The sequence below is a fragment of the Scyliorhinus canicula genome, unplaced genomic scaffold (genome assembly GCF_902713615.1).
Source record: "Scyliorhinus canicula unplaced genomic scaffold, sScyCan1.1, whole genome shotgun sequence".
In the NCBI taxonomy this organism is placed as follows: Eukaryota; Metazoa; Chordata; class Chondrichthyes; order Carcharhiniformes; family Scyliorhinidae; genus Scyliorhinus; species Scyliorhinus canicula.
Genome location: NW_024055449.1, coordinates 20,829 through 92,917, shown reverse-complemented (window position 1 = coordinate 92,917; position 72,089 = coordinate 20,829). Strand labels below are relative to the sequence as shown.

The 72,089-nt window shown below is 46.8% G+C and overlaps 1 protein-coding gene and 1 long non-coding RNA gene across 2 annotated transcripts; one reads left to right on the top strand and one right to left on the bottom strand.

Moving 5' to 3' along the window:
• Window positions 1-3,270: 3,270 nt before the first annotated feature.
• LOC119959496 (zinc finger protein 239-like) lies at window positions 3,271-6,742 on the bottom strand. The gene is made up of 2 exons (XM_038787733.1): window positions 6,668-6,742; window positions 3,271-4,395 (listed from the first exon to the last, which is right to left on the bottom strand). Exon 2 carries the CDS (start codon window positions 4,277-4,279, stop codon window positions 3,410-3,412), a length of 870 nt encoding a protein of 289 aa, XP_038643661.1. The 5' UTR covers window positions 4,280-4,395; window positions 6,668-6,742; the 3' UTR covers window positions 3,271-3,409.
• Window positions 6,743-36,047: 29,305 nt separating this feature from the next.
• Window positions 36,048-39,373, top strand: LOC119959499. Its single transcript, XR_005459215.1, has 2 exons — window positions 36,048-36,190; window positions 38,866-39,373. It is a non-coding gene; the product is annotated as an uncharacterized LOC119959499 (long non-coding RNA).
• Window positions 39,374-72,089: the final 32,716 nt, after the last annotated feature.

Genomic DNA, 72,089 nt, shown 5'->3' with positions numbered 1-72,089 from the left:
GGACCAGGACAGATTTTTGGTGATGGAAACCCTGTGTCCCAGTGCAGGAGAGGCTGGTTGTTGGGCAATGTGAGCTGAACATACATGGCTGGATAAAAACTAAGGCAGATGTCAAGACCCTTGGCGTGAAAACAGGTCTGGAGGGAGTGGGTCAGTGAACCTGGAGAGTTGCATTTTGCATGAATCGTGAGTGTGACCCAGTCACAATTATGAACAGTAAACAAACCTATCACTGGTTTGATGAGATGATATACCGTGTCCCAGGTATTGTAAATACTGTACATACTGTAGATCAGCCTGCTTGCTGCCCATGTCTCAGTGATATCAGAATAATGTGCTTCTGTATTAAATAAAGTATCCAAACCTCTCATTGTGCTTCATGTCCAGCATCTTGCCTAACTGTGGATCTTCTGTTTTGCTAACTAGGAAATAGAACCTCCCTGTTTACTAATTGCTCTCTATGGTGGCTGTGTTACCCAGAATCCCCCGGGCTGCAGTAAGTCCCCTATCAGTGAGTGTACGAGGCCAGTGCGCAGGTGCAGTGTGGGTGTGTGCTCTGAGCATGCTCAGTGTCAGTCATGGTAAGAGAGTGAGGACGAGCTGGGTTGAACACAACAGTGAGCTGTACCCCTGTGAGACGGGCATCTCCCAGTCTGTGTTTGACTCTCCTGCAGCTTCCTGTCATGGTTGAGTTGGACAAGGAACTCTCATCATTTGAGCTGGAAAAGGCCATTGATTGCTGAGCAAGCAGAAAGGTGCCTGGCAAGGATGGAATTCCAGCTGAACTGCTCACACACAGAAAGTCCCATCGACTGTCACACCTTCCTGCCCTCCCCTTTTGGGCTGTGAGACTGGTCCATGGAACATGTGTGATGGAATAAAAACAGCAGTGACAGAGGGGACAGCATCAACTACAGGGACATCTCACTCCTTAGAGTCAGGGGAAGACCTTCACTTGGGTGATGTTTAAAAGATTCATCTACTTGCAGACTGAGTTTATCCAGAATCACAGTGCGGTTTCTGTGCTGACAGATCTACAGTGAACATGATCTTCTCCACACACCAGCTACAAGGAAAGAGAACAATTGGGATTTGATCTGAAGTGTCAGTGCTGAGAAAGTGAAATGTTCTAATTACTGAGTGAAAGTAAACCTTTCAGTGTGAGTCACAATTTACTGGTACAATTGGAAAAGGCACCAAAATGTTTCAATCTCTGAAGATAAACTTCAGCCTTGAACTTATGTTTCGGAGCTCACAAGCTGTGGGAAGCTTTGTAAATGTTTCCTCTTCGCTTTGAAAAATGAAATGAAATGAAAATCGCTTATTGTCACGAGTAGGCTTCAAATAAAGTTACTGTGAAAAGCCTCTAGTCGCCACATTCCGGCGCCTGTTCGGGGAGGCTGTTACGGGAATCGATCCGTGCTGCTGGCTTGCCTTGGTCTGCTTTCAAAGCCAGCGATTTAGCCCAGTGAGCTAAACAGCCCCTTTTGTAAACAAGCAGAGAAGTTAACCCTTTCCCCTGACAGCACGGCAACAAATTGAAAGAAAGACTTTGACTTTTAAAGATTTGGCTTCATCCCATTTGTTGCGGGCGGGATGGAAATTTGCCGGAACATTTTTTTTTAATAATCCTAATCTTTATTGTCACAAGTAGTCTTACATTAACACTGCAATGAAGTTACTGTGAAAAGCCCCCAGTCAGCACATTCCGGTGTCTGTTCAGGTACAGAGGGAGAATTCAGAATTGTCATGTGAGAGTACCTTTAAGAACTGGGTGTTTATCAAATAGCTGCAGGGAAGTCAGACAGCCCAGCTCCACCCACACTCTGATATCACTGCAGCTATTTGAGTTTGCACATTCTCCCAGTGCTCTTGAATTAATCTCGCATTTTCTGTTTTTACTCCATGTGACACACCTTTTTAATCCACTAGTTATATTTATCAAACCACTGTACCATCAACTGCCAGGAGCAGTGTGTTGCTGTTTCAGCTATTCCAGCCTTGGGTGGCTGTGAGGGTTCCCACCAGGTGCTCCAGTTTTCTCCCACTGTCCAAATATGTGCAGGTTAGGTGGACTGACCATGCTAAATTGCCCCTTTATAATATAATCTTTATTGTCACAAGTAGTCTTACATTAACACTGCAATGAAGTTACAGTGAAAAGCCCCGAGTCGCCACATACCGGCACCTGTTCGGATACACAGTGGGAGAATTCAGAATTTCCAAATTACCTAACAGCACGTCTTTCCGGACTTGTGGGAGGAAACCGGAGCACCCGAAGGAAACCCATGCAGTCACAGGGAGAATGTGCAGACCCGACACAAACAATGACCCAAGCTGGGAATCGAACCTGGGACCCTGGAGCTGTGAAGCAATGGTGCTAACCAATGTGTTACCAAAAATATTTAGGTGGAGTTACGGAGTTACTGGGTTACGGGGATAGGGTGGAGGCATGGGCTTAAGCAACGTACTCTTTCCAACGGCCGGTGCAGGCTCGAATGCTGAATGTCCTCCTTCTGCATTGTAAATTTTAAGATTCTGTAGGATTTTCTCTCTCACAGTCTCCTCCGATGGGTCTGTCTGATGGTATTTCCCTGACGTCAGCAATGTTGCTTCACTGTGCTAACCACTGATTGTCTCTTGTATTTCACAACTGTGACAGGGCAAGGACCTGATTGAAAGGATTCAAACATGGGAGTTCTGGGAAAGATGGGCAAGGATTTGGGAGTGACAACATGTTCAAAGAGTTTGGAGAGGAGCGGGAGGTTGAAGATGGGGCAGTAATTTGTAAGGATGGCAGGGTCAAGGGTTTGTTTTATTGAGGAGGAGATGATGATGGCAGATTTGAAGGACAGCGGGACAGTACCTGAAGAGAGAGAAATGTTGACAATATCCATGGACACAGGGTAGTTGGCTGATCAGTAGCTCAGTGGGAATAGGGTCAATGAAGCAGGAGCTGGGTCTCATGGACAAGATGAGCTCTGAGAGGGCATGAGGGGAGATGGGAGAGAAACTAGAGAAAGATGTGGGTTCAGGGCTCGGGAAAGGATGAAATTTAGAGACAGTTTGGTCCGGTGGGCTCGTGGAAGGGAGGGAAGCAGCAGAGGCAGCTGATCGGATTGACTCAATCTCAGTCACAAAGAAGCTCCACAAGCTCCTCACACTTCTTGTTGGAGGTGAGGATGGAAGAGACAGGGGAGAGTGAGAATACTTCAAAAGGAACTAACTTGTGTCAGAGATAGTAAAAAGTTTCAACACACTGCGTATTTTACACAAATCTAATTTATTTGACTTTTAGCCAGAATATTAGCCCCTGTAAATGGGCTGGAGTTTGTTATCAGCAGAAAGCGACCCAAACGAACATGGTTCAGTCCTGAATGTGAGGAACATCAAAACCCAATTGCAGCCCTTACTTGTGGCCTCGTTGGTGTCTCAGTAGGGAGGATGAAGCGGTGAATCCCTTCCCACACTTGGAGCAGGTGAATGGCCTCTCCCCAGTGTGGGTTCGCTGATGTATAGTGAGCTGAATTGATTGTGTGAACCCAGTCCCGCAGTGAGAGCACCTATACGGTCTCTCGTCAGTGTGAATACGTTGATGGCGTGTCAGATTTCCAGACGTTTTATAGCTATTCCCGCAGTCTGGACATTGAAACGGTCTCTCATCAGTGTGAACTCGCTGGTGACTCAGCAGGTCGGATGAAATAGTAAATCCCTTCCCACACTCTGAGCAGGCGAGTGGTTTCTCCCTGGAGTGATCTTGCTGGTGCTTCTGCAGGGTGGATGAATCACTGAATCCCTTCCCACACTTGGAGCAGGTGAATGGCGTCTCCCCGATGTGAATTCGCTGGTGTCTCAGCAGGTGGGATGAACGAGTGAATTCCTTCCCACAATCTGAGCAGGTGAACGGTCTCTCTCCAGTGTGAATTCGCTGGTGTGTGGACAGAGTGGATGATTGGGTGAATCTCTTCCCACACGTGGAGCAGGCGAACGGTCTCTCCCCAGTGTGAATTCGCTGGTGATTTTGCAGAGCCGATGAAACAATGAATCTCTTCCCACACTTGGAGCAGGTGAATGGTCTCTCTCCAGTGTGGCTACGTCGATGAGCTTCCAGCTTGGATGGGGAAATGAATCCTTTCCCACAGTCTGCACATTTCCGTGGTTTCCCCTCAGTGTGACTGCATTTGTGGCTTGTGAGGCCTGATGATAGAGCGAATCCTCGTCCACACACACAAATCAAGTACGGTTTCTCCCCACTGTCAATGATGCTTGTTCCTTCCATGTTCAAAATCCGCTGATATTCAGGATATGATAAAATGAGGATTCTGTCAGATCCTGGCGTGATGCTTGGTTTGATTTTCCGGACTTTGAAACCTCTCCTTCGAACACCCTGTGAAACTGATTTAAAACAGAAAATAGGGAGTGAGAGAGAACCCACAAAAACACAAAGGCAGGTTGTGAAATTGCTGAATGATTCTGGTCATTTGTGGGGCCGGCACTGGGAAAAAGTGACCATGAAAACGGCTGGATTGTCATAAAACCAAATTGACCTCTTTGGGAGGAGAGAGAAAAAGGTGAAGAGGGATTTTGTACAAGACATATTAAGACAAAGCACATTCGACCTTGAGCTTCATAAATTGAAATATTGATGCTGAAACTATGCTTCTGGTGGCATAGTGGTTAGCACTTCTGCCTCACAGCTCCATGGTCCCGGGTACAATTCGAGTCTCGGGTGACTATGTCTGGAGTTTGCACTTTCTCCCCGTGTCTGCGCGGGTTTCCTCCCACAGTCCCAAGATGTGAAGGTTAGGTGGATTGGCCAAGCTAAATTGCCCCTTAGTGTCCAAAGGTTAGTTAGGGTCACTGGGTTCCAGGGGACAGGCTGGAGGCGTGGGCTTAAGTTGAAGGAGGGTTCTCTTTGCAAGGGCCAGTGCAGACCTGATGGGCTGAAATGCCTCCTTCAGCACTGTGAATTCTATGATTCTGCACTGTAGGAATTCTATGAAGCTCGGGTCACCACGCTTCAGGAAGGATGTGAAGTGGGCAGCACATTGGTGCAGACCGTTAGCCCTGCTGCCTCACAGCGCCCAAGTCCCAGGTTCGATCCCAGCTCCAGGTCACTGTCCGTGTAAAGTTTGCACATTCTCCCTGTGTTTGTGTGGGTTTTGCACCCACAACCCAAAAATGTGCAGGCTAGGTGGATTGGCCACGCTAAATTGCCCCTTAATTGGAAAAAAATGAATTGGATACTCTAAAATTTAAAAAAAAGGAAGGAAGTGAAGGTTCTTGGAGAAGGTGCAGAGGAAATTTACCAGAATGGTTCCAGCAAAGGAGGTTGAGGGGAGATTTGATTCAGGTACACAAGATTATGCGAGGTTTCCATCAGGTGGACAAAGAAACTCTGTTTCCATTCACTGATCGTACAAGCAGTCAGGTCACAGATTAAAAGTTTTGGGTAAAACCTGGATTGAACTATAAAAGATCCTGAGGGGTCTTGGCAGGGTCAATGTGGAGAGGATGTTTCCTCTTGAGGGAGAATCTGGAACAAGGGGGTCACTGTTGCAAAATAAGGGGCCCCCCATTTCAGATGGAGATGTGGATTTTTTATTCTCTTGAGGGTTGTAAGAATTTGGACCTCGCGTCCTTAAAAGGCAGTCACGATGTGGCGATGACGGCGTTGGACTGGGGTGAGCACAGTTAGAAGTCTTGCAACAACAGGTTGTTGAAATAAACCTGTTGGACTTTAACCTGGTGTTGTAAGACTTCTTAAAAGGCAGTGGAAGCAAAGTCCTTGAATATGTTTAAGGCAGAGCTGGATAGATTCTTGATGGGCAAGGGGGTGAAAGGTTATCGGGGTCGGCAGGAAAGTGGAGTTGAAAGAAAAAAAATGAAGTGAAAATCACTTATTGTCACGGTAGGCTTCAATGAAGTTACTGTGAAAAGCCCCTAGTCACCACATACCGGCACCTGTTCGGGGAGGCTGTTATGGGATTCGAACCATGCTGCTGGCCTGCCTTGGTCTGCTTTCAAAGCCAGCGATTTAGCCCTGTGCTAAACAGCCCCTCAGTTGAGGTTAGAATGTTGAGGTTATAAATTGAGGTTAGAATGAGATCAGCCACAATCTTATTGAATGCTGATCAGGCTTGAGGGGCCGAGTGGCCTGATCCTAGTTTGTATGTAAAAGGTACAGGAGATATGAGGTGATATGAGATATGTTTTTACACAGTGAGCGGCAATGACCTGAAACTTGCTGCCTATCAGGGAGTTTGAAAACAGGCACAATGAATCATTTGATTTCAAAAGGAAATTGGATCTGAGGGAAATAAACCTGCGAGGATACAGGGATGGAGCAGGAGAATGGCACTGACTGGATTGCTCCAGTGAGCTAGTATGGATTCAATGGGCCGAATGCCCTTCTCTGTGCCATCATGTCTCTGACTCGTTTGTGTAATCTAGTTGTGTAATTTAACCCCGGGGGGTTCAGATATCACTCAGGTAAATCTGTGCTACACTCCCTCTGAGGCCATTCTATCCTTCCTCCGGTTTATTGCCCAGAACTGAACACAGTTCTCCAGGTTTGGTCTAACCAGGGTTTGTGAATCTCGGGGCTTTTCCAGTCACACTGAGACCTGAAATCTTCCCTCACAGACAGAACAGACAAACCTTTTACCTTCCACACCCAGATGCTGCTGAAATTCAGGTTCTGATGAATCGAGTGACTCTGTCAGATCGCAATGTGACGTTTGGTTTGCGTTTCCCGTCTGTTAAACCTCCTCTTCCAGTATCCTGTAAATTTACAGAAACCTCACTGTCAGTTTAGGATAGAAATTCACAACATTCTCTCCTCGCCAACTTTGATTAAATGTATTCCTGGAGGTTTGATCACATGACCTGCCCCTATCCTCCAGCCGTTAATCGGTCAACACATCCATCCTTGTGACACACTGCCTTCCTCGGCCAATTGGGAAGCAAAAGGACTCATTACCTTACAGGACAGTGATTGACTGTCAGCCAATCAACCTTTATCCCATTTTCAAAATTTTTATATCTGCTTAAGAGAAATGTTCAAAGAAAATTATATAAAAATCTTCTTTACTGTCCTAATGATTTCCCAGCCACACAGGCATGAATCTCACCAAGGCAGAAAGTAAAATTTTGAATTCATTGAAAGTCCAGTGGTGACCATGAAACCATTGTCGATTGTTGCAAAGACCCATCTGGTTCACTCCTGTCCTTCAGTGAAGGAAATCTTCTATCCTTACCTGGTCTGGCCTACATGTGACTCCAGATCTACAGTCATCTGGTTGACTCTTAAAATGCTCTCTGAGATGCACTCAGTTGAAGGGCAATTAGGGATGGGCAGTGAATGCTGGCCCAGCCAGCGACACCCACATCCCGAGAATGAATAGAAAAGAAAATCTGCCATCCTTACCTGGTCTGGCCGACACGGTTCCAAACTACAGCAATGTGGTTGACTCTTTAAATGCCCTCCCACATGGCCAGCCAGCCACTCGGTTTGAGGGAAATTAGGGATGGCAATAAATGTTGGCCCAGCCAGTGACTCCCACAAATGAATAAAATAAAATCCTGGAGATTCCAGTCAGTCAATCCGGGAGAGTTGGTATCCGGTCCAGGCTGGCAGCGCATGCGCCGTGCGGCTCCTTGTCCTGTGTAAAGGTGGCAGCCGGTAACCCGGGCCTGTCACCGCTCAGCTCTCACTCTGTTCGGTGCCCGTTAAGACCGCACCGTTAACATTTTCCTCGGGAGTTGAAGCCTCCTCAGGGTTTTTCTGAAGCCTCCCCAGGTCACTCCGCAGCTTCTATTGCTTCCCGGCTACCCACCGGCTCCATTTCTTTGCACACATGAAGTGTGTGGGTGATCTCCCTCTGAACTGCACATTAGATTCATTAATGACTAACTCATATTTATTCTTATCCAATGTAAACATCTTCCACTTGTCTATCATATCAAACCTTTTCATAATCTTGCAGGATCAGGCTATCCTTCATTCCCTTTTCCAAAGAAAAGGTGATGCCCTGTCCAATCTTTCTTGCTGGGTATAACCTGCCAGTTCAGGCATAATTCAAATATCTTTTCCTGCATCTTCTCCAGTCCTTCGAGATCCATTTTACAATATGGAGACTTTAACTAATCTGAGCAGCAAATTCACCGTTGCACCAAATGCCTGTGTGTTGCAGCATTTTAGTCATTTTACTGTTAGCTGAATGTAAGATGGGACAGAACAAGATCCAACGAGCCAGTCTGTAACACTGCAGAGCATCTACAAACTTGCCTCTTCCACTTACTGCTAAACTCTTAACCTGTCAGCTGTGGCATTAAGAATAATGTGTCAGAGAAAGACTGGATTTCAGCTCGGTGACACTGGGCCAGACTAAATTAGTTCACAGGATTGTTGAGCTAATGTATCCATATCATAAAATGGATCTGGAAGGACTGGGGACGATACGGGAAAGTATATCAGAATGATGCCTGAACGGGCAGGTTACAGCCAGCAAGAAATGCAGTGGCTCGAGGATCCATATAGGCTCCCCCCGCTTCCATTTCATGTGTTCTTATGAACATCACTGTAAACCATTTCCATGCAGACACAACAGATGGAACAAACACCAGTTCATCGCCTTCCTTCCCATATTCCAGGATTCCAAACACACTTTCCAGGTGACAGTGATTTACTTGTACTTCTTGCCATCCAGTGTTGTGTATTCACTGCTCACGATTTGGTCTCCCCTACACTGAGGAGATTAAATCTGGATTGGGTGACTGTGGAGCATCACCATTCAGTCTGCAAACATAATCCTGAGCTTCTGATCATTTTAACATTTTAATTCCCTACCCCACTCCCACTCTGTCCACAGCCTCCTGCACTGCTCCAATAAAGCTCAAAGGAAACTCGAGGAACAGAACCTCCATACGGACATTGACCCAGGGCCGGGTTTCAAACTCGGGTCCTCAGTACCGTAGTTTTGTAAACTCTTTTACGGGACAATAGAAGGTTTGTATTCGGTAAATTGAGACTAAATATTGCATCAAGGTCGGACAGAAGTCAGTTGATTCATCAGACCCTGAATATCATCATTCGAATGTGGAAGGAGAAATGTTTCTCTGTTCTCAATGAGAAAAGATTTCAAACATCAGTGTGACTGGAAAAGCCCGAGACTCACACAACACACACCCGAGTGAGAGAGTTCCAGTGAACTGACTGTGGAAACATCAGTGTGACTGGAAAAGCACTGAGACCCACACAACACACACCCGAGTGAGAGTGTTCCAGTGAACTGACTGTGGAAAGAGCTTTAACCAGTTACACAGTGAGGAGGCAGTGGTGTAGTGGTATCGTGGCTGGACTAGTCATCCATAAACCCAGGATAATGATCTGGGGACCCGGGTTTGAATCCTACTACCACAGCTGATGGAATTTAAACTCAATAAATATTCTGGAATTAAAAGTCTATGAAACCAGCTGGTTCACTAATGTACTTTCGGGAGGGAAATCTGCCGTCCTTACCCAGTCTGGCCGACATGTGACTCCAGACCCATAGCAATGTGGTTGACTCTTACCAGCCCTCAAGGGCAATTAGGGATGGGTAATAAATGCTGGCACAGCCTGCGACGCCCACGTCCAATGCATTAAAAAAATTGTTTCACTAATTGTAACTCAATTAATGATCACCACTTATTTAATCATCTGTTGCAGACTTTTAGCTAATTAATACAGTAATTTTTAATGAATACAGGGCACCATATGGCGCAGTGGTTAGCACTGGGACTGCGGCACCGTGGACTCGGGTTCGAATCCCGGCCCTGGATCACTGTCCGTGCGGAGTTTGCACATTTTCCCCATGTCTGCGTGGATTTCAACCCCACAACACAAAATTGTGCACGTTAGGCGGATTGGCCATGTTAAATTGCCCCTTAATTTGGAAAAAAAATAATCGGGTACTCTAAATTTATACAAATAAAAGATAAATTGCCTGATCAAGTATGAGGTTCTGTTTCTCAAGTTTCCTTTGAGCTTTATTGGAGCAGTACTCTAAATTTATATGGAAAAAATACTTTTCACTGTACCTCACTGAGCCTTCTTCAAAATTCTTCATTCATGGGAGGTGGGCGTCACTGGCTGGACCAGCATTTACTGCTCATTCCAATTACCCTTGAACTGCGTGTCTTGTGAGGCTATTTCAGAGGGCACTTACAAATCAACCATGACATTGCTGTGGATCTGGAGTAATGTGTAGGCCAGACCACGTAAGGAGAGCAGAATTCCTGAAGGACACGACGGGTTTTTACAACAATCGACAATGTCACCATTAGACTTATACTTTGAGACTTTTATTCAATTTCAATATCTATCATAGGCAGATTCGATCCCAGATCATTAACCTGGGTCTCTGGATTACTAGCCCAGTAACAATACCATTACTCTACTGCCTGGCCCACACAGTCTTGGCAGAATATGATGTCCAGTAACTTCACAAAATTATGGAGTAATTTACTTTTTCAATCAAATTCTGATATCTCTGCAGTTTCTGGAAACATTTTGGTTGAAGGTGTTATTTTTAAAAATAAAGATCTAGCCTTTGCAATATAATTACCGAATACACCAATTCACTAATGATAATTAATGTTCACCACTGAATAATCATCAATGTAATTATTGTTTTATGGTATGAAATCAATACATGGTTAATATAGAAAAGGTACAGAAGGTGAAATGGCTGCAGGAAGCCACGTGTTAGAGGTATAAAAGTGTTTTTTGCTATGAAATCAATGCATAGTTAATATAGAAAAGGTACAGAAGGGGAAATGGCTGCAGGAAGCCACGTGTTAGAGGTATAAAAGTGTTTTTTGCTATGAAATCAATACATAGTTAATATAGAAAAGGTACAGAAGGGGAAATGGCTGCAGGAAGCCACGTGTTAGAGGTATAAAAGGGCTTCCTTGACCTTGTTACCAATGACAGTGAATACACTATGAAAATAACAATTTTAAAACTAAATGTGATTACACATGCGTACTTACAGCTTCTTACATTACATCAGTGAATATGTTTCAAAAGTACTTCATTGGCTTTAAAAGACTTCAGAGGGTCCAGTGGCAGTGCAAGGTTTTATAGACAGTGACCCAGCCGGGAATCGAACCTGGGACCCTGGAGCTGTGAAGCATTGATGCTAACCACCATGCTACCGTGAGGCCATATATAGAAATGTACATTTATTCAAGTAGCCCGCAAACTAGGCTATACCCCTGTCTCTGTAAGACTTAATTACCTGCAAATGCTCGCATTCAAAGCATTGTTTCCATCTTTGACTATATATATGTTTCTAGAACATACCTCTTCATTCACCTCAGGAAGGAGCAGTGCTCCGAAAGCTAGTGATTTGAAGCTGTTGGACTTTAACTGACAAGTGTGAGGTTGTCCATTTTGGAAGGACAAATATGAATGCGGAATACAGGGTTAACGGTAGGGTTCTTGGCACTGTGGAGGAACAGAGAGATCTTGGGGTTTATGTTCATAGATCTTTGAAAGTTGCCACTCAAGTGGATGGAGCTGTAAAGAAGGCCTATGGTGTGCTAGCGTTCATTAGCAGAGGGATTGAATTTAAGAGCTGTGGGGTGATGATGCAGCTGTACAAAACCTTGGTACGGCCACATTTGGAGTATTATGTGCAGTTCTGGTCACCTCATTTTACGAGGGATGTAGAAGCTTTGGAAAAGTTGCAAGGGAGATTTACCAGGATGTTGCCTGGAATGGAGAGTAGGTCTTATGAGGAAAGGTTGAGGGTGCTAGGCTTTTTCTCATTAGGAACGGAGAAGGATGAGGGATGACTTGATAGAGGTTTATAAGATGATCAGGGGAAGAGATAGAGTAGACAGTCAGAGACTTTTCCCCGGGTGGAACAAACCATTACAAGGGGACATAAATTTAAGGTGAATGGTGGAAGATATAGGGGGGATGTCAGAGGTAGGTTCTTTACCCAGAGAGTAGTGGGGGCATGGAATGCACTGCCTGTGGAAGTAGTTGAGTCGGAAACATTAGGGACCTTCAAGCGGCTATTGGAGAGGTACATGGATTATGGTAGAATAATGAAGTGTAGAATAATGAAGTGTAGATTAATTTGTTCTTAAGGGCAGCACGGTAGCATTGTGGATAGCACAATTGCTTCACAGCTCTAGGGTCCCAGGTTCGAGTCCTGGCTTGGGTCACTGTCTGCACATTCTCCCCGTGCGTGCGTGGGTTTCCTCCGGGTGCTCTGGTTTCCTCCCACAGTCCAAAGATGTGCAGGTTCAGTGGATTGGCCATGATAAATTGCCCTTAAGTGTCAAAAATTGCCCTTAGTGTTGGGTGTGGTTACTGCGTTATGGGGTTGGGTGGAGGTGTTGACCTCGGGTAGGGTGCTCTTTCCAAGAGCCGGTGCAGACTCGATGGGCCGAGTGGCCTCCTTCTGCACTGTAGATTCTATGATAATCTAGAATTAATCTAGGACAAAAGTTGGGCACAGCATCGTGGTCGAAGGGCCTATTCTGTGCTGTATGTTTCTATGTTCTATCTGTTGGATGAAGCTGAAGGGTTTGCTCCAACTCAGGGGGCGGTGCTGGAGGACTAACCGGGAGCGGCTGGTCCTCCAGCCAATCAGAGTCAATGGGAGGCGGAGCAAAGCCGGGAGGCGGAGCAAAGCCGGGAGGCGGAGCAAAGCGCTCCGTACGCATGCGCCAGGCCACCCGGGCCTATCTCGGTGAAAAGCCCGAGCACCTTTCGCCGGTTCAACTGCAAATCCGAGATTCGTATTCGGGGTGACACGGAGTGTTTATGAAGCCTCCCGACCCATCCGCCGGCTCCATCCCTCCCTCATGACTCACCAAGCCGGGATCTGATCAGGGATCTCCAGCCCACCACCTGAATCCTGAACTGTACTCGGCACAGCGCATGCTCCACCTCACGTGGGAGACCGGGCTCAGACCCTGCCCCTCATTCACTCCGATTGGTTGGAGGACCCTCTACAACCACTCGGTCCTCCAGGCCCATCCCTCTCTTCCTATTGGATCAGAGCTGCCGTCAATCATTCCCAGGGCATTGTGAGTTCGGGCATGCGCAGTGTCCATGCTGGGCTCGGCCGGGACGTTTCACTGAAGCTGTTTTGGGGCTTCAGTACTTTAGTTTATGTCTGATGTTGATGTTCGTTTTTTGTAAAAATTATTTTGTGAGTTTTGAGACCTGCACATTTATGTTCATATGCAGGATTAAGCCAGCATCTGCCTTAGCATGATGCTGGGTGTGAAAAGAACTAAGCAAAAGAACATAAAGTAAATAATGGATAAAACAAAAGAAGGGAGTGCTGCTAAAACAACGAGTGGAGCACAACCCAAATGGAACAAGAAAGGGATCAGAAACTTATCTAAAACCCGTCAAATTAGAGTGTGAAAATCGGGGTAGATAAGGAAATCCAACCCCTGCGGTGCCCACCGAGCACGGGAATCTTCCAGTGTGCCCGTGGACACCGCATGCTCCCTCTCCAGGGACAGCCGGCCACGACGAGGCCGCGGAAGAGGGGCAGACAGTCGGGCTGGACGACCCCCTCGCTCGCCCACTGCCTGGACCGATAAATGGCTAGTTTGGCCAGGCCCAGGAGCAGGTTCACGAGGACGTCCTCCGCCTTCCCTGCCCCTCGCCACACCGGATGTCCATAGATCAGGAGCGTGGGGCTGAAGTGCAAATAAAACCTCAACAACATAGTCAAGAAATCAAAGAGGGAGTGCAGCCTGGGACAGACAACATAAACGTGCTCCGCGGTCTCCACCAGGCCGCAAAAGGAGCAGGTCTCTGGCAGAGCCGCGAAGTGGCAGTTTTCACTGAAACCCGCTGGAGGCTCCAAACCCCAATAAGAAGTTTCCGGGCCCGGGTTTGCATCGAGCGGGGGGACAGCTGCGGCCTGCTCCCGGTGACAGGCCTGAGTTAACGGCCGCCGTCTTTGTAGAGGCTGCAAACCCGCAGGGGGCAAAACATCAGAGATAGAGTTTGTTGTGAAACCAGTGGGATATTGTAAAACAGGAGGTCAGGGTTACAGTCAACAACAACAACTTCTATTTATATAACACCTTTAACATCATAAATCATCCCAGTCAACTTCACAGGAACATTATAAAACAAAGTGAGACACCCAGACACAAAAGGAGATATTAGGACAGGTGACCAAAAACTTGGTCAAAGACGTGAGTTTTAAAGAGTCTGAAAGGAGGTAAGTGAGGTGGAGACGGGGAGGTTCAAGGAGGGAATTCAGTGCTTGGGGCCGAGGGAACTGAAAACTATGGCGGAGTAATTAGAATCGGGGGTGTACAAGAGTCCAGGATCAGAGCTGTGCAGATATCTCAGGGGGTTGTGGAGCTGGAGGAGATGACAGACACAGGAAGAGACAAGTCCATGGAGGGATTTGAAAACAAGGGTGAGAATTGACTGGGAGCGAATGCACGTATCGGAGCACAGGGATCATAGGGGAAAGGAACTTGCTGTGAATTAAGACATGGATCGCAGACTTTTGGATGGCTTTAAGTTTCCAGAGGTAGACTGTGGGAGAGCAGCCAGGTGTGTAATGGAATTGTCGAATCGGGAGGTGAAGATGGTAAATTGCCTTAGTATCTAAAAAGGTTAGCGGGGGCTACAGGGATAAGTGGAGGTGTGGGTTTAGCTAGTGTGCTCTTTCCAAGGGCCAGTGCAGTTCAACGGGCCGAATGGCCTTCCGCACTGTAAATTCTATGAGGTCAGAAGCTCATATTGGGATCAAATGTGAAACCAAGTTTACAAAGAGACTGGCTAAGTCTCAGACTGTTGCCAGGGAGAGGGATAGAGTCGGTATGTCAGGAATGGAGATTGGTGCAGGGACCGAACAGTGGATTCAGTCTTCTCCATATTTGATTGAAGATATTTAGTCAACAGGAAGAGAACCAGAATGGGCCCTGAGTCTGATATCTGGTATAACTTAGTTCAAGAGGGAGAGGTTAAACAAAGGAAACCCTGGAAGATTTGGAGAAACAACCTTTGCGATTGCTCATCAAATCTCCACACAGTCAGTTCTGGACACAAGGTTAACATTTGTTATTCTGTCTGCTCAGTCAGTATGATTCAGATTAAAGTCTGTCACAAGTCATGAATGAAATGAAATTAAAATGAAAATTGCTTATTGTCACAAGTAGGCTTCAAATGAAGTTACTGTGAAAAGCCCCTAGTTGCCACATTCCAGCGCCTGTTCGGGGAGGCTCGTACAGGAATGAAGTGACTTATAAAGCATATTCTTACCTCTAATTATATAACTTTTGTATAAAGATACAAAAATAATGATCTAATACTTTATTTGGTTTTCAGCCCCAGGGAGGAGGGAGAGTGTGTGGGACGGAGATTTACAGATTTGGCGAAAGAAGAGTGAAAAACTGTTCCCCAGAAACTGGAATTGTCTGCTCTGAATTTCTATCTTGTACTGATAGTGTGGCCTTTGTAAACTCCTTTTCCAGGGCATTAGGAGAGGATTTTCAGACAGGAAACAAACCAAATATCATATTAAGATCCGACAGTATCACTTAATTAATCAGGACCTGAATATCCTCAGACTGTGAATGTGGAATGAAAAATGTTTGTTCTGTTTGTGGGAAAATATTTCAAACATACGTGTGACTAGAAAAGCACCAAGACACACACGCACCCGAGTGTGTGTGTTCCAGTGGACGGACTGTGGAAAGCGCTTTAACCAGTTACAGCCTGAAGTAACACCACACCATTCACTAAGGGAAGAAACCATACACGTGTTCTGTGTGAGGACAGAGCTTCACTTGATTGTCTAAAGAGGAAATGCACAAAGACACTGACTCCATGGAGACACCGTGGAAACATGTGGAAGTTGGATGTTCAACAGTTTAATGAGAATCGAGCCAAAGGAGCAAAGGGTAAGTATCAGAGACAAGATGAGCTCTGAGAGAGCATGATGGGAGATAGCAGGAAAAGAGGAGAAAGATGTGAGTTCAGAATTTGGACAAAAATTTCGAGGCAGTTTTACTGAGTGGTTTCGTGCAAGAGGAGCAGCAGAATCAGCTGGTTGGATTGGTTCAATGGGTCGGGTTTTCCAGTCCTTCCTGCTGGCTGGATCTTCCACAGATCTCTCGGACTGCTGTTCCGGTTCACTGGTTGTCTCATTGGGTTCGCTGTAGGCCTCCTGGGGTCTGTGGAAGAACTCCCAGAGCCTCATTTGCCTGATGAATTCCCTGGAGCGGAAAAACTACGACATCATCTTCGCAGCCTTCAACACATCATTGATGAAAATGAACATCTTGCCAAAGCCATCCCCACACCCCCACTACTTGCCTTCAAACAACCACGCAACTTCGAACAGACCATTGTAAATTACCCAGCCTTCAGGAGAACAGCGACCACGACACCACACAACCCTGCCATGGCAACCTCTGCAAGATGTGCCCGCTCATCAACATGGGTACCACCATGACACGCGGGAACACCACCCACCGGATACGCGGTACATACTCGTGGTGACTCGGCCAACGTTGTCAACCTCATACGCTGCAGGAAAGGATATGCCGAGGCATTGTACGTTGGCGAGACCATGCAGACGCTGAAAGAAGTTACTGTGAAAATCCCCTAGTCGCCACATTCTGGCACCTGTTTGGATAAGCTGGTACAGGAATTGAACCCACGCTGCTGGCCTTGTTCTGCATCACAAACCAGCTGTCTAGCCCACTGAGCTAAACCACTGCATGACAATCGGCAGGCAGGAATGTTCTCTTCCAATCGGGGAACACTTCAGCAGCCAAAGGCAATCAGCCTCTGATCTTCGAGTAAGCGTTCTTCAAGGCAGCCTTCAGGCCGCATGGCAACACAGAATCGCTGAGCAGAAACTGATAGCCAAGTTCCGCACACATGACTATGGCCTCAACCGGGACCTTGGATTCATGTCGCATTACATTCACCCCCCCCCCCCCCCACTATCTGTCCTGCTCTCACGAAATCCTACCAACTGTCCTGGCTTGAGACAATTCACACCTCTTTAACCTGTGATTATCCCTCTCTCCAGTCGCACCATCTGGACCTGTAAAGACTTAATTACCTGCAAAGACTCGGATTCAAAGTACCATCTCGCATCATTGAATTTTTCTATATGTGTTTGTGGAACCCACCTCTTCATTTACCTGTGGAAGGAGCTGCGCTCCGAATAGGTAGTGATTCCAAACCTGTTGGACTTTAACCTGGTGTTGGAAGACTCCTTTCCGTGCCTACCCCAGTCCGACGCCAGCATCGCCACACCATATATAGGAAGCATTTAGGGTGGCATTTGACACAGTTGTTAGCATTGCAGCCTCACGGCGCTGAGGACCTGGGTTTGTAATCCCAGCCCTGGGTTACTGTCAGTGTGGAGTTTGCACATTCTCCACGTGTCTGCATGGGTTTCCCCCACAACCCAAAGATGTGCAAGTTCGGTGGATTGACCACGCTAAATTGCCCCCCCAGCTTTTGAACAATGTCAAATATAGTTAAATGGGAGTGAATTGAGAATTATCTGTCGCTTATATTTGACCCCTGTGTTTTGGTGTGAAACATTCTGCAGCCTAAATCCGGTTCATGTATAAGAAAGGAGGGGTGACAGCAAATCCGTACTGAGCCTGGATTTTCTCATCTCCCTCAGTGACTTTTCCTGTTTCTCCATCATGAAGGCCGAATTTTTCAAAAATATAGTTCAGTTAAATCTCTGCCATTTCCCCCAATTCATGTCTGTCTATTTGAGGACACATTACCATTCGACTGTTCTATGTTCAATTTGTTTTGGGTGGTGATTAAAATATAAACTACGTCTACAAAGTCATTAAATTCTTTTGTAAACTGACCAAACTGCCAAGATCCGCACTTTGTTTTTTCATGTATGGAACGATCTGTCTGGACTGTGCGCAGAACAATACTTTTCACTGTACCTCGGTACCCGTGACAATAAATCAAATCCAATCAAAGAGACAGTTTCTTACTCGTCTTCAGGTTGAACAATGAGCCGCCTTAAACATTATTAATTCATGGGAGGTGGGGGTCACTGGCTGGGCCAGCATTTACTGCTCATTCCAATTACCCTTGAACTGTGTGTCTTGTGAGGCTATTTCAGGGGGCATGTTCAAGTCAAACACAACATTGCTGTGGATCTGGAGTCACGTGTAGGCTAGGCCACATAAGGAGAGCAGATTTCCAAAAGGACATTTGTGAACCAGACGGGTTTTTACAACAATCCACAATGTCATCATTACCTTTGAATTTGAGACTTTTATTCAATTTCAATATCTGTCACAGGCAGATTCGATCCCAGATCCCCAGAGCATTAACCTGGGTCTCTGGATTACTCGCCCAGTAACAATACCATTACTCCACTGCCTGGCCCACACAGTCTTAGCAGAATATGATGTCTTGTAACTTCACAAAATTATAAATTAATTTATTTTTTCAAACAAATTCTGATAGCTCTGCAGTTTCTGGAAACATTTTGGTTGATCGTGTTATTTTTAAAAATAAAGATCTAGTCTTTACAATATAATTACCCAATACACCAATTCACTAATGATGATCAATGTTCACTACTGAATAATCATTAATTTAATTATTATTTTTTTGCAATTAAATCAATACATAGCTAATATAGAAAAGGTACAGAAGGTGAAATGGCTGCAGGAAGCCACATGTTCGAGGTATCAAAGGGCTTCCTTGACCTTGTTACCAATGACAGTGAATACACTATGAAAATAACAATTTTAAAACTAAATGTGATTACACATGCGTACTTACAGCTTCCTACATTACAAGAATGAATATGTTTCAAAAGTACTCCATTGGCTTTAAAACACTTTAGAAGGTCAAATGGGAGTAAGGTTTTACAGAAATGTACATTTGTTCTAATTGTTCACAAATTAGGATGTATTACACTCAGTGTCCTCACCAGAATCATTGATAAAAGATTGGAGTCTTAATTTTGTGTAATAACCACGGTGTTGACACCATTTTGAATACTCTGTGAAACTCCAGACACACCATATGCAATTATTTGTTGTAAAACACAGCGAGTTGTTGTGATTTGGAATGCACTGTCCATAAATGGTGCTGGAATCTGATTGGACTGGAACATCCAAAAGGGAATTTGGTGCATTCTGGAAAAGAAAACAAAATCGTCGAACTATGGGATTAAATGGGTCGCTCTACAAAGAGCTGGCATGGGAAAAATGGGCCAAATAGACTCCTCTGCGCTCTAGCTGCCTTGTGTACATGTAAAGCGAGTGGTAACAACCTGGAACCTACTGCCTATGAGGGTCGGAGATGCAGAGATTTTTTTTCTTTTTTAAAATAAATTTAGAGTACCCAATTATTGTTTTTTTCCAATTAAGGGCCAATTTAGCGTGGCCAATCCACCTATCCTGCACATCTTTTGGGTTGTGGAGGTGAAACCCACGCAGACATGGGGAGAATGTGCAAACTCCACACGGACAGTAACCCAGGACCGGGATTTGAACCCGGGTCCACAGCACCGCAGTCCCAGTGCTATCCACTGCACCACATGCCGCCCTGGAGATGCAGAGATGATGGAATGATTTCAATGGGAAATTGGACAGGCACTGAGAGAAATAAACCCACAGGGATTCGGGGAATGGGGCAATGGACAGACTGGCTTCCTCCACAGGGAGCCGACACGGTCCCAAAGGGCTGAATGGCTCCATTCCCCAACATCCAGATGCTGTGATCTCAGGAGAGAAATTCAGCTGCTCCAGTCACTCCAACTAACTGGAGTCCCTCATCTCTGGTGCCATTCTCGTTAATGTCCTCTACACCCTAACTTAGAATTTCACATCTTTCCTAAAGTGTGGGGCCCATATCTAGGGTTCCATAGGGGATAGAATTGAAAAGCACGGAGGAAATGTTCAACTTGTTCAGAACCAGGGTTAGACTACACTGGGAGCACTGACAACATTGGCAATCTCCATTTAGAAAAAGGAAATAGAGGCACTGGATAAGGTGCAACAAAGATTCATAATATACAGAACTGAGAGCATTTAACACTCAGGAAAGGCTGGGGCTGCTTTTTTCTGGAAAAGATAAGACTGATGGGTGACCTGATGGAAGTCTTTCAGATTATGAAGGGATTCAATAATCCAAGAGGAATTTCAGTAGAAACCTCTTTACCCAGCGAGTGGTGAGAATGTGGAGCTCGTTACCACAGCGAGTGGTTGAGGTGAACAGCATGAATCAATTGAACGTAAAGCTAGATACATACATGAGGGGATGTATGTCTGTATCGGCTGATGGGAGAGGCTCATGCGGAGCATAAATACTGACACAGACCATGGCTAACCTCAGCCGCTATGGGAATTTAACCTGTGCTGTTGGTGTCACTCAGCACAAACCAGCCATCCAGCCAACTGCGCTAACCGATCCCCATGTAAATCTGTAATAAATCCTTAAATATCAGTGATTGCCTGTCTCCCACCATACTATTTAATGTTGTTTCCCAGTGCACCTCAGACAACTTGCCCCTCATACCCTGATAGTTTTCTTCAGTGAGAAGCACCAAAATAAATTAAACAAAAGAACCATGTAACCACCATAGCCCATGTTCATGGCAATGTGGCATGATTTTTGGGGTTTCCAAACAGAAATGGTAATGAAACATCTTCTAATCTCCAAACCCCCTTTCACTTTTTGATCCTTGTGAAATGTGAGACCAGGAATTTGCAAGAAGGCTCAGAGAGAATCAGCCCACTGGGGGAGAAGCCGTGAGACCAGCCAGTCCAGCAGAAAGAGACCCTCTGACTATCCCCATTGACCAACAGAATGAACAAAATGCAATCCTGGATGTAATTGAGAACAGAAACAATAACAGCAGAATCCAATCCCTGTAATCAGTTGTGAATTTGTTGGTGTCTCAGAAAGAGCGATGAATCCCTTCGCACATTGAGGGCAGGGGAACGGCCTGAACAAAAAGGAAAAGGCCGTGGAGTGGCAGCGCTGGTTAAAGAGGAAATTAATGCAATAGTGAGGAAGGATATTAGCTCCGATAATGTGGAATCTGAATGGGTAGAGCTGAGAAACACCAAGGTGGAAATAAATTAGTAAAGAAATCCCCAAACTGCAGTGGTGATGCTGGGAATGGCATAAAACAGGAAATTAGGCTGATTGTAAAAGTTTCTATAGGTGTGTGAAGAGAAAAAGATTGGTGAAGACAAATGTAGCTTCCTTCCAGTCAGAAACAGGAGAATGTATAATAGGGAACAAAGAAATGGCTGAGCAAATAAATACATACTTTGGTTCTGTCTTCACAAATGAAGCCACAAATCAGATACCAGAAATGTTGGGGAACGCAGGATTTAGTGAGAGGGAGGAACTGAAGATCAATATTAGTAAAAAAATGGTGTTGGGGAAATTGATGGGATTGAAGGCTGATAAATCCCCAGGGTCTGATAATCTGCAGACCAAAGTACTTCAGGCTCTCGAAATAGTGGATGCATTGGTGGTCATCTTCCAGGATTCTATCGACCCTGGAACAATTCCTGCAGACTGGAGGGTGGATTGTGAAATTCGACTATTTAAAAAGGATACAGAGAGAAAACAGGGAATTATAGACCAGTAAGCCTGACATCGGCAGTGGAGAAAATTTTAGAATCCATTATCAAAGATTTTAAAGCAAAGCACTTCGAAACCAGTGGCAGGATCGGACAGAGTCAGCATGGATTTGTGAAGAGGAAATCATGCTTGACAAATCTACTAAATTCTTCAAGGGTGTAACTTGTAGAGTTGATGAGGGGGAGCCAGTGGATGTGGTATATTTGGACTCTTGGATGGCTTTTGACAAAGTCCCGCACAAGAGATTAGCGTGTAAAATTAAAGCACATGGGATTTGGGGTAGTGTATTGAGATGGTCAGAAAACTGGTTCAAAAACTATTCACGTACCCTGCACATCATTGGTTTATCGGGGTGAGACCCACACAAACAGGGGGAGAACTTCTCTCCACATGGACAGTGATCCAGGGCCAGGATTGAACCCTCGTCTTCAGCTCCATGAGGGAGCAGTGCTAACCACTGTGTCACCCTATATATTAACGATTCAGATGAGGGAACAAAATGCAATATCTCCAAATTTGCAGATGATGCAAGTTGCGTGGCCGGGAGGATGAGCTGTGAGGAGGATGCAGAGATCCTTCAGTATGATTGGGACAAGTTGAGTGAGTGGACAAATTAATGGCAGATGTAGTATAATTTGGAGAAATGCGAGGTTATCCAGTTAGGTAGCAAAAACGAGAAAGTAGACTATTATCTGAATGGTCATGAATTAGAAGGGAATGTGCAACGAGACCTGGGTATCCTCGTACACCAGTCACTGAAGGTAAGCATGCAGCTACAGCAGGCGGTAAAGAAGGCAAATGATATGCTAGCCTTCATTGCGAGCGGATTAGAGTACAGAAGCGGGGATATCTTGCTGCAATTATGCAGGGTCTTGGTGAGAATATTGTTTGCAGATTTGGTCTCTGAATCTGAGGATGTTCTTGCTCCAGAGGGATCGCAGCGCAGGTTTTCCAAGCTGATTCCTAGCATGGTGGGACAGTTGCATGAGAGACTGAATCAATTTGGTTTGTATTCGCTGGCATTGATAAGAATGAGGGGGGGATCTCATTGAAACCTATAAAATTCTAACAGGACTTGACAGGGCAGATGTAGGAAAGATTTTCACGATGGTGGGAGTGTAGAGAACCAGAGGTCACAATCTGAGGATACGGGGAGACCATTTAGGACATAGATCGTTTTTTAAATTTAGAGTACCCAATTAATTTTTTCAAATTAAGGGGCAATTTAACGTGGTCAATCCACCTAACCTGCACATCTTTGGGTTGTGGGGGCGAAACCCACGCAGACATGGGGAGAATGTGCAAACGCCACACGGACAATGACCCAGAGCTGGGATCGAACCTGGGACCTCGACGCTGTGAGGCAGCAGGGGGAACTCACTGCGCCACCGTGCTGCCCCAATTTAGGACAGAGATGAGGAGACATTTCTTCATCCAGAGAGTGGTGAGCCTGTGGAATTTGTTACCACAGGAAATAGTTGAGGCCAATACATTGTATGTTTTCAGGAAACAGTTCGATACAGCACTGAGGGCAAAGGAAATTAAAGGATGTTGAGGGGAAATCGGGATTAAGCTATTAAGTTAGATGATAAACCCTGATCATAATGAATGGCAGAGCAGGTGCAAAGGGCCAAATGGCCTCTTCCTGCTCCTATTTTCTATGTTCCTATGTAATCCCTTCCCACGATAAGAGCAGGTGAATGGCCTCTCCCCAGTGTGAACTCGCTGGTGTGTCTGCAGACTGGATAACTGTGTGAATCCATTCCCACAGAGGGAGCAGGCGAATGGCTTCTCCCCAGTGTGAACTCGCTGATGTTTCCGCAGGACGGATGAATCAAGAAATCCCTTCCCACACTTTGAGCAGGTGAATGGCTTCTCCCCAGTGTGAACTCGCTGGTGTGTCTGCAGACTGGATAAATCACAGAATCTCTCCCCACACTCAGAGCAGGTGATTGACGTCTCCTCAGTGTGAACTCGCTGATGGCTCCGCAGGCTGGATAACCAAGTGAATCCCTTCCCACACTGAGAGCAGGTGAATGGCTTCTCCCCAGTGTGAACTCGCTGGTGTGTCTGCAGACTGGATAACTGTGTGAATCCCTTCCCACACTGAGAGCAGGTGAATGGCTTCTCCCCAGTGTGAACTCGCTGGTGTGTCTGCAGGTTGGATAACTGTGCGAATCCCTTCCCACACTGAGAGCAGGTGAATGGCCTCTCCCCAGTGTGAACTCGCTGATGTTTCCGCAGGATCGATGAATCAATGAATCCCTTCCCACACCGAGAGCAGGTGAATGGCCTCTCCCCAGTGTGAACTCGCTGATGTTTCCGCAGGATCGATGAATCAATGAATCCCTTCCCACACTGAGAGCAGGTGAATGGCCGCTCCACACTGTGAACTTGCTGGTGTTTCTGCAGGTTGGATGCTTGAGTGAATCCCTTCCCACACTGAGAGCAGGTGAATGGCCTCTCCCCAGTGTGAACTCGCTGGTGTTTCCGCAGGGTGGATAAATCAATGAATCCCTTCTCACAATCAGAGCAGATGAATGGCCTCTCCCCAGTGTGATTGCGTCGATGAATCTCCAGCTCAGATGGGAATCTGTATTCCTTCCCACAGTCCCCACATTTCCACGGTTTCTCCATGTTTTGGGTCTCCTCGTGTCTCTCCAGGTTGGACAATCAGTGGAAGCCTTGTCTACACACAGAACATGTGCACTGTCTCTCCTCACTGTGAATGGTGTGATGTTTTTTCAGGTTGTGTGTCTGGTTAAAGATCTTTCCACAGTCAGTTCACTGGAACACTCTCACTCGGGTGTGTGTTGTGTGGATCTCGGTGCTTTTCCAGTCACACTGATGTTTCCACAGTCAGTTCACTGGAACACTCTCACTCGGGTGTGTGTTGTGTGGGTCTCGGTGCTTTTCCAGTCACATTCACGTTTAAAATCTTTTGAAGCCGACAGATTGGACAAACATTTCTCCTTCTCGCCAATGATATTCAGGTCAGAGGTATCGAGTGAGTTTGTCACATCGAGACGTGATGTTTGAAATTTCTGTCTACAATTCCTCCTCTTCCAATATCCTTTAAATTCACAAAAGTCATCAGTTAGTACAGGATAGAAATTGACAGGAACGTCATTGCAATGTAAGCCTACCTGTGACAATCAAGATCATTATTATTAAAATTCAGAACAGACAATTCTAGTTCTTATGGAACATAATTTTCTCTCATTCTTCAAAAGCTGTACATCTCCATCCCACACAATCTCCCTCCATTCTCATTCTGCTGTATCTAATATTCACCCTCCCAATTCTCCTGAAGGGCTGATTCAGGCTGATTGACAGATCCTAGCTCAGCTCACTGCTTCCTGACCAGGACACAGAGATTATAATAGGAGCAAGAGTAGGCCATTCGGCCCACCAACTCTGCTTAACCATTCAATGAGATCCTTGGCCGATCTACCTCAGCACCATTTTCCCACATGATCCCCATATTCCTCGATATCTTCAATATCTAGAAACTTAGCAACATTTGGCTTGAACATACCTGATGACTGAGGCTGCACATTCCTCTGGGATAGAGAATTCCAAAGCTTCACCACATCCTCGAGTGAAGAAATCCCTCTTCATCTCAGCTTTCACTCTATTTTCCTACCTGTTCCCCGTAACCCTTAACTCCATTGTCAATAAAATATCTGTCAAACTTGTGCTTCAATATATTCAATGACCCCCAGATATAACTGGTCCCTGTGGAAGAGAAATCCAAAGACTAACAACCCTCTGAGGGAAGAGATGACTGGAAATCTATAACGTAGCTACAGTCTTATATTACAAGAGAAGAAATAATAATAAATTTACTTCATTGCAGAACGGTAAATAATATATCTAATCTGTACCATGTAACAACACTGTCTGTCTGTCGGAAAAGATTTTCAAGATCAGTGTGACTAAAAAAACCCGATACACACTTGACTCGAGTGAGTGTGTTCCAGTGAACTGACTGTGGAAAGAGCTTTAACCTGTTACACAGTCTGAAAAAACATCACACCATTCAGAGCGGGGACAGACCGTACACATGCTCTCTGTGGGGACAAGACTTCAACTGATCGTCAAACGTGGAAAGCAAAAACAACACCAGCAGCATGCTGAAACTATGGAAATATGGGAACAGTGGGAAGGGATTCAGATCCCCATGTGAGCTGAAGACTTATCACCAGGCATACTGGCGACAGACCATTCACCTGTTCGGAGTGTGGAAAGGGATTCACCCAGTTATTCCAGTGAGGATTTATCCTTGAGGTGGGCAATATCATCGTTCTTTTTCTTTTTGTTCTCAGAGGGGTTGCCCCGCCAGAAGTGAGCTGGTGAATGAGAGTGAGGTGGGGGCTGCAGTTGTTGAACGAGTTTTGGCTGGTTTTGTCTGGGTCGGAGCCTGGGGGGGGGATTTGGTTTCAATTTGTGTATCTGGGTGGGGCGTTGGCAGGAAATGGGGGGAGATGGGGTGAGCTTGCTGGTGATGACTAGAGAACTGTTTTTGTTTTTCTCTCAGGGTGTGTGTGGCGGCCCTCTTGTGTGGCCCCTTGGCCTGTACTTTTTGAAGATTTACTCGATCGTCCCTCACGGTGGAAACGGCTGATTCCATGATGGGGAAGTGGGGGTGGGAGACCCCGGATTCGGCTGGTCACCTAGAATGTAAGGGGATTGGGTGGAACAGTGAAGGGGTTGTGTGTTTTCGCTCACTGAAAGAATCTAAATACTGGTGTGGTGTTCTTGTAGGAGACTCACTTGCGGGTTAGAGATCAGACCAGGGTGGCACGATGGCACAGTGGTTAGCCCTGCTGCCTCATGGTGCAGAGGTCCCAGGTTCGATCTTGGCCCCGCATCATTGGCTGTGTGGAGTTTGCTCATTCTTCCCATGTCACCATGGCTTCGCCCCACAACCCAAAGCTGTGCAGGTTAGGTGGATTGGCCACGGGAAATTGCCACTTAATTGAAAAAAAAATAATTGGGTACTCTAAGTATATAGAAAACAAAATAAAGATCAGACCAGATGGCGGAGGGGTTAGCCAAGTGTTTCACTCGGGCATTGACAAAGGGCTCGAGCTGCTGCAATTCTAATCAATAAAGAGATTCCTCTTTCGATCACTGGGCTCGTTCCTGACACTAATGGGAGATACATGGTGGTCAGCGGGTCGTAGGCAGGTACATTGGTGGTGCTGGTGTATGTCTATGACCCTAACTGGGTAGCATGGCAGCCCAGTGGTTAGCACTGTTGCTTCACAGTGCCAGGGACCCAGGTTCAATTCCCGGCTTGGGTCACTGTCTGTGCAGAGTTTGCGCATTCTCTCCGTGTCAACGTGGGTTTCCTCCGGGTGTTCCGGTTTCTTCCCACAGTTCCAAAAGACGTGCTGTTAGGTAATTTGAACATTCTGAATTCTCCCTCAGTGTACCTGAGCAGGCGCTGGAGTAGGTGACCAAGGGATTTTCACAGTAACTTCATTGCAGTGTTAATAATAAAGAATGTGACAATAATAAAGATTATTATTATGTGGCATTTGGGAAAAAATTGTTGGGATCCATCCCAGACCTGGATACAGATCAATTATATCTTGGAGGGGACTTCAATTGTGTTCTGGATCCTAAATGGACTGGTCCAAGCTCATTCAACCACAACAAAAACATGAAAAAGGAATTAAACCAGACAGACACCCAGCATCAACAATAGCAAACGCAGCAAAAGATTTTTAAAAAGTGTTCCCATCAGCAGATGGATCAGTAAAAGGATTACGGGACACAGATTTAAGATTGTGAACAAGATCTACAGGAGAGATAGGAGGTAGTCATTTTATACAGTATGTGATAATTATCTGAACTCGATGCTTACACCCAAGGTCGATAATCTCCAGGTCCTGATAACCCGAATGGTGCTGTCAGAATTTGATGTGAGGATTGGTTGTGAGTTTCCTGTCTACAAATCCCTTCCTAATCCCCCATGAAAGAAGTTTACAAAGGCATCACTGTCAGTCCAGAAACGTAATTCAGGAAAAATAACTATTTCTCCTGGTTTGCATTTGCTGTGTGTAAATCCTCCCCTACTAATCCCCTGTAAAAACAGTTTCCAAAATTAATCACTGTCAGTCCAGAATAGAAATTCACAACATTCGCTCCTCGTGCTCCCTGGTCCAGGATGACCGCTCATGCCCCCGCTGCACACTGACCCGCTTTTCCATGAGCAGTCCCCTGATTTGAGGGTGATGTTGACTCAGGGTTGCGAGTTTCCGCTCTGGGTCTTCATGTGGCTGAACAGAGCCGCAGAGCTTTGGACACATGGGACAGAGTGTCTAATAAGACAGTGAAATCCGGAGAGCAGGATTGGCTTCCTTTTCTTTCCATCTCTGCCACCGCTTTGCATCATCAATAAGACATTGGGGCTCAGACTAATCCAGTTTGATGGACAAGTTGTCTCCATTCTGAAGAATGGGGAACAAGCTCCTCCCACTCATTGAAACATCGCCCCGACAAAGATGAGAAACGCGCATGCGCCCTGATGCACATCCAATAAAGATGGCGGCCGTTAACCCGAGCCGAATATGAGGAGCCGCAGCTCCGCTCGGTACAAACTGGGACCCGCAAACTTTTCGAAGGTTTGCGATTGCAACAACTTTACACACCGTTTCCGCCCGCACCCGCGATCTCTCGCTCACTCCATATTGTTAAACGCCTTTTACCAATTCCGGATGTGAAAACACAGCCGTTCTCCTTCGCCATTACCCACACTGCGCATGCTTCAATCACCGGGCCCCGCCCCTCATTCACTCTGATTGTTTGGAGGACCAGCCGCTCCCGGTCGGTCCTCCAGGCCCGCCCCTCCTCTTCCTATTGGTCCGGAGCTGCCGTCAATCACCCGGACATTGTGACGGTGACAGACGGTGAGAGCGGCCACAGGCTCAGGCTGACTGGCTGATTCTCCAATAATAACAGTGAGTCTCAGTGGGACAATCAGACAATAATAGTGGAGATGGGGCCCAGAGGGGAAACAGCAAAGGATTCACTCACTTTGAGAGTAACAAACACAGTGCCTGTTCCCATAATCTGGCTGCAGTGTGTCAGTGAACATATAGGATCCAATGTAGAATCACAAGAGTCCCTACAGTGCAGAAGGAGGCCATTCGGCCCATTTAATCTGCACCGCCCTATGAAATATCACCCTACCTGGGCCAATCTGGGACGTCGTGGTAGCACAGTGGGTAGCACTGTTGCTTAACAGATCCAGGGTCCCAGGTGACAACTCGGTCACTGTTATTATTAGACAATAACCTGCCTGTCATTCCAATTCTGGTGAATGAAAATCGTTTATTGTCGCAAGTCGGCTTCAATGAAGTTACTGTGAAAAGCCCCTAGTCGTCACATTCCGGCACCTGTCCGGGGAGGCTGGTACGGGAATCGAACCGTGCTGCTGGCCTGCTTGGTCTGCTTTAAAAGCCAGCGATTTAGCCTTGTGAGCTAAACCAGCCCCACTGTGTGTACACTGTGTGTATTACTCTGTCACTGTTATCAGTAGACAGTAATAGGAGGGCAAGATGCAAGGTAGCAATGTTAATTTTTTGTTTCTGTGTTATCGTCAGTGTCACTGGGAGGTGTGTGATAAAATAGGAATGGAAACATCATGACAGAGGGACGTGTGACTGACTCCACCTGATTCAGAGCTGTTCTATCCAAGGTGAGAGCAATGAGGACATGGGGAACTCCAGAGATTTCTCATATCTGAGGTGCCTCTGTAGAGGAACTGAAATCATTCTAGTGGTTCTCGATTTATACAGGAAATATATCTGACAGCTAAAACCAAAGTTTCTATCTTCTCTTTGAGATACATTGTGATTGAAAAGATCAAATGTTAAAACATCAGGAGAGGAAAATTCAGACTGTCACAAAGGGCATCATTGCTACCTCACAGCACCATGGACCCTGGTTCAATTCCGGCCTTGGGTGACTTTCTCCCAGTGTCTGCATGGGTTTTCCTACCTACCAGTCAAAGATTTGCAGCTCAGGTGGATTGGCCATTCCGCTTAGTGTCCAAAAATATGTTGGTTAGGTGGGGTTACAGGGATAGGGTGGGGGTGGGCCTAGGTATACTGCAAACTGAATGGGCCGAATGGCCTCCTTTCGCACTGTAGAGATTCTGAGTGAACTGACGAATTCATTTGATTCACCATAATACTGCCAATTTACTCTCTACAAGTGTAACTCCCGTTGAAAGTTACTGTAAATCTGCTTCCAGCAGCCTGTCAGTGTGAATTCCAGATCACATCACATCACTGTGTAAAAACAATTCTCATCATCCCCTTGGATTCTGTTGTCAAATATCTTAAATCTCTGTGTCCTCTGGTTACAAACCCTCCTGCTCTTGGGAAACAGTTTCTCCCAAACGACACTATCACAAATCCTTCCACATTTTAAAAACCTCTATTAAATCTCCCCGTCACTTTCCCTGATCTCAGAGGGACAATCCCGGTTTCTCCTGCTCAGAGCAGTACCGATGCTGCCAGAACGGCTGAGTTTTTCCAACATTTACTGATTTTCTGCCTCTTTCTTTCTTTAATCCATTACAACTCGTTCATGAAATTCAACACCTCAATTAAATAGGAATATACAGATATCGAGAGAGAGAGATACAGAGGAAAGGAGAGACAGAAGAACTGAGAGAAAAACTGAGATTTTAAACAGCAGAAGGATGAGGTGGCGAGAGATAAAAGCTGAGAAATAGAGGAAACAAGTAACACAGAAAGAATGATATAAAATATAAGGGAGCAGGTTATCAGTTCCCAGCTACAGAGAGCAGAGGGAACTCAGTGACTGATTCACAGACACAGCCGGTTCTGTCCGGGAATGGAGACTCTGAACAGAAATAACTGGCTCATTTGTAAATGTCACCACAATGTGATCTGTGTGTGTCTGCCCTGACTCTGTGGACAGATATAGACCGCACTGACAGATGTTCTCACCAGATTGTGGTCCCTGGATTTATTTTCTGCTCAGAAGTGAGATGTGCGGTTTGGAACCGGCAGCAGAGAAACAGGAAGTTGTGTTACCTGAGAATGAAACAGCAGGCGTCAGTTTCATGTTATCACCGTGAACAGTCTTCCTGCCTGTGAGGGTGAACTCACTGTGACAGCATCAAGAACACCCACACAGATTGCTGCCGGCCTCAGCATTACATTCACCTCACTTCCCATTTTAAACATTAAAATATGAGATTATTTAATTTTTTTTAACAATTCACTGAATTGGAAGATGGACTGAGGATTATCACTGGGAGAAATGAGGGGACGTTATAGAAACTTAAATTTTCCTCAAAGAGGGTTATTAGAAAATAGGAGATTAAAAGTGAGTCAGGGCCAATCAGAGAGAGAGAACGTGAGAGGTAGAGAAATAAATGATTGAGTCTCCATAAATGAGATGTTCTCTCAGAAAGCAGAGAGGTTCAGTGTGTTCGGTGCTTCTTCAGAGACAGATAATGAGACAGAAAAATTAAGTGAGTTCAGGCACTCCCTGAAATAGAAAGGTTAAAGGAGAGAGAGAAAGATAGAGAGAGGTGGGAGGTATGTGAAATGAGTGAGTGTGAGAGCGAAGAAAGATTAAGTGAGAAACTGAGAGAGAAGAGAGATGTCTAGTGAATGAGAGACAGGAGAGCAGGTTCACATACCCGAGGATCACTGAGAATATTCAGAATAAGGAGACCACTCAGAAAACAGACAATAGGAATCTTCAGCTGAACACATCACTCAGTCTTAAAGGGACAATCGGGGCTCTGACACTGCTCAGCTCCCAGTTAAAGGGGCAGACACAGCTTCACCCTTTTCTCTTATGTTTATGGTTGTTAAAGGCTGGTAGGAGTGAGGTTCATTTAAAAAGGCAGAATGTGGGAAGCACACAAGTCCAAAGATGTGCAGGTTAGGCGGATTGGCCATGATAAATTACCCTTAATGTTCAAGGTTCAGTGGGGTTGCTGGGTTACGGGGATGGGGTGGAGGCGTGGGCTTAAGTAAGTGCTCTTTGCAAGAGCTGGTGCAGACTCGATGGGCCGAATGGCCTCCTTCTGCACTGTAAATTCTATGATTCTATGAAAACTGGGAATTCTTGGACACAATCGGCAGCTCCTTCTTTATGTGGGAATCAAACTGTTGTCTAATTGTCGCGGCAGTTAACAGGCTTCTGTGAAGTTCTCCAGCTGCTATTTCAATGCAGACTTCAACCAATCTATTTCAAGTCAGTTTCTATTCAGTTAATACATTGTGACTGTCACATAACCACATTTTCAGTCTGGAAGCTTAAACCAGCTGCTTTACATTCAATCATGAACATCACAGTTTTACACCAATCACAGATTTGACAGCACGTTTCCTGCATTTACCATTGTTCTTCCTGACTCTAAACACAGTTATAAAGGAGCTTCTGTTCCATGCCTAGGAGCTCTGAACTATGGAAGAGAGCAGCTGGGACACATTTCTTACACACCTCAGGATTAACACACACGGGGACTTTGCTGTCAGTGAAGAGAGATGAGAAATACCAAAGTGTTGTTTGTCCCTCTCGGTGTGACCCTGAAGGACTATGTCCAGGCTGAAGTTCTGTTCCTGCCGTGTGATCCTCCTCCAGATTGTCCTTTCTAAGCTCCAGACAGGTGATGTTAAACACAGGTGGCAAAGACAAAAACCTGCAATGTTTCAAACCAAGCTTATTTATTTCACATTTATTCAGAATATTAAACCTCATCAACAGATTAAGATTGTCACAATGAAACTGATTAACGCCTGAACATGATTAACAGCATCAATAAAGGCAGAATCCAAAATTTGTAGTCACTTGTGAACTCGCTGGTGTGTTAGCAAGCGGGATGAATGAGTAAATCCCTTTCCACAGACATTACAGTTGAATGGCCTCTCCCCAGTGTGAATTTGATGGTGTTTCAAAAGATAAGATAAATGAGAAAATTCCTTCCCACACCTGAAGCAGGTGAACGGCCTCTCCCCAGTGAACTCTCTGGTGTGTGAGCAGGTTGGATGACTGACTGAATCACACACACAGCAGGTGAATGGCCTTTCTCCAGTGTGAACTCGCTGGTGATTCAATAGGTTGGATGAACGAGTAAATTCCTTCCCACATACTGAGCAAATGAACGGTCTCTGCTCATTGTGAACCTGCTGATATGTCAGAAGCTTGTATGAACGTGTGAATCCCTTCCCACAGTCAGAACAGGTGAACGGTCTATCCCCTGTATGAAGCTGCTGGTGTATCAGAAGGTTAGATGAATTAATGAATCTTTTCCACAGTCAGAGCAGGTAAATGGCCTCTCCCCAGTGTGAATTCTCTGGTGGTTCAGTAGGGCAGATGGACGGCTGAATCTTTTCCCACACACAGAGTAAGTGAAATGCCTCTCCCCAGTGTAGCATATTGGTGTGTTAGTAGATTCTTTTTGTTTTTAAAGCTCTTCTCAGGACAGTTAAAAAGTTTGTTATCAAAGTGAACAAGTTGATGTGTCTGCAGGTGGGATGACTGAATGAATCCTTTCCCACACAGGGAGCAGGTAAATGGTCTCTCCCCAGTGTGAATACATTGATGTGTCAGCAGATCCTTTTTACATTTAAAACTCTTCTCACAGTCAGGACATGTAAACAGTCTCTTATCAGTATCAACAAGCTGATGAATCACAATGTGGGATTACCAAGTGAATCCCTTCCCACACACAGGGCAGGAAAAAGGCCTCTCCTCAGTGTGAACTCGCGGGTGTGTCAGAAGGTTCAGAAGGTTGTATGAATGGGTGAATCCCTTCGCACAAATGGAGCAGGTGAACGGTCTGTCCCCAGTGTGACTGCAAGGATGAACTTCCAGTTGTGATGGGTAACTTCCGGGGGCGGGGCATACTGACGCCTGCGCGTTCTGGCTCCTGTGATGGAGATAGGACGTATTCATCCGCGCCCAGCATTCTGGGTATCCTTATCCGCCATTATTCCATTACGTTCCTCAGGTTGATAAATTGCTTCTGGTATTTTTGATACAATTCGGTGTTTGTACCGAATGGGGCGGCCGCCTCGGTGCTTTTCTCTCTGATTGGCCCCTGTGAACAGTTGTCATCTGTGTAGGGGGCGATATGCCGCAGGGCGCCTGCGCAACCGCCACCTTTCTCATGTGTAGCTGGGCGCATGCGCGGGATCAAGGAACCGGAAGCCGGAAGAGAGAATCTTGCGGATTTCTCTTCTGGACTGAGAGTGAAATTCCTTTCGAAACTCCTTCAGAAAGAGGAGGATTTACCAACGGGAACTTCAAACTAAACATCACATCATCATCTGACCAGGTTCTCGATTCATCAGGACCTGACTATCATTGGGAGGTAAAATGGTTTGTCTGTTCTGTCTGAGGACAAAGATTTCAGATATCAGAGTGACTGGGAAAATTTAAATGGCCATTCCGGGTTAAATTTGAGACTAATTACACCGATCGCATTGGAGACGTTAAATAATTTGCTGTTGTACTCTTGTGTATGCAGGTAAATTTTAAAATTACCACATTAACATACTTGGCAGCTAAACTGGGCAAACCGCATCGGTTTGGGATTTGACGCATGCAGACACGGAGAGAATGTTCAAACTCCACACAGACTGTGACCCAGGGCCAGGAGCGAACCCGGGTCTTCGGCGCCTTGGAGCAGCAGTGCTAACCACTGCGTCACCGTACTGCCCTGAGCTTGGGGAGTCGTGTCCAGCCAGCAGGGTACATGTGTGGCCATCTTAGTGAAGGTACATTAGGTAGGTGGGCTTCAGACCCCAGTAACCTGGAGAGAAAATGATGGACTCATTGATTTTATTCTCAGTCTGCAAACAGAAGCTGGAGAACTAAACCCAGTCAGAGAAGTGGGAGAGGGAAAACTGGGAGTGGAGGAAACTTAACTGCATTCTGCATTGGGAAGAGGGATGGGGAAAAAAAATATTTCACTGAAACTGGAATTTCTGTTTTGAATTTCTATCCAGGACTTACAATAATGACATTTGTCAACTCCTTTTACAGGATATTAGAAGAGGATTCAAGATCTGACAGAGCTATTTGATGCATCAGGATTTTTATATGGAAGGAGAAATGTTTGTTCTGTCTGTGGGAAAAGATTTCAAACATCAGTGTGACTGGAAAAGCCCCGAGACACACACACCCGAGTGAGAGTGTGCCAGTAAGTGGACTGTGGAAAGAGTTTTAACCAGTTGCACAGCCTGAAAAATATTCACAGCGGGAGAAACATGTATTTTAGAACATAGAACATAGAACAGTACAGCACAGAACAGGCCCTTCGGCCCTCAATGTTGTGCCGAGCCACGATCACCCCACTCAAACCCACGTATCCACCCTATACCTGTAACCCAACAACCCCCCCCCTTAACCTTACTTTTATTAGGACACTACGGGCAATTTAGCATGGCCAATCCACCTAACCCGCACATCTTTGGACTGTGGGAGGAAACCGGAGCACCCGGAGGAAACCCACGCACACAGGGGGAGGACGTGCAGACTCCACACAGACAGTGACCCAGCCGGGAATCGAACCTGGGACCCTGGAGCTGTGAAGCATTTATGCTAACCACCATGCTACCCTGCTATTTTGTGTGGACGAGGATTTAACTGATCTTTCAACCTGGAGAGACACAAGGACTCTGGCACCATGGAGAAACGATGGAAATGTGCGGACTGTGGGAAGGGATTCAATTGGCCATCCCAGCTGGAAATTCATCGACGCAGTCACACTGGGATGAGGCCGTTCACCTGTTCCATGTGTGGGAAGGGATTCAGAGAGTCATCCAACCTGCTGCAACACCAGCGAGTTCACACTGACCTGAAACCTTTTAAATGCCCAGGCTGCGGGAAGTGCTATAAAAGTTCTGGGGACCTGATGTCCCATCAACGTGTTCACACTGACGAGAGATCATTCAAGTGCTCTCACTGCGGGACTGGGTTCAGGAAATCATCTGAACTGACTGTACACCAGCGAATTCACACTGGGGAGAGGCCGTTCACCTGCTCCATGTGTGGGAAGGGCTTCATTAATTCATCCAACCTGCTGAGACACCAGCGTATTCACTCCGATATGAGAACTTATAAATGTCCTGATTGTGAGGAGAGCTTTAAAAGCAGCGACAATCTGCTGAGACATCGACGCACTCACAGTGGAAAGAGGCCATTCACCTGCTCCCTGTGTGGGAAGGAATTCACTCGATCAGCTGCATTGCTGACACACCAGCGAGTTCACAGTGGAGAGAGGCCGTTCTCGTGCTCTGTGTGTGGGAAGGGATTCACTTGTTCATCCCACCTGCTGAAACACCAACGCACTCACACTGGGGAAAGACCGTTCACCTGCCCAGTGTGTGGGAAGAGATTCACTGCTTCATCCCACCTGCTGACTCACCAACGCTCTCACACTGGGGAGAGACCGTTCACCTGCCCAGTGTGTGGGAAGGGATTCACTCAGTCGTCTAACCTGCTGACACATCAACGGGTTCACAGGTGACTGCAGTGATTGGATTCTTGTGTTATTGCTGCATTGAGGACTGAATGTGTGGGTTAATCCTGAGGTGTGTAAGAAATGTGTCCCAGCCGCTCTCTCTACGGTTCAGAGCTCCTAGAAACAGAACAGAAGCTCCTTTACCACTGTGTTCAGAGTCAGGAAGGACAATGGTGAATATTGGAAATGTGCTGTCAAATCCGAGATTGGTGTAAAACTGGGACCTGTTCCTGACTGAAAGTGAAGTGAAACAGCAGCTTTAAGTTTATAGTCTGTAACTTTATCATAAAATGTCCCAAGCTGTTTCACAGGTTATTAAACGTTTGATCAGGTGACATATGGCGCAATGGCTTGCACTGGGACTACGGCACTGAGGAGCTGGGTTTGAATCTCAGCCCTGGGTCACTGTCCGTGTGGAGTTTGCACATTCTCCCCGTGTGTGCGTGGGTCTCACCCCCACAACCCAAAGATGTGCAGGTTAGGTGATTGGCCACGCTAAATTGTCCCTTCTGCTTGCCTTCTGAGGAAAGGTTGGAGAAGTTAGGTTTATATCTACTGGTGTTTAGAAGAGTAAATTGGGCGATCCTTTCAGATCCTGAGGGGTTTTACAAGGTGGGTGTGGAGAAGATGTTTCTTGCCGGAGAATCTAGAACTCAGGGTCACTATTTAAAATGAAGGGGTCACTCATTAAAGACGGAGCTGAGGAGATTTTATTTCTCTCCGTGGGGTGAGTCTCTGGAACCGGCATCTTCAAAAGACATTAAAGCAGAATCTTTGAATATCTTTAAGATAGAGTTAGATATGTTCTTGATCAACATGGAGATGAAAGGTTATCCAGGTGTGGGCAGGAATGTGCGTTGAGGTTACAATTAGATCAGTCATTATCTTATTGAATGGCGGAGCAGACCCGAGGGGCCGAGTGGCCCATTCCTGCTCCTATTTCATATGTTTGAAGAATTGGAGGTTGTCGGAGTTTCCAGATGCCGTGTCATGGAGAGAGTGGCTGCCTCCATGGAGTCCTCAAGCCCCATGTTTACCCTGCCTGCCGACGATGACAGGCCCGGGGCAACGGGGTTCACCGGCCACCATCCTGTGATGGGAGTCAGGACAGATCATGAGGCAGGGCTTCCTCCCCAGTGACAGGCCCAGGTTACCCAGCCAACCGGCTGCCATCTTGGCAGGAAGTCGTTTGCATGAGTGGCCACACCTTTGTGAGGAAAGAGGGAGTGGGCAGGGCTTTGTGAGGAAAGAGGGAGTGGCCACACCTTTGTGAGGAAAGAGGGAGTGGCCACACCTTTGTGAGGAAATCTGGAGTGGCCACACCTTTGAGGAAAGAGGGAGTGGGCGGGGCTTTGTGAGGAAAGAGGGAGTGGCCACACCTTTGTGAGGGAAGAGGGAGTGGGCGGGGCTTTGTGGAAAGAGGGAGTGGGCGGGGCTTTGTGAGGCAAGGGAGTGGGCGGGGCTTCAGGAACACACTGGTCTGAGCAGCATTTTAAAACAGAATTCACTTCCCCAGAGAGGAGGGAAGACTGGGTCACCGGCTGAGTTAGTAGCTCTGATATTTGATCCACTGGGCAGTCATAGGTTATGGGGACGGGGAGAGAAGTGGAATGAAGGGCAGAATCAGATCAGCCATAAGGGGCTGAATGGCCCACGCTGTTGCCGTTTCATATGACCTTATAAAGCTGGCACTGTTCAGCGAGCAGGGCAAGTGTGTGACCATCTTGGTGAGGGAACAGACTGGGAGGAACTTCAACAACCCAGTGACCAGCGGAGAAAATGATTGAAGGAGAGTTTGTGAGACGGAGTTAAACCTTTGGGGAATCAAGAGAGGGGAAAAAAATACCCAACAGAAACGAGAATTGTCTGCTCTAAATTTCTGCCCTTTACTGACAGTGTAAACTTCTGTAAACTCCTTTTACAGGGTATCAGAAAGGGGGGATTTTAAGATCTTTAAGAATCATGCTACTCATCAGGTCTTGGATATCATTAACTTTGCAATGTGGAAGGTGAAATGTTTGTCTGTTCTGTCTGTGGGAAAAGATTTGAAACATGAGTGTGACTGGAAAAGCACCGAGACACCAGCTGGAAAACCATCGACACAGTCACACCAGTAAAAGTCCGTTCATGTGCTCCGTGTTTCTCATTCTCCTCCAGTCACACCAGTGAGCTCACACTGAGGAGATCTTTCAGCTGAATTTCCTGTGAAAAGAGGTTCAGGTGTTCATCTAACCTCACTACACACCAGCAAATTCACACTGGGGAGAGACCGTTAACCTGCTCCGTGTGTGGGAAGGGATTCACTCAGTCAACTACTCTGCTGATGTATCAGTGAGTTCACACTGGGAAGTGACCGATAAACTGTTCCGTGCGTGGGAAGAGATTCACTCAGTTAAACAACATGCAAAGTCATACTGGTGTGAAGACATTCATATGCTCTGTGGGAATGGATTCAGTCACTCCTGTAACTGGCTGACATACGAGAGAATTCACACCAGGGAGAGACCATTCACCTGCTGGAATGGATTCACTCGGTCACAACACCTGGTGACACACCAGCAGGAACATAAGTGACTGCGGTGTTGGGATTCTGCTGTTAATCACATCCAGGATTGACAGTCTGACAATATTTACTTTCTTCCTTCTAATGTTAACTGACTTGTGTTTAATATTCCAGATATATCACTGATTTTTGTGATGGCAGTGTCCATTTTAAAAACATCGTCTGTGATCTTACACCGCAATTCAAGAACTTCCAAAGGAAAAGTGAACAATAAAATTATTAATTTTTACTCCACTCCTAAATTGGTCTTTTGTATAAACTCTACAATTCAGTGGCTGAAGACTTCCTCTGATTAACATCTTCAATTAGAAAATACTGTGGGCACGGTAGCAGTGGTTAGCACAGTTGCTTCACAGTGCCAGCGACCCGGGTTCAATTCCCGGCTTGGGTCACTGTGTGGAGTCTGCACGTTCTCCCTGTGTCTGTGTGGGTTTCCTCCGGGTGCTCCAATATCCCCCGACAAGTCCTGAAAGATGTGTTTGTTAGGTGAATTGGACATTCTGAATTCTCCCTCGGTGTACCCAAACAAGCGCCAGAACGTGGTGACGTGGGGCTTTTCCAGTAACTTCATTGCAATGTTAATGTAAGCCTACTTGTGACAATAAAATTTTATTTTTTAATATTTTCCTGTTAAAAGTTTATTGATGAAACAGAACGTGGTTAAAAAAAACCAGAAACTTAGTTGAGGATCAAAGACAACCAGAGTAACAGGATGTTCACAATGTTCTGGGTCCCAAATACTTTCCCTGCGGCTCCTCTGTACCCTGTTCCCGTGACTCCCCGCTTTGGACACGGGGGCACTGAACCCTGGGGGTCGCATCACCATCAGCCCCGGTCATCCTCGCCCCTGAACCCTGATTGGTTGGAGATGCAGTTCCCAGTCAGTCCTCCAGCACCTTCCTGTCTCTATTAATGACGCCCATGGCAGTTCCCCATCTGGGAACATGTCCCGTTATTCTCAGCTAAATTCAGCCCTCAGCTCCATCACCTGGCTGTCAGTGACACGAGCAATAGAGACAGAAAGGTGCCCGAGGCTCAAATAGGACAACATTTGTGGATCAGGATCTCCGTAAACGTCAGCAACTTCTTAGAAAAAAACCCAAATTCTAAGTGAACACAAAGAGACTTCAAGTTTCATGACGTTTAATGCAACAAATAAATTAGAAGCTACTTTAACTCGGAAACATACACAGTAAACTATAAAATAGAACTTTGCCCTTTTACACAATCTAAAATCGCACGCCACGATTACAGTTCACTCTGTCCTGGAAGTCAAAACTTAATTGTCTCAGAACCAGTCCAAAGTGATGATTGATTCCCAAGGATTTACTTCCATTCTTTTCTTTTGCCGTCTGGCAGCCTTGAATCCCAGAATTGTCTTTCACAGTGAAAGATTAGCCAGCTGCCAGAAAACCGAGAGGAGGCACAAATAGGCCATTTTCTGGTTGGCGAGATGTAATGAGTGGTGTGTCACAAGGATCAGTGCTGGAGACTCAACGGTTTACAATTTATATCAATGACTTTGATGACGGGACCAAAGGTTTGCTGAGGAAGTGTAGGCACTGTTGTGCTTTCTTGATCGTAGCGTCGATGTGTGTGCACCAGGACAGATTGTTGGTGATGTGCACACCTAGAAATTTGAAGCTGTCAACCATCTCCACCTCGACACCATTGATGCAGACAGGGGTGTGTACGACACTTCCTGAAGTCAATGACCAGCTCCTCAGTTTTGCTGATGTTGAGGGAGAGATTGATGTCATTGCACCACTCCACTAGGTTCTCTGTCTCCCTCCTGTACTCTGACCCATCGGTGTTCAAGATCAAAACAGTAGGGGTAGTGTGGGACATGGTATTAATCGGAGATTAGGGAAGTATGTAGCATGGGTAAAACAGTAATGGGTGACTTCAATCTGCATATAGACTGGGTTAACCTAATGGACACTGATGCTGTGGAGGACAAGTTTCTGGAGTGTGTTAGGGACATTTATCTACAGCAGTAAGTTGAGGAACCGACTAGAGAACAGGCTTTTGCAGATCTAATATTGTGCAATGATAAAGGGCTAATTGATAATCGCACTGAAAACAACCTTTAGGGAGGAGTGACCAGAATATTGAATGAGGTATTCTAATCCGAAGCCAGGGTATTAATTTGAATGAAATTATGAAGGTAGAAGGGACAAATTAGCTGAGGTGGATTGGGGTAAATACATTAAAAGGTGTGACAGTCCACAGGCAATGGATAGACTTTTAATAATTATTACACAGTTTACATTCCTTCATGGCACAAGAACCCCAAAAGGTCAGAGAACCGTGACTACCAGAGGAAGTGAAGTTTTGTACAAGATTGAAAGAAAAGGCCGATAAAGTTATCAGAAATAGGAATAAACCTGAGGATTGGGAGGATTTTAGAATACAGCAAAGGACCAAAAGACTGAGAAAGCGAGGGAGAACAGAATATGTGAACCAGCAAAATAAATAAAAATGAACTGTAGAAGTTCCGGTACAGGTACGTAAAAAGGAAACGTTTTGCTAAGACAAAGGATTGTCCGACACAGATAGGAGAATTTATCGGGCAGCACGGTAACATAATGGTTAGCACAGTACCAGCACAGCACCAGAGTCCCAGGTTCGATCCCCTGCTGGGTCACTGTCTGTGCTGAGTCTGCACGTTCTCCCCGTGTCTGTGTGGGTTTCCTCCCACAGTTCAAAGACGTGCAGGTTAGGTGGATTAGCCACGTTAGATTGCCCTTAGTGTCCAAAAAGGTTAGGAGGGATTATTGGGTTTGGGTCGAAGTGAGGGCTTACGTGGGTCGGTGCAGACTCGATAGGCCGAATGGTCTCCTTCTGCATCGTATGGTCTATAATGAGGAATAGAGATCTCCACAGCCACATCGTTCAACACTCTGGGATGCAGATCATCAGCTTTTGGGGATTTATTCACTTTCAACCCCATTAATGTCTCCAGTACGACATTTTCACCAATACTAATCTCTGCCAGTCCCTTGGTTCTCTGGTGTTTTGGGGACAATTTTGGTATCTTCCTCTGTGAAGACAGACACACATTGTTTAGTTTCTCTGCATTTCCTTATTCCCCATTATAAACTCTCCTGTCTCTGCCTGGAATGGACCCACATTGGTCTTTGCTAATCTTTTCCTTTTCACATTCCTGTAGAAGCTTTTCCAGTTGGTTTTTATGTTTCTCGCCAGTTTGCTCTCATCAGTTTCTTGATCCTCCTTTGCTGAATTCTAATGGATCTCATGGAATCTTTAACTTTTCTTGTTCGCCGAGATTGAATCATTTTTTATGTTGGATTGTTGTTTCTTAAAGGAATCTATATTTGTTGTATATGTGTAAAATACAAATTGCAAAAATCCCAGAGGACCATAGGCTGCTCTCCCCTTTGAGAGAGAGAGAGCTGACTGGAGGTGATTTAACCCGAGGGTCAGCACACCTCAGGCGATGGGCCTGGTTGAGAAGGCCGGGCCTTCATGGATAAACCCAGCCAGTACAGGAGTTGAATCCTCTCTGTTGGCCTTGCTCTGCATCACAAACCGGTCGTCCAGCCAACTGAGCTAACCGACCCCCTGATAAATATGTAATAATTCCTTGAATATTAGGTGTTCCCTGTACCAATCAGTTTCCCAGGCGACCTCAGACAACTTGCCCCTCATACCCTGATAGTTTTCTTCTGTGAGAAACACCCAGATAAATTAAACAAAAGAACCATGTAACCACCAGGGCCCATCTCCATGGCAACATGGCTTTGGGGGTTCCAAACAGAAATAGCAACTAAATATCTTCACTCTTCCAAATACCCTTTCACTCTGTGATCCTTGTGCAATTTGAAGCCAGGTATCAGCGACAAGGCTCAAAGAGAATCAGCCCACTGGAGGCAAAGTGGTGAGACCGGCCAGTCCAGCAGAAATAAACCCTCTGACCATCCCCACTGACCACCTGTCAGAATGAACAAAATGCAGTCCTGGCTGTAGAGCAGAAACAATAGCAGCAGAATCCAACCCCTGTAATCAATTGTGAAATTGTTGGTGTCACAGCAGGTGTGGTGCAACATGCAATCCCGTCTCACATTGAGGGGTGAATGGCCTCTCCCCAGTGTGAACTCGCTGGTGTGACTGCAGGTTGAATGCTCGAGTAAATCCTTTCCCACACTGAGAGCAGGTGAATGGCCTCTCCCCAGTGTGAACTCGCTGGTGTCTTCGCAGGTGAGATAACTGAGTAAATCCCTTCCCACACTGAGAGCAGGTGGATGGCCTCTCCCCAGTGTGAACTCGTTGGTGTGTCCGCAGGGTGGATGAATCAGTGAATCTTTTTCCACACCGAGGGCAGGTGAATGGCCTCTCTCCAGTGTGAACTCGCTGATGTCTCTGCAGGTTGGATGAATCATTGAATCCCTTCCCACACTGAGTGCAGGTGAATGGTCTTTCCCCAGTGTGAACTCGCTGATGTGTCTGCAGGCTGGAAAACTGAGTCAATCCCTTGCCACATTTTGAGCAGGTGAATATCGTCTCCCCAGCGTGAGCTCGCTGGTGTGTCTGCAGGCTGGAGAACTGAGTGAATCCCTTCCCACACTTGGAGCAGGTGAATGGTCTCTCCCCAGTGTGACTGTGTCGATGAGTCTCCAGCTGAGATGGGAAACTGAATCCCTTCCCACAGTCCCCACATTTCCACGGTTTCTCCATTTTTTTGGGTCTCCAAATCAGTTGAAGCCTCGTCCACAGACAACACGGGTAAGGTCCCTCCCCACGCTGAATGTTGTTTTTCAGGCTGTGTAACTGGTTAAAGCTCTTTCCACAGTCAGTTCACTGGAACACTCTCACTTGGGTATGTGTTGTGTGGGTCTCGGTGCTTTTCCAGTCACACTGATGTTTCCACAGTCAGTTCACTGGAACACTCTCACTCGGGTGTGTGTTGTGTGGGTCTTGGTGCTTTTCCAGTCACACTGATGTTTCAAATCTTAAGCCGAGAATTTGGGTAAATGTTTCATCTTATCAACTCAAAGGCCAATGATAATCTGGTTCTAAGGAATCGAGTGACTGTCAAATTGAGACTTGACTGTTGAGATTTCTGTCTGTAATTCCTCCTCACTGAATATTCTGTAAAAAAAAATTACAAAATTCATCACTGTCAGTACAGGATAGAAACTCAGAACAATAATTCTCAATAAATGGAACATTTTTTTCCTCTCTCTTATTCCCCGAAAGCTGGAAATCTCCACCCCACACACTCTCCCTCCATTCTCACTCTGCTGTATCTAATATTCACCCTCCCTATTCTCCTGAAGGTGCTGATTCAGGCTGATTGACAGATCCAAGCTCAGCTCACTGCTTCCTGTCCAGGAGGTCACAAGAAATATGAGCTGCAGTCAGCCATTCGGCCCATCCAACCTGAACCATTCAATGGGATCATTGAAGCCTGGGAGTTTAAAATTAGAAAGTGTGCATCATATCCTGTCTCTGAGGCTGAGGGATAGTTTTCATCCCAGGCCTGTTATCATTCGCTTCCACAACCTGAAAGAAGATTCTGGAGATGGGTACGGTGAGGTGGCACCTGGCCCCCGGAGAGGGGGAGGATTCAGGCCTTTTCGGCAGCAACACAAACAAAGCGTCAAGGCATCGATGAAGTTCAAAGGCAGCTCAAGCCTGTGGAGAGTGAATTCCGTCAGGCTTTACCCTGCAACCCGAAAAACGGTATCCAACAACTCCGTCAAGTCTTTCAATAGATCATAGAATTTACAGTGCAGAAGGAGGCCATTCGGCCCATCGAGTCTGCACCGGCTCTTGGAAAGAGCACCCTACCCAAGGTCAACACCTCCACCCTATCCCCATAACCCAATAACCCTACCCAACACTAAGGGCAATTTATCATGACCAATCCACCTAACCTGCACATCTTTGGAATGTGGGAGGAAACCGGAGAACCCGGAGGAAACCCACGCACGCACGGGGAGGATATGCAGACTCCGCACAGACAGTGACCCAAGCCGGAATCGAACCTGAGACCCTGGAGCTGTGAAGCGATTGTGCTGTCCATAATGCTACCGTGCGGCCCCAACTATTGCCTTGATCTTCACTAAATCCATGAAGGGCAAGGATCTGGAGGGATGGTTTGCAGCTCAGACTAACTCAGGTTCTAATCCGGACTCTTTCCTTGTCATGGTGGTGTCTGAATTTCACAGAATCACAGAAATACACATTGGGACAGGAGTAGGCCATTCAGCCCCTCAAATCTGTCCTGCCATTTAGTGAGATCATGGCTGATCTGTGACCTAACTCCATATTCCTTCGTATCTTTGCTCAACAAAAGTCTATCTATTTCAGATATAAACTTAACAAGTGATCCAGCTTCACCTGCTGTTTGTGGGAGAGTTCCAAACCTCTCCCACCCTGTGTGTGAAGAAGTTCTTCCGAACATCTCCTGAACGGTCCAGCCCTGATTTTTAGACAATGACCCCTAGTTTTCGAATCGCCAATCAGTGGAAATAGTTTATCTTCATCAACCCTGTCTTTCCCTGTTAATATCTTAAATACTTCAATCAGATCACACCTTAACCTTCTAAATTCTAGCGAAAACAGGCCTAATTTGTGTAATCTCTCCTTGTCACGTAACCCCCCCGTAGTCAGTGTATTGTGGGGTGCCGTTTTAGTAAACCTTAGTTGCACTCCCTCCAAGGCCAAAATATCCTCCCGAAGGTGTGGTGCCCAGAACTGCTCACAGTTCTCCAAGTGGGGTCTTACCAGGGTTTTGTATAACTGCAGTCTTTATACTGAAATCCTCTAGCTATGAATGGCTTTCGCCTTTTTAATTATGTTCTGGACTTGATTGTGACATTTTAAGGATCTGTGCACCTGTACCCCAAGTCTCTTTGAACATCCACTGTCTGCTGACCTCTTTCCATTTAGAAAATACACTGCTCTATCCTTTTTTGTTCCAGAATTGCTTACATTCAATTCGATCTGTCACAAATTTGCCCATTCACTTAATCTGTCAATATCTCCTTGCAATTTAATGCCATCATCTGGGCTGTCTGCAATGCCACTTAAATTTGTTTCATCAGCAACAGTGCAGAAGAGGCCCTTGGGGCCCATCAAGTCTGCACTGACACATAGAACATAGAACAAGGTGTTGTGAACCAGTATTCGGATAATGTACAACGTTGGTGGAAAGGGCAAAAACATGGCAGATTGATTTAATGCGGAGAAGTATGAAGTAATTCATATGGGAGGCAGAATACAGAAAGGCAAAATAAAATAAATGGAATGATTCTTAAGATGGTGCAGGGGTAGCGGGACCTATGCGTAGATACATTATTGATGGTTAAAATGACAGATTGGGTGAACGGTTGATATAGCACCGAATGAAGGTAATTATCAATGGGGATATAGCATACAGAGGAAAGGACGTTATGTTAAACCTGTCTGAACCTCTGGTTCGGACTGAACTGAGGTATTGGGGGATTCGCACATAGGGAGAATTCGGGTGGATGCAGAAAATATTTATGGGAATGGGTTCAGAGATTAGGAACTTTATTCAGGAAGATAGATTTGAGAAGTTGCGACTGTTTCCCTTGACGAGCAGGTTAAAAAGTGACCTGAGAGAGGTATTAAAAATCACCAGTGTTCTAGACATAGTAGATAGGAGGAATTGATCCCTTTGGTGGGAGGGTCGAGTACCAGAGAGCACAGGTTGAAGCTAATTGGGAAAAGAGTCATGGAGACATGAGGAGAAACATTTTCACCCAATGAGTGGTTAGGATGTGGACGGGACTGTTTGAGGGTGTGTTAGAGGCCGGGTCAGTTAACGCTTTCATAGGGGAATTGAATTGTTCTCTTAAAAGGAAAACCAATGCTAGGTTACAGAGAAATTAGAAATATTGCATCAACCGCCCCTTTCGTTAGTCAGCACATGCATGCTGGGTGGAAGGGCCTTTGGCTGCATTGGAAACACTCTCAGACTATTTTAAAAGGACGACAGTGGGTTAGCTGAGATGTCACTGGGCTAGTAATTCAGATGCCCAACCTAATCCTTTGAGGCCCTGTGTCCAAATCCTACAACAGCTGAAAGTTGAATTTTAAAATGCAAACAAGTGACCCAGTAAGCTAATCTGCTCATGGATTTAGAGATGGCCAATAAATGTTGGCCTCGCCACTGAGGCCCACATCGCATGACTTCTTTGTGTTTAAATCAGAAACTGCAATAGAACAGTTTGGCCAGTTGGTGGCCGTGTTGCAGCGAAAGATGGGTGGGCCTGGACCCAATCAGTGACACCGTGATTGCTGACACTACATGAAGCAGAGATTGTCTCAATTATTACGACAATGGACTCTGTCGGTGTTCAAGTCAAACGAGACACCGTCTTTGAATATATTCGGCTAGCTCAGTTGGTTAGACAGCTGGTTTCTGATCCAGAACCAGGCCAACAGCGCTGGGTGAATTCCCATACCGGCTAAGGTTATAGATGAAGGACTTGCCTTCCCAACCTTATCCCCAGCTTCAGGATAAATCACCACCAATTAGCTCTCCCCCTCAAAAAGGAAAGCAACCTATGGTCATCTGGGACTATGGCGACTTTACCGATAAAGCTCGGTCATGTTTCTGATTTTATGACTGCAGGTCTCAGTTGTTACCGTACTCGACTCAATCCCAGCTGTTAACATGTTGAACATGAATTTATATTACGCTCAGTACTCAGTAAGTTACAATTGCACTGAATCATCTCTCGGATAATATGAGAATGGTTCGTGTCCCAATTCTTACTTCACTGATACGAAACCAGAAAATGTTCCTGTTTGTATTACATGAGGCTCTGTCTCAGTTATTACTGTAATATAACCTGCCACATTCCTCAGGGCAGGGGCCGAGGCCCTACCATCTTTAGCTACATGGTTAATGATCTTCATTAACTCATCTCAGAAATGAGGATGTTCTCTGGTGATTGCACAATTTAAACCACCATTCGCGACCCCTCACATACTGAAGCAGCCTATTACTAAATGCAACAAGAACTGAAGTATATTCAGGTTTGACTGGCAAGTGACAATTACAGGCAATGTCCATCTCTGACAAGAGAGGATCGAACCATCGCCCCTGACATTCAATGGAACTACCATCGTGCAATCCCCCAGCATCATTATCCTAATGATGACCATTGACCAGAGACTGAAATAGAATAGCCCAATAAATACGGTATCTACCAGAGCACGTCAAGTCTAGGAACACAGGACAAAGTGGTTTCTTTGAGTGTCATCACTTCCACAAACATCCAATCCCTCAAGCACCGACAAACAGTGGCAGATTTTGTAATATATACAAGATGAACTCTCGAAAGTTACCACGGCAACTGAGGCAGCATCTTCCAAACCTACGACCACTGCCATCTAGAAGGACAATGCTACAATACGCATGTAATTGTGTGATCCTAATTGTAGAAATACTTTCTACAATAATAACCGGAATAGGTCAAAGGTAGCAATACAGAAAACAGCCTCACATTCCGAACTGGCAGGGATACAGATTCCAGAAATCCTAATAGAGAATTAGAGCATTAAAGCATGAATGAACGGTGGTCTATTGTACATACAACACCGAGGCAGCGTTTTTGACACTCGTATTTTATAAGACGTAACTAAAATAGCGAAGTCATTGCTGACTATGAAGGTACAAAATACAGGGATTGATGCAATTTTAACAGTTGCAACCTTCAGTGTATTACTGAACACATCTCAGGATCGAGTCTGAGGATAACGTCAGTATGTACTGCAGCCAATCGAAGTTGTGTCTCAAATAACCGCGTCTGTGTGAGAGACCGTGCCTATTAGAACATAGCACAGAACAGGCCCTTTAGAACATAGAACAGTACAGCACAGAACAGGCCCTTCGGCCCTCGATGTTGTCCCGAGCAATGATCACCCTACTCAAACCCACGTATCCACCCTATACCCATAACCCAACATTGTCACTGGGTCAGTGTCTCCCTCCCCTGGTCTCTATGATGTTGTTTATCATAGATTATCATAGAGAAGCCGGAAGTGACGGACAGTGAGTGGAGAATGTTCATTGTTCGGCTCTGGGGCCGGACTGGGGTTTGTAAACCCCGCCCCCCGACAGACCTCTCACCTGACACCTCACAATGCGCGAAGTGATTGACGGCAGCACTGACCAATAGGTAAAGAATAGGTTGGAACGGAGGACCTGTGGGGAGTCAGGGGTCCTCCAACCAATCAGCGTGAATGAGGTGGCGGGACTGGGCTGAATGAAGCTTGCGCAGTGTGATTAATGGCGACAAAGAAAAACGTTCGTTCTCGGATCCAAAATCCGTAAAGGTGGGAATGACGGGACCGAGGGAGAGATGAATCAGGCGCGTCGTTGGACACACTACATAAATATGTGATATAAACCGAAAACCCGTAAAAATAACCTACCGGTACCGGGGGCCCTGAGCGAGGCCTGCAGCTTTCTCACAGACAGGACGATGGAGCCGCCATCTTTAACTTTATTTGGGCACTAGCAGTGCGCACGCGCACCCACCATTTTTATTGGGGGCAGCAGCAGCGAAGTTCAGGCTCAGTCGCCATCATTGTTGAGGGCAACATTTAGAATTGTTTCATTATTACAGACTGTTTCACTCTGAATTACAAATTCCTATTTATGAGTCAGAACAATGATACATTTCCAGGGCTGTGACAATAATTCATATTTATTTTGACAGAATAAAGCTTTTTGAGACATTTCAGAGAAATGTTACAAAATAACAATTGACACAGCCTCGAGGAGATATTGGATTTTAATGATAATCGTAATAGAGGAAAGTGAGTGAGAGATTTGGAGATTTTTAAGGAGGAAATTCCAGAGCTAGTGTGGAGCATGCGCAGTGTCACTTTGCTCGGGCCCTGTGCGTGCGGGAGACGCTTTTCTGAACGGGTGAGAGTCGGTGGGCTGGAGGTGGGGGTGGGGAGGGAGCCGAGGCTTCATAAACACCCAGTGCAGGTCTCACAACCTCAATAGGAAGCTGGAGGCCCCGGGTTTGTAATACCCAGGCTTTTCCCCAGGAACAAGCCCAGGTGACCGACCGCCATCTTGGATCAGTGGGGAGTGACGGGCATGCGCCGTTATGTGACGCAATAGTGTGGGCGGGGCCTCAGGGTTCCGGTGACCAGGGGAGAGTCGCCTTTGGGACATTTCAGTTCTCAGAGCTGGATTCAGGTGGACGCAGAGGCAACACTGGTTCAGGTGGTGATGGGCATCCTGGTGCATCCTCAGGCACCGAGAGTAATTATGCAACATGTCGAGGATTTGAAAGAGAGAAACATGCCCCAATTTGATGCATTTTTATTTATGAGGCATCGAGGTGTCGCCCAATTCTCAGCAACATTTGACACTGAGCCATACAGGGAGATATCAGAGCAGGTGGACAAAAGCTTGTATATAAGGTAGGTTTTAAAGAGATTCTGAAAATAGGAAAGTGAAGGAGTGAGCAGGAGAGGTTTAAGGAAGAATTTCCACAGCTTGGCTCTCAGGCAACTGAAAAAATAGGCACCAGCCATAGTGATTAATATTGCAAATGCTAAGTACAGCATTGTGGCGCAGTGGCTTAGTCCTGCTGCCTCACCGCGCCGAGGTCCCAGGTTCGATCCCGGCCCTGGGTCACTGTCCGTGTAGAGTTTCCACATTCTCCCCGTGTTTGCGTGGGTTTCGCCCCCACAACCCATCTTTGGTGGATTGGCCACGCTAAATTGCCCCTTAATTGGAAAAAATTAATTGGGTACTCAATATTTTTTGCTTCTTTAAAAATAAATTTAGAGAATGCTCATGACCATAACATGTAAGGTATAGAGCAAAGTAGGCCATTCGGCCCATCGAGTCTGCCCTGCCATTCCATGAAATGGTAGCTGATCTGATATCCTCAATTCTACTTTCCCGTCTTATCCCCATAATTCCCTTGATTCCATTCCTGATTTGCAATTGTCTATCTCAGTTTGAGTCCAGAATTAGATGAGAGCAAACATCTCGGTGGCTGGATGAGATGACAGAGATAGGGAGACACAACCCTGGAGGAAAAGGTGCTTCTTAAACAGGAAATTTTGTAGGTCACTGAGCCACTGGATTAACACAATATTACAGGGAGGTTGAATGTGGGAGATCTTCTGAGGGTGTGTTAGGATAGTTGGGTCTAGAGGAAATAAGAGAATGGATTGGGTAGCACAAGTCGATAGCACTGTGGCTTCACAGCACCAGAGTCCGAGGTTCGATTCCCCGCTGGGTCACTGCCTGTGCGGAGTCTGCATGTTCTCCCCGTGTCTACGTGGGTTTCCTCCGGGTGCTCCGGTTTCCTCCTACTGTCCAAAGATGTGCATGTTAGGTGGATTGGCCATACCAAATTGCCCTTATTGTCCAAAAAGGTTAGGAGGGGTTATTGGGTTACGGGGATAGGGTAGAAATGAGGGCTTAAGTGGGTCGGTGCAGACTCGATGGGCCGAATGGCCTTCTTCTGCACTCTATGTTCATGCCGGCCAGACCAGGTAAGGACGGCAGATTTTCTTTTCTGTTCATTCACGGGATGTGGGTGTCGCTGGCTGGACCAGCATTCACTGCCCAGCCCTAATTGCCCTTGAATAGAGGGCATGTCAGAGCATTTTAAGGGTCAACCAGCTGACTGGATCTGGTGTCATGTGTAGGCCAGACCAGGTAAGGAGAGAAGATTTCCTTCACTGAAGGACAGGAGTGAACCAGATGGGTCATTATAACAATCAACAATTGGCTGAGCAAGCCACTCAGTTTAAGGGAAATTCGGGATGGGCAATAAATGTTGGCCCAGCCAGTGACTCCCACAAATCATAAAATAGAACCCTGGAGTCTCCAGTCAGTCAATCCGGGAGAGTTGGCATCCGGTCCAGGCTCGCAGCGCATGCCATCATGGTCATCAGTAGACTTCCAATTAATTAAAATGTTACCTTCTGCCTTGGTGAGATTCATGCCGGGGCAGCAGAGCAGAGCTTCTGATTGGCTGTTCGGGGGAGATTTGCATACGGGCATCATGGTCATCAGCAGACTTCCAATGAATTAAAATGTTACCTTCTGCCTTGGTGAGATTCATGCCGGGGTCTCTGGAAAATCATTAGAACAGTAAAAAAGATTTTTGGATCTTTGAAAAAAATAGTTGGCCCCTCGAGCCTGCTCCTACACACAAACTTGTGTGTAAGGGCAGCACGGTGGTTAGCGTAAATGCTTCACAGCTCCAGGGCCCCAGGTTCGGTTCCCGGCAGGGTCACTGTCTGTGTGGAGTCTGCACGTCCTCCCCATGTGTGCGTGGGTTTCCTCCGGGTGCTCCGGTTTCCTCCCACAGTCCAAAGATGTGCGGGTTAGGTGGATTGGGAATGCTAAATTGCCCGTAGTGTCCTAAACAGTAAGGTTAAGGGGGGATTGTTGGGTTATGGGTATAGGGTGGATACATGGGTTTGAGTAGGGTGATCATTGCTCGACACAACATCGAGGGCCAAAGGGCCTGTTCTGTGCTGTACTGTTCTATGTTCTATAAACTAGGAGTCAGCCCCTCGAGCCTGATCCTCACACACAAACTAGGAGTCGGCCCCTCAAGCCTGCTCCTTACACACAAACTAGGAGTCGGCCCCTCGAGCCTGTTCCTTACACACAAACTAGGAGTCGGCCCCTCGAGCCTGCTCCTGAATTCAAACTAGGAGTCGGCCCCTCGAGCCTGCCCCTTACACACAAACTAGGAGTCGGCCCCTCGAGCCTGCCCCTTACACACAAACTAGGATTCTCTGGAAGGGCACCCTGCCAAGGCCCACACCCCTACCCTGTCCCTGTGACCCCCATAGCCCCATCTAACCTGCACATCCCTGGACACTGAGGGGCAATTTATCAAGGACAATCCACCTAACTTTCCCTTTGGACTGTTAGAGTAAATCTGAGCACCGGGTGGAAACCCACGCAGACATGGGGAGAAAGTGCAAACTCCACACAGACAGTCACCAACGCCGGAATTGAACCCGGGTCCCTGGTACTGTGAGGCAGCAGTGCTAATCACTGTACCACCAGAAGCATAGTTTATTTCTCAATATTACTGTTGATGAAGTTCAGATCGAATTTCCTTTGCCAACTACTCTCTCAGTATGCCTTGTAGACATACAAAATCCCTCTTCACCTCTTTCACTCTCCTCCCAAAGAGGCCAGTTGGTTTTTTATAACAATCCAGCAGTTTTCATGGTCACTTTTTCCCAGAGCCGGCCCCACAAATGACCAGATTCATTCAGCTCAATTTCACAACCTGCCTTTGTGTTTTTGTGCTTCTCTCTCACTCCCTATTTTCTGTTTTCAATCAGTTTCACAGGGTTTTCGAAGGGCAGGATTCAAAGATCTGGAAACTCAAACCAAGCATCACATCAGGATCTGTCAGAGTCCTCAACTTATCACATCCTGAATATCATCGTACTTTGAACATGGAAGGAAAAAGCATTGTTCACAGTGGGGAGAAACCGAACACGTGTTGTGTGTGTGGACGAGGATTCGCTCGATCATCAGGCCTCACAAGCCACAAATGCAGTCACACTGAGGAGAAACCGTGGAAATGTGCGGACTGTGGGAAAGGATTCACTTCCCCATCCAAGCTGGAAACACATCGACGCAGTCACACTGGGGAGAGACCATTCACCTGCTCCAAGTGTGGGAAGGGATTCACTCAGCCATCTGGTCTGTCCATACACCAGCGATATCACTCCAGGGAGAGACCATTCACCTGCTCCAAATGTGGGAAGGGATTCCCTCAGTCATCCGCTCTGTCCACACACCAGCGAATTCACACTGGGGAGAGACCATTCACCTGCTCCAAATGTGGGAAGGGATTCATTCAGTCATCCGCTCTGTCCACACACCAGCGAATTCACACTGGGGAGAGACCATTCACCTGCTCCAAGTGTGGGAAGGGATTTGCTATTTCATCCAACCTGCAGAACCATCAGCGAGTTCACACTGATGAGACACCGTTTCAATGTCCAGACTGTGGGAAGTGCTATAAAAGTTCTGGGAGTCTGATGAGCCATCAACGTGTTCACACTGACGAGAAACCGTTCAGGTGCTCTCACTGCGGGACTGGATTCAGACACTCATGCCATCTCACTGTACATCAGCGAATTCACACTGGGGAGAGACCATTCACCTGCTCCAAGTGTGGGAAGGGATTTGCTATTTCATCCAACCTGCAGAGCCATCAGCGAGTTCACACTGATGAGAGACCGTTTCAATGTCCAGACTGCGGGAAGTGCTATAAAAGCTCTGGGAATCTGATGCTCCATCAACGTGTTCACACTGACGAGAAACTGTACAGGTGCTCTTACTGTGGGACTGGGTTCAGACAATCATCTCACCTCACTGCACATCAGCGAATTCACACTGGGGAGAGGCCATTCACCTGCTCCAAGTGTGGGAAGGGATTCACTCAGTCATCCGCTCTGTCCAAACACCAGCGAATTCACACTGGGGAGAGATCACCTGTGAGTGTGGGAAGGGATTCACCACTTCAATCCTCCTGCTGAGACACCAACGTGGCCATAAGTAATCACAGTGATTGGATTTTGCTGTTCCTCACATTCAGGACTGAACCATGTTCATTTGGGTCTCTTTCTGCTGATAACAAACTCCAGCCCATTTACAGGGGCTAATATTCTGGCTAAAAGTCAAATAAATCAGATTTGTGTTAAATCCGCAGTGTGTTGAAATATCTGACACAAGTTAGTTCCTTTTGAAGTACTCTCGCTCTCCCCTGTCTCTTCCATCCTCACCTCCAACAAGACGTGTGAGGAGCTTGTGGAGCTTCTTTGTGACTGAGATTGTGTCAATCCGATCAGCTGCCTCTGCTGCTTCCCTCCCTTCCACGAGCCCACCGGACCAAACTGTCTCTAAATTTCATCCTTTCCTGAGCCCTGAACCCACATCTTTCTCTAGTTTCTCTCCCATCTCCCCTCATGCCCTCTGAGCTCATCTTTCCATGAGACCCAGCTCCTGCTCCATTGACCCTATTCCCACTGGGCAACTGATCAGCCAACTACCCTGTGTCCATGGATATTGTCAACATATCTCACTCTGTCCCTCTGTCCTTCAAATCTGCCATCATCACCCCCTCCTCAATAAAACAAACCCTTGACCCTGCCATCCTTACAAATTACTGCCCCATCTTCAACCTCCCTCTCCTCTCCAAACTCTTTGAACATGTTGTCACCTCGCAGATCCTTGCCCATCTTTCCCAGAACGCCCATGTTTGAATCCCTTCAATCGGGTCACTGCCCTGTCACAGTGAAATACAAGAGACAAACAGAATCTCACCCGGAGAGAAAGACAGACAATCCGGGAGCTTGGATCCAACACAGATATGTCCATAAGACCAGAAGACAAGGACAACAGCACAGTCATTATTTTATTTTTTTAATTTAGAGTACCCAATTATATTTTTTTCCAATTCAGGGGCAATTTAGCCTGGCCAATCCACTTTTTTTTAAAAAATAATTTTTATTGAAATTTTTACAAAATTCAAAATATAAACATCTTAACTCTATTAACATACAACAACCGCGGTAACACCCCATGAACAATAACCCCCCAGCTTCCAGAGCAACTTCAAACAAAATGAAAGAACAAAAACAAAGAAAAATGAAAAAAATAAAGAGAGAGATAGCACCCTCCACCCACCCATGTGCACAGTTCTCCCTCCCCCAATCCTTACCCCCCCCCCCGGGTTGCTGCTGCTGTCGGCCTATTTCCCTACCGTTCCGCCAGGAAGTCCAGGAAAGGCTGCCACTGCCTGAAAAACCCTTGTACTGATCCCCTCAGGGCAAATTTCACCCTCTCCAATTGAATGAACCCTGCCATATCCGAGATCCAGGCCTCCACGCTTGGGGGCCTCGCATCCTTCCATTGGAGCAAGATCCTCCGCCGGGCTACTCGGGACGCAAAGGCCAGAACACCGGCCTCTATCGCCTACTGCACTCCCGGCTCCACTGCAACCCCAAAAATTGCGAGTCCCCAGCCTGGCTCGACCCTGGATCCCACCACCCTCGACACCGTCTTTGCTACCCCCTTCCAAAACTCCCCCAACACTGGGCACGCCCAAAACATATGGGCGTGGTTCGCTGGGCTCCCCGAGCACCTGGCACACCTGTCCTCTCCCCCGAAAAACCTGCTCATCCTCGACCCAGTCATGTGGGCCCTATGCAGCACCTTGAACTGTATGAGGATAAGCCTCGCACAGGAAGAGGAGGAATTCACTCTCTCCAGGGCATCCGCCCACGTCCCCTCCTCAATCTCCTCCCCCAGCTCCTCTTCCCATTTCCCCTTCAGTTCCTCCACCGAAGCCTCGTCTACCTCCTGCATTACCCGGTATATGTCCGAGATCCTCCCTCCTCCGACCCACACCCCCGAGAGCACCCTATCCCGCACCCCTCGTGGGGGCAGCAGGGGGAACCCCTCCACCTGCTGCCTGGCAAACGCCCTCACCTGGATGTACCTAAACATGTTCCCCGGTGGGAGCCCAAACTTACCCTCTAACTCCCCCAAGCTCGCGAACCTCCCCTCCACAAATAGGTCCCTCAACCTCCTAACCCCTGCCCTGTGCCAGCCCAGAAATCCGCCATCAATGCTCCCTGGGATGAACCGATGGTTCCCCCATATCGGGGCCTCCATCGAGCCCCCCATTTCTCCCCTGTGCCGTCTCCATTGCCCCCAAACTTTGAGGGTAGCCGCCACCACCGGGCTCGTGATATACCTTGTTGGAGGGAGCGGCAACGGCGCCGTTACTAGCGCTTCCAGGCTCGTGCCCACACAAGACGCAGCCTCCATCCTCTTCAACGCTGCCCCTTCCCCGTCCATTACCCACTTACGCACCATCGCTGCGTTGGCCACCCAGTAGTACCCACAGAGGTTGGGCAACGCCAGCCCCCCCCCCCCTATCCCTGCCTCGTTCCAGGAACACTCTTCGAACCCTCGGAGTCCCATGCGCCCACACAAATCCCGTGATACTGCTGTTGACCCTCCTAAAAAAGGCCTTCGGGATAAGGATGGGGAGGCACTGGAACAGGAACAAAAACCTCGGGAGCACCGTCATCTTGACGGACTGCACCCTCCCCACCAGTGACAGCGGTAACATATCCCATCTCTTAAACTCCTCCTCCATCTGCTCCACCAATCTTGTGAGGTTGAGCTTGTGCAGGGCCTCCCAGCTCCCCGCCACCTGGACCCCTAGGTACCTGAAGCTCTTCCCTGCCTGCTTCAATGGGAGCCTACCAATCCCCTCCTCCTGATCCCCCGGATGCACCACAAACACCTCACTCTTGCCCAGGTTCAGCTTATACCCTGAGAAACCCCCGGATTCCCTAAGAATCCTCATCACCTCCGTCATCCCCCCCACCGGGTCCGCCACATACAGCAACAGGTCGTCCGCGTACAGCGACACTCGATGCTCCTCCCCACCCTGCACCAGGCCCCTCCAGTTCCCTGACTCCCTCAATGCTATGGCCAGGGGCTCAGTCGCCAACGCGAAGAGCAAGGGGGACAGGGGGCACCTTTGTCTCGTCCCCCGGTACAGCCAAAAGTACTCCGACCTCCTCCTATTTGTGGCTACACTTGCCATCGGGGCCTCGTAGAGCAGCCTCACCCACCGGATAAACCCCTCCCCAAACCCAAACCTCTCCAACACCTCCCACAAGTACTCCCACTCAACCCTATCGAAGGCCTTCTCCGCGTCTAATGCCACCACTATCTCCGCCTCCCCTTCCACAGCCGGAATCATAATGACGTTGAGGAGCCCTCGTATGTTTGTGTTCAGAGGCCTTCAATTCACAAACCCCGTCTGGTCCTCATGTATGACCCCAGGCACACAAGCCAGCAGCTTAGCATCGGCGTTCAGCAGCGAAATCGGCCTTTCTGATCCACACTGCAGAGGGTCCTTGTCCCGCTTCAGGGTCAAGGAAATCAGCGCCCCTGACATAGTTGGGGGACCTCGTTAAAGGTCCGGACCAACAGAGGGCCCAACAGGTCCAAATATTTTTTATAGAATTCAGCCGGAAACCCGTCCGGCCCCGGCGCCTTCCCCGACTCCATGCTCCCTATCCCTTTGACCCCCTCCTCCAGCTTGATCGGCGCCCCTAGTCCCTCCACCTGCTCCTCTTCCACCCTCGGGAATCGCAACTTGTCCAAGAAGCGCCCCATTCCACCCCCCTCCATTGGGGATTCAGACCGGTACAGTTCCCCAGAGAAGTCCCTGAAGACCCCATTGACATCTACCCCCATCCGCACCACCTTCCCAGCTCTATCCATCACTCCCCCAATCTCCCTGGCCGCGTCTCGCTTCCGGAGCTCCTGGTAGTTGATGGAATAGTAGTTGAATAAATATAATTTGTGGATTAAAAATGTGTGTAATATAGAGTAAAAACAGGAAATAATAATCATATTTATTATTGTCACAAGTAGGCTGACATTAACACTGCAATGAAGTTGCTGTGAAAATCCCCTAGTCACCACACTCCGGCGCCTGTTCGGGTACACTGAGGGACAATTCAGAATCTCCAAATTACCTAACAGCACGTTTTTCAGAACTTTGGGAGGAGACCAGAGCACCCGGAGGAAACCCACGCAGACACAGGGAGAACGTGCAGATTCCGCACAGACAGTGACCCAAGCCGGGAATCAAACCTTGGACTCTGAAGCTGTGAAGAAACAGTGGTAACCACTGTGCTACAGTGCTGCCCTATGCTGGATGAACTCAACAGGTTTGGCAGCATCACAGAATCCCTACAGTGCAGACGTGGGCCATTAGGCCCATCGAGTTAGCACTAACCCTACAAAAGAGCACCCCACACAGGTGTCCTCTCCCCATAACCCCAAAAGGAGAGGCACAAGGACACCGGCACCATGGACAAACCGTGGAAGTGTGGGGACTGTGGGAAGGGATTCATATCCCCGTCTGTGCTGGAGATTCATCGGTGCAGTCACACCGGGGAAAGACCATTCTCCTGCTCCGAGTGTGGGGAGAGGTTCACTCGACTAACCCACCTCACTACACTCCAAGTTGTTCACTCTGACACCAGACCTTTTAAATGTTCCGACTGTGAGAAGAGCTTTAAAAGAAAAGAACATCTGCTGACACACCAGCGAGTTCACACCGGGGAGAGGCCGTATCCCTGCTCTGAGTGTGGGAAGTGATTCACTCAATTATCCAGCTTTCTGTTACACCAACGAGTTCACACTGGGGAGAAACCAGTTGCCTGCCGCAAGTGTGGGATGGGATTCACTCAGTTACGCAAACTATTGGATCACCAGTGAGTTCACACTAGGGGTGAGACAGTTCACTTGTTCTGTGAGTGGGAAGGGATTCACTCAGTTATCAATCCCGATGAGATACCAGAGCATTCACACTGGGGGGGGGGGGGGGGGGGAGAGAGACCATTCACCTGCCTGAAGTCTGGGAAGGGATTCACCCACTCTGCCCACCTCTTCACACCAACGTGTTCACTCTGACACGAGACCTTTTAAATGTTCCGCCTGTGAGAAGAGCTTCAAAGGCAAAATGGATCTGCTGATTCACCAACGCAGTCACACTGGAGAGAGGCCATTCACCTGCTCCGTGTGTGGGAAGGGATTCACTCAGCATTCCCTCCGGCAGAAACACCAGCGCATTCACACCAGGGAGGGAGCGTTCATCTGTTCCCTATGTGGGAAGGGATTCATTCAGTCATCCACCCTGCAGACACACCAGCGAGTTCACAAGTGCATCCAGGACTCTGCTGTTATTGATGTTAATCACATCCAGGACTGAGCCTAAATCACATCCAGGACTGATCCATGTTGATTCTGACAGCTGGAGTTTGTTTGAGTTGATGTTAATAATCCCTGAAACTGAGATTAGAATAGATTGGTGCTTGATAGCCGGCACAGACACAATGGGACAAAGGGCCTTGTTTTGTGCTGTAAAACTCTATAACTCGAACCCATCTCACTTCACACCAACATGCTCACTCTGACACAAGACATTTTACGTGTTCTGACTGTGAGAAGAACTTTGGAAGCAAAATGGATTTGCTGACTCACCAACGCGCTCACACTGGAGAGAGACAATTCACTGCTCCGAGAGTGGGAAGGGATTTCTTTCTGGTTGTGCCCCCCCTCCCCCCACCACCCCTTCCTCCCCCCACCTCCCCCAATCCTGAGACTGGAAAGTCCCGCCCAAGGTCAAGGACCTTTAATGGGGTGGCAAAGTCACACAGTGATTAGCACTGTTTCTTCACAGTGCTACGTCCCAGGTTTTGGTCACTGCCTGTGCGAAGTCTGCACTTTCTCCCCCTGTCTGTGTGGGTTTCCTCCGGGTGCTCCGGCTTCCCCCCACAAATCCCGAAAGGTAATTTATTAGGTAATTTGGGCATTCTGTCTCATCAGAATTCTTCAAGAACTGGGTGTTCATCAAATAGCTGCAGTGCATGGACCTTTAAAAAATGGGTGTTTATCAAGTAGCTGCAGTGATATCAGAGTGTGCGTGGAGCTGGGCTGTCTATACATCCACTACAGCTATTTGATAAACAACCATTTCATAAAGGTACTCTCACATGACAATTCTGAATTCTCCCTCTGTGTACCTGAACAGGCTCCGGAATGTGCTGACTGGGGGATTTTCACTAACTTCATTGCAGTGTTAATGTAAGACTACTTGTGACAATAAAGATTAAGATTATAAAAAAATTTGGCCAATTTCCATCCCGCCCTCGACAACTTCTGCTTGTATATGACCCCGACAAAAGGGGTGGAGCCAAATCTTTAAAAGGCAAAGTCTTTCTTTCAAATCATTGCCGTTCTGTCAGGGGAAAGGGTTAACTTCTCTGCTTGTTTACAAAAGGGAAGAGGAAACATTGACAAAGCTTCCCACAGCTTGTGATCACAGAAACATAATTTCAAGGCTGAAGTTTATCTTCAGAGATTGAAACGTTTTGGTGCCTTTTCCAATTGTCCCAGTAAACCGTGATTCACACTGAAAGGTTTACTTTCACTCAGCAATTAGAACATTTCACTTTCTCAGCACTAACACTTCAGATCAAATCCCAATTGTTCTCTTCCCTTGTAGCTGGTGTGTGGAGAAGATCATGTTCACTGTAGATCGGTCAGCACAGAAACCACACTGTGGTTCTGGATAAGTCTGCAAGTAGATGAATCTTTTAAACATCACCCAAGTGAAGGTCTTCCCCTGACTCTAAGGAGTGAGATGTCCCTGTAGTTGATGCTGTCTCCTCTGTCACTGCTGTTTTTATTGCATCACACATGTTCCATGGACCAGTCTCACAGCCCAAAAGGGGAGGGCAGGAAGGTGTGACAGTCGATGGGACTTTCTGTGTGTGAGCAGTTCAGCTGGAATTCCATCCTTGCCCGGCACCTTTCTGCTTGCTCAGAAATCAATGGCCTTTTCCAGCTCAAATGATGAGAATTCCTTGTCCAACTCAACCATGACAGGAAGCTGGAGGAGAGTCAAACAGAGTCTGGGAGATGCCCTTCTCACAGGGGTACAGCTCACTGTTGTGTTCAACCCAGCTCCTCCTCACTCTCTCACCATGACTGACACTGAGCATGCTCAGAGCACACACCCACACTGCACCTGCGCACTGGCCTCGTACACTCACTGATGGGGGACTTTCTGCAGCGTGGGGGATTCTGGGTAACGCAGCCGCCATAGAGCAATTAGTAAACAGGAAGGTTTTATTTCCCAGTTAGCAAAACAGAAGATCCACAGTTAGGCAAGATGCTGGACATGAAGCAAAATGAGAGGTTTGGATACTTTATTTAATACAGATGCATATTATTCTGATATCACTTAGACATGGGCAGCAAGCAGACTGATCTACAGTATGTACAGTATTTACAACACCTGGGACACGGTACATCATCTTATCAAACCAGTGATAAGTTTATTTATAATTATGACTGGGTCACACTCACGATTCATGCAAAATGCAACTCTCCAGGTTCTCTGGCCCACTCCCTCCAGACCTGTTTTGGCTCCAAGGGTCTTGACATCTGCCTCAGCCTTTATCCAGCCATGTATGTTCAGCTCACACTGCCCAACAATCAGCCTCTCCTGCACTATGCACAGGGTTTCCATCATCAAAAATCTGTCCTGGCCACGCACATCGACGCTACCACCAAGAAAGCACAACAGCGCCTACACTTCTTCAGGAAACTAAGGAGATTTGGCATGTCCATACTGACTCTTACCAGCTTTTCCAGATGCACCATAGAAAGCATCCGATCTGGCTGCATCACAGCCTGGTATGGCAACTGCTCGGCCCAAGACCACAAGAAACTTCAGAGAGTAGTGAACGCAGCCTAGTCCATCACACAAACCTGCCTCCCATCCATTGACTCAATCCACACCTCCAGCTGCCTGGGGAAAGCGGGCAGCATAATCAAATACCCCTCCCACCCAGCTTACTCACTCTTCCAATTGCTTCCATCGGGCAGGAGATACAAAACTCTGAGAACACGCACAAACAGATTGAAAACAACTTCTTCCCCGCTATTACCAGTCTCCTAAACAACACTATTATGGACTGACCTGATTAATACTACACTCCTGTATGCTGCACTGAATACCTTTGTCTATATATTTACATTGTGTACCTTGTGTTGCCCTATTATGTATTTTCTTTTTAGTTTGCTTTCTTTTCATGTAGAAATGATCTGTTTGAGCTGCTCGCAGAATAATACTTTCCACTGTACCTCGGTACATGTGACAATAAACAAGTTCAATCCATATCGAGGGAGCAATCTGCCTCTCTTGCATTGGTGCACTGCATTTCCCTCATAACACAGTGGCATAGAAAGGTGACAGCACAAAACAAAGGCACTCAACAAATTGTATCTGTGCCAACTTTCTGCAACAGTCATTGGCCCTGAACTCTGCAGTTATTTTTCTCCTCAAAAGATACAAACAGATGGCCAAGGAGCTGGAGTTGGCTATTCAGCCCAGTCTGCTCCACCATTTAATAAGGTCATGGCTGATCTGACAGTAACAGATAGTTGTCCAATTCTCTTTTCAAGGCATCAATTGAATCTGCCTCCACCACATTTTCGAGCAGTGCATTCATGATCCCACATGCAGCACAGATTGTTTTTCTTCACATCATAAGACATAGTAACAGAATTAGGCCACTCGGCCCATTGAATCTGCTACGCCATTCAATCATGGCTGATATTTTTCTCATCTCCATTCTACTCCCTTCTCCCCATAACCCCTGATCCCCTTATTAATCAAGAACCTATCTATCTCTATCTTAAAGACACTCAGTGATTTGGCCTCCACGGCATTCTGTGGCAAAGACTTCCACAGATTCACCACCCTCCGGCTGAAGAAATTCCTTCTCATGTGTTTTAATTCCTCCTCATCACCTGAAGAATGAACTGTGCCCCTAAAGCTAGTGAGTCGAAACAAACCTGTTAGACTTTAACCTGGTGTTGTAAGACTACTTACTCTGCTTTAATGGATCACCCCTTTAGGTCTGAGATTGTGTCCTCGGCTTCTAATTTTTCCGACAAATGGAAATATCTTCTCCATGTCCACTCTACCCAGGCCTCGCAGTATTCTGAAAGTTTTAATAAGATTCCCCCATATCCGTCTAAACTCCAACGAGTACAGACCCAGAGTCCTCAACTGTTCCTCATATGACAAGCTCTTCATTCCAGGGATCATTCTTGTAAACCACCTCTGGACCATTTCCAAGGCCAACACATCCTTCCTTAGATACGGGGCCCAAAACTGCTCATAGTACTCCAAATGGGGTCTGATCAGGGCCTTATGTAGCCTCAGAAGTACATCCCTGGTCTTGTATTCGAGCCCTCTCGACATGAATACATTGCATTTGCCTTCCTAACTGCCGAATGAATCTGCACATTAACCTTTTGTTTTTACATTTTTTTAAATTTAGAGTACCCAATTCATTTTTTCCAATTAAGGGGAAATTTAGCGTGGCCAATCCACCTACCCTGCACATCTTTGGGATGTGGGGCGAAACCCATGCAAACACGGGGAGAATGTGCAAACTCCATACGGACAGTGACCCAGAGCCGGGATCGAACCTGGGACCTCGGCGCCGTGAGGCTGCAGTGCACCTGCACGTTAACCTGAAGAGAATCTTGAACAAGGTCTCCCAAGTCCCTTTGTGCTTGTGATTTCCTCAGCATTTTCCCATTTAGAGAATAGTCTATGCTCCATTTCTCCTTCCAAAGTGCATAACCTCACACTTTTCCACAATGCATTCCATCTGCCACTTCTTTGCCCACTCTCCTAGCCTTGCTCAGCATTGCTTCTTTTTCTAATCACGTTAAATAAATGCCCTCTGTTTATAATCTTGCCTTAAATATGACTTCCTGGATCAAACGTCAATTGTAGATTCTTAGTTTTAATGTGGTCAAGTGCCTTTCCATTTGAGAACTGTTCAATAAAGTTATTAGAATTATTTGTAGCTGGGGCAGCATGTGGAGCACGTGGTTAGCAGTGGGAAGTGGGACTGCAGCGCTGAGGACCCGAGTTTGAATCCCGGCCCTGGGTCACTGTCCGTGTGGAGTTTGCACATTCTCCACGTTTCTGCATGGGTTTCACCCCCACAACCCAAAGATGTGCAGGTTAGGTGGATTGGCCAGGCTAAATTGCCCCTTAATTGGAAAAAAAATAATAATAATTGGGTACTCTGATTTTTTCTTTTAAAAAAGGATTATTTGTAGCTTCCCCACCAATCAGTTTTTTCCATTATCCTGAAGTGACCTTATTTTTATCGGGAGTTAACTGAAGTGTGTTCCTAACCTCTCATTATCTAAGTTTCCATTTACCGCTTTTCAGTCCACCTGACCCAGTCCATGGCTTTCTCCCTCATTGTCCAAAACACATCAGCAGCTTTTGTATAATCCTGGTGCATACATTTCAGTCTAAATCATTGATATATACCGGAAAACTGTGGAGCCCCACTGGAAACAGACGTCCAGGCATCATTGAGTCCTGGATGTGACAAACAGCAGCAACAACAGCTGAATCCAAACCCTGCTGTTGCCTGTGAAATTGCTGATGTCTGTGCAGGTTGTTTGACTGAGTGAATCTCCTCCCACACGCAGAGCAGTTAAACAGCCTCTCCGCAGGACCACTCACACATGTGGGCGACACAGCAGCAGCGGTTAACACTGTTGCTTCACAGCACTGGGGTCCCAGGTTTGATTCCCGGCTTGGGTCACTGTCTGTGTAGAGACTGCGCGTTGTCCCAGCATCTGTGTGGGTTTCCTCCGGGTGCTCCGGTTTCCCCCCCACAGTCCAGGTCAGGTGGATTGGCCATGCTAAATTGTCATTTGTGTCCAAAAAGGTTAGGTGGGGTAATGGGTTAGGTTGGAGGTATGGGCTGAAGCTGCTCTTTCAAAGGGTCGGTGAACTCGATGGGCTGAATGCCCTCCTTCTGCACTGTAAATTCTATGATTCTGTTTCAGCGTGAACTCGCTGGTGTTTCAGCAGGTTCGATTTACTTTTAAATCTATTTTCACAATCAGAACATTTAAAAGGTTTCTGATCAGTGTGAACAAGCTGGTGTGAAGTCAGGTAGGATGACCGAGTGAATTTCTTCTCACACACAGGGCAAGTGTACGGTCTCTCCCCAGTGTGAACTCGCTGGTGTATCAGAAGGTAGGATGAACATGTGAATCTCTTCTCACACATGGAGCAGGTGAATGGCCTCTCCCCAGGGTGAGTGCGTTCGTGTATCAGTACAGACTCGATAGGCCGAATGGCCTCCTTTTACACTGAGGGGTTTCTATGTGTCTACATTGGATGCAAAGATGTGTTCACTCACACACTGCAGCCTGATTCTTATTATGGGAACAGACACTGTGTTTGTTACACTCAAAGTGAGTGAATCCTTTGCTGTTTCCCCTCTGGGCCCCATCTCCACTATTATTGTCTGATTGTCCCACTGAGACTCTCACTGTTATTATTGGACAATCAGCGAGTCAGCCTGAGCCTGTGGCCGCTCACAGGATCTGGAACCGTCACAATTAGGGGCAGCATGGTAGCATGGTGGTCAGCATAAATGCTTCACAGCTCCAGGGTCCCAGGTTCGATTCCCGGCTGGGTCACTGTCTGTGCGGAGTCTGCACGTCCTCCCCGTGTGTGCGTGGGTTTCCTCCGGGTGCTCCGGTTTCCTCCCACAGTCCAAAGATGTGCGGGTTAGGTGGATTGGCCATGCTAAATTGCCCATAGTGTCCTAAAAAGTAAGGTTAAGGTGGGAGGGGGGGTTGTTGGGTTACGGGTATATGGTGGATACGTGGGTTTGAGTAGGGTGATCATTGCTCGGCACAACATTCAGGGCCGAAGGGCCTGTTCTGTGCTGTACTGTTCTATCTATGTTCTAAACAGCTTTTACTTTTAAAGCTCTTCTCAGAGACGGCACATTTAAACAGTCTCTGATCAGTGTGAACACGTTGGTGTCTCAGGAGGAGTGATGACCGAGTGAATCCCTTCCCACATACGGAGCAGGTGAACAGCCTTTCCCCAGTGTGAGTGCGTTGATGTATCAGTAAAACCTCTCTGCGTTTAAAGCTCTTCACACAGTCAGCACATTTAAACGGTCTCTGGTCAGAGTGGACCTGACGGTGAGATTTGATGAAGCATTAAATCCCTTCCCACATTCCAGACAGGTGAATGGCCTCTCCCCAGTGTGAGTGCGTTGATGTGACAGTAAATCCATTCTGCGTTTAAAGCTCTTTTCACAGTCAGCACATTTAAAAGGTCTCTGATCAGTATGAACAAGTTGGTGTTCCAGGAGGTGGGATGACCAAATGAATTCCTTCCCACACACGGAGCAGGTGAATGGCCTCTCCCCAGTGTGAGTGCGTTGATGTGTCAGTAAATCAGTTCTGCTTTTATAGCTCTTCTCACAGTCAGCACATTTAAACGGTCTCTCATCATTATGAACAAGTTGATGTTTCAGGAGGTGGGATGATTGAGTGAATCCCTTCCCACACACGGAGCAGGTGAACGGCCTTTCCCCAGCATGAGTTTGTTGATGTGTCAGTAAATTAATTCTGCTTTTAAAGCTCTTCTCACAGTCAGCACATTTAAAAGGTCTCTGATCAGTATGAACAAGTTGGTGTTTCAGGAGGATTGATAGCTGAGTGAATCCCTTCCCACACACAAAGCAGGTGAATGGCCTTTCCCCAGTGTGAATACGTCGATGAGTTTCCAATTCAGATGGGTAATTGAATCCCATCCCACAGTCCCCACATTTCCACGGTTTCTCCATGGTTATCGACGGGTCATCGGGTGTAGGTGGGATGCAGATTTGAGGTCACTATCAGATCAGCCGTGATGTTATTAAATGGTGGAACAGGCTCACGGGGCTGAATGTCCTGTTGCTGCTTCTTGATTCCTCTGGTCCGAATGTCCTTATGTCTCTCCAACTTGGATCATCAGTTGAAGCCTGAGTACGGTGTCTCCCTGATGTCAATGCTGCAATTTAATTTCATGCTGTGTGATTGTTTAAAGCTCAGCTCCAGCTAACGGTGGGAAATTACTTAGATGTCTGTGTCTCGGTGCTTTCCCAAAGACAGACAAACATTTCTCCTTCCACGTTGAAAGGCCGGTCCTGATGAATCAAGTGACTCTGTCAGATCTCGACATGATGTTTGCATCTGCAAATATTCTGTAAAAGGAAATTACATTGAAATATTGTGAATATATAAGATACAACCAGCCCTTTCTGTCACAGATTCTGCTGCTGTCAATACTCGGCACACATCTCCGACTGTCACACCTATCAAATCTTAGCCTTTCAGCTGACGTTCGATTCCATTTTCTCTCATGTGCTTGTCCTATTTACTTTTGAAAACATCTCACCATTTTCCTCAACTCCTTTCCATGGTAATGAGTTGCACATCCTGAACCTGTGATAAACAAATTTATCCGTATTGTTCCCTTGGATTTATTCATAACTATCTTGTATTTATGACTTGTTGTTTATTGATGGTCACTCTCTCACATCGCCCTTCTCCAAACTACTGATAATTTAAAAGATTTATCGCAGGTCACTGCTTAATTTATTGTTGTCGATATAAAAAGCGCCCCACTTCATTCAATCTTTCCTGATCGCTGTAATCTCTCACGTTACAAAAGGCATCACTGCCAATGCAGGATAGAATTCGCAAAGAGACAAACCTTTCTGTTGGGTTCAGTGTTTGTGTGGAAATTCTACAATTCTAACCCCCTGTAAAAGGAGTTTACAAAAGGCATCACTGTCAGTCCAGGATAGAAATTCTGAACAGACCATTCTAGTTTCTCTGGAACATTTTTTCCTCTCTTGTTCCCCCAAAGCTGTAAACCCTCGTCCCACACACTCTCCCTCCTCCCTGGGCTGAAATCCAACCCATCTCACCATCTGCACCATTTCTTTCCTCCACTCCCAGTTTTCTCCCTCCCTCTCCTCTGCCTGGGTTCAGTTCTCCAGCTCCTGTCTGCAGACTGACAATAAAATCAATGGGTCTTATTGGGGGTTTGGGGCCTCCAGCGGGTGTTTGTGAATCCTCCCCGCCCACCTGCCAGGGTTTCCTTCCTTGCCAGAGATCAGTATCCTCACTGATTTGAGTGTCTCCATCCCCCACCCTCTGATGTGAACCACCCTCCAGTGTGTGAAGCAGGATGGTGCCCGTTAACCTGGGCCTGTTCCCGGGAGGGAGGGAGAAGCTCCGCAGCTGCAAACCAGGGAGCTGACAATGATGGTGAAGGGTTTGCTCCAGCTCACAATGCTCGGGGACTGATTGACGGCGGATTCAGACCAATAGGAAGCTGCAGGACCGAACAAGAGCGACTGGTCCTCCAGCCAATCAGAGTGAATGGGAGGCGGGGCAAAGCCGGGGCTCTCGCTCACTCCGCATGCGCCCGGCCACCCGGGCCCGTCTCGGGGAAAAGCCCGAGCAGCTTTCGCCGGTTCAGCTGTTGTGTCCGAGCTCAGTGTTCGGGGCTTGGGCTGCACGGAGTGTTTATGAAGCTGCCCGACCCATTCGCCGGGTCCATTCCTCCATCATGACTCACCCGATCGAATGTGACTGCCTAAATCCTGAGTTGTCATCGGTACTACGCAATCTGAAACATCACACCATTCAGAACGGGGAGAGACCCTACTCATGCTTCTGTAGAGACAAGGACACCATGATAGCACAGCAGGTAGCAATGTCGATTCATAGCGCCAGGAACCTGGGTTCAATTCCTGGCTGGGTCACTGTCTGTGCGGAGACTGCACATTCCCCCGTGTCTGTGGGTTTCCTCCGGGTGTTCCTGTTTCCTCCCACAAGTCCCAAAAAAAGTGCTGTTAGGTGATTTGGACATTCTGAATTCTCCCTCTGAGTATCCAAGTAGACGCCGGAGTGTGGCGACTACGGGATTTTCTCAGTAACCATTGCAGTGTTCAAAGCCTTTTTTTTGACACTAATAAAGTTTATTATTCAATTGGTCGTCAAACGTGGAGAGGGACAAGGACACCAGCAGCATGCTGAAACCGTGGAAATAGGAACTGGTTTAGCACAGGGCTGAATAGCTGACTTTTAAAGCAGACCAAGGCAGGCCAGCAGCACGGTTCAATTCCCGTACCAGCCTCCCCGAACAGGCGCCGGAATGTGGCGACTAGGGGCTTTTCACAGTAACTTCATTTGAAGCCTATTTGAGACAATAAGCGATTTTCATTTCATTTTTCATGTGGGGACTGTTGGAAGGGATTCAAGTCCCCATGTGAGCTGGGGAACTCATCACCGCAGTCACACCCGCGACAGACCATTCACCTGTTCTGAATGTGGGAAGGGATTCACTCATTATCCGAGTGAGGATTTACCAGGATGTGGGAACCGGGCTGGTGAGGAAGTGAGTGGCCTTTAATAAGGTTCAGGCTGTTCTGTGTAAGAAAGGAGTTTGATTCGAGGCGGTATACCCGGGAAAGCTGCGGGTTACAAATGTGTCGAAAGACTTCCATTTGGAGACAGTGAGGAGGCGAATGCCTTTATTGGAAAGCATGGACTGGGGTCCAGTTATCTGTATTGGACAAGATCTACATTCCTGTGGGGTGGGACGGGTGTTGTGATATCCTCGATATAGTTTTTGACATTTTCTGATAGAATCTGTTTTTCTGTGTGGGGATGAAGAGAGAGATTTTCTTTACAAAGCACAATGCAGATCTATGGGGGGGGGGGGGGGCCCCCGTTGGAAATTGAGTCTAGTGAGGGACTGGATTCTGAAATATGTTTTATCCTCGAAGTAGGCAATATCGTTGTTTTTATTATTTTCTTCTTGTCCTGAGAGGAGCTGCCCTGCCAGCAGTCAGCTGGTGAATGGGAGTGAGATGAGGGGGGCGGGGGGTTTGGATTCAATTTGTGCGTGTCTGGGTGGGGAGTTGGTGAGAAATGGGGGGGGGGGGGGTTACTTTGCTGATGGTGACTATAAAACTGTTTTTGTTTTACTCTGAAGATGTGTGCGTGTGGCGGCCATCTTGGGTGGACCCTTGGCCTGTACTTTTTGAAGATTTGCTGGATAGTCCCTCACGGTGGAAATGGCTGATTCCGTGACGGGGGCTGGTGCAGAGACCCTTGATTCAGCTGCTCACCTGGAACACAAGGGAATTGGGTGGACCAGTGAAGGTCAAGGGTTTTCACTCACCTAAAGAATCTAAATGCTGGTGTGGTGTTCTTGCAGGAGACTCACTTGCGGGTTAGAGATCAGACCGGACTGCGGAGCGGGGAGCCAAGTGTTTCACTCGGGCTTTGATGAAGGGCTCGAGGTGCTGCAATTCTAATCAATAAACAGATCCCTCTTTCAGTCACTAGGATCACTGCAGACACTAATGGGAGATACGTGGTGGTCAGTGGGTAGTTGGTGGGTACATTGGTGGTGTTGGTGAATGGCTAAGCCGCTAACTGGGACGATGTGACATTTGTAAAAAATATCGTTGGGATCCATCCCAGACCTGGATACACATCAATCAATGCTTGGCGGAGACTTCACTTGAGTACTGGATTTGGAAATGGACTGGTCCAAGCCCATTCAACCGCTATAAATACACAATAACGGAGTGGAATCTGGACGGACCATCTGGCATGACCCAGGCACCGGAAACGACAACAGCAAACCCAGAAAAAAGAGAAATCAATCTGTTCCCATCAGTAGATTGTAACAGAATTATGGGACACAGATTTCATATTGTGAGCAAGATCTACAGGGAGGATATGAGGAAGAGATTTTACAGAGTGAGTGATAATGATATGGAACTCAATGCTTACAAACAAAGGTCGATAATCTCCAGGTTTTCACTGTACCTCGGTACACGTGACAATAAGCAAATCCAATCCAATCCAAGTCTTGATAACTCGAATGGTGCTGTCAGAATTTGATGTGAGGATTCGTTGTGAATTTCCTGTCTGTGAATCCCTTTCTAAGTCCCTGTGAAAGAAGTTTACAAAGGCATCACGGTCAGTCCAGAAATAAAATTCGGGAAAGATAAATATTTCTCCCGATTTGTATTTGCTGTGTATAAATCCTCCCCTACCAATCCCCTGTAAAAGGAGTTTCCAAAATGAATCACAATCAGTCCAAGATAGAAATTCACAACATTCTCTCCTCCTGCTCCCTGGTCTATGATGACCGCTCTTGCCCCCCTGTTGCACACTGACCCTCGTCATCAGCAGTCCCTCGATTTGAGGGTGACGTCTACTCAGGATTGTGAGTTTCTGTCCTGGGTCTTCATGTGGCTGAACAGAGCCACAGAGCTTTTTGGGGCAGGATGTCCAATGAGACAGTGAAATCCAGAGAGCAGGATTGGCTTCCTTTTCTTTCCATCTCTGCCACCGCTTTGCATCATCAATAAGAGATTGGGAGTCAAAGACTAATCCAGTTTGATGGACAAATTGTCTCCATTCTGAACAATGGGGAACAGGCTCCTCCCACTCATTGAAACATCGGCCCGACAAAAATGACAAACGTGCATGCGCCCTGATGCACATCCCAATAAAGATGGCGGCAAGGACACCTGGAAAGGAAATCTACGCAGACGCAGGAAAACTCCACAGCGACAATGACCCAAGGTCAGAATTAATCATAGAATCTACAGTGCAGAAGGAGATCATTCGGCCCATCGAGTCTGCACCGGCGTTACCTGATTTGGCCAACTCACTGAAATGTCAATTAAGAATGGGCAACCAAGCTGGTTTGCCCGTGACACTCACATCCCATAAAGAATAGGGAAAATAAAAGGGTTGTTTCCAGTGACGGTTT

Bases quoted from the DNA above. Each gene is read 5' to 3' on its own strand.
- LOC119959496 (XM_038787733.1), bottom strand. From the start codon at position 4,279: ATGGAAGGAACAAGCATCATTGACAGTGGGGAGAAACCGTACTTGATT.